General features: G+C 36.7%; 1 protein-coding gene and 1 long non-coding RNA gene across 2 annotated transcripts; one reads left to right on the top strand and one right to left on the bottom strand.

Moving 5' to 3' along the window:
- The first annotated feature begins 33,536 nt into the window (after positions 1-33,536).
- On the top strand, positions 33,537-37,157 carry LOC145802048 (uncharacterized). The gene is made up of 3 exons (XR_014344271.1): positions 33,537-33,753; positions 34,255-34,717; positions 37,020-37,157. It is a non-coding gene; the product is annotated as an uncharacterized LOC145802048 (long non-coding RNA).
- A 10,145-nt stretch (positions 37,158-47,302) lies between these two features.
- On the bottom strand, positions 47,303-48,109 carry LOC114323304 (protein DMP9-like). The gene has a single exon (XM_028270877.2). The coding sequence runs from the start codon at positions 48,011-48,013 to the stop codon at positions 47,348-47,350; it is 666 nt and encodes a 221-aa protein (XP_028126678.2). The 5' UTR covers positions 48,014-48,109; the 3' UTR covers positions 47,303-47,347.
- Positions 48,110-72,089: the final 23,980 nt, after the last annotated feature.

The raw sequence follows: 72,089 nt of genomic DNA, 5'->3' as shown, positions 1-72,089 counted from the left end.
TAGGTGTAACAGAATGTTAGATGCACTTATGATTTGGGAACAGGGTGGGGATGTTGTTGATGGGTAGTGGAGGTGTATTTTTTATGTTAGTTGAAAAATGTAATGTATTTGTTTTGTGATTAGTGGGAGTAATTGCGAGGATGTTGTTGGTGATTGGTTTAGTGTTTGGATTTTGAACGTAGTGGCTATGTTGGTTGTTGTCATTCGAAGGTGTGTTGTCGGAAATTTGTTGTTTTCATGGCTGTGTAGTGTATGTTACAATTGAATGTTGTTGGGTACGTTGGAGGTAATGGTAAGCAAATTTTGGTAAATATTTTGTCGTGGCTACCAAATGTGAAATGATGGGTACATTAGTAGAGCATATTATTTGGTTTATGTGTTTAATTTTGTTGTTATGAGTTGTCTGGTAAATTACACGTGATTTCACAAATGTATGGTCATAAAGGTATTTGTTTCACGTTTATTTCGGTTACTCGTAATGTAGTTGTTTGTGGGGGGTATGTTTTTTGGGTTGTGTTGCAATGACATTTAATATTTGGGGGGATTGGCAGAGTCCATCGATGTTATGTTATGAGTTTGTTGTGTCGTACATATGTGTAACGTTGGCAGGGTAACAGTATGGTTGGTGTCCGTGGTTCATTGAATGAGATGGTTTGTTATGCAGTTTAATTGGTTTACATTGTGTGATTTGAATGTAGTGGCGATATTGTTTGGTGGTATACACACGTATCTTGTGGGAATTTTGTTGTGTATGTGGCTGTTTAGTGTGTATTCAAGTTGTTGTGGAAATGTATGTGTTGTAATTGAATATTGTCGGGTATGTGGGGATAATATCAATGACAAGTGTGTGAACATCTAACGTGGCCACTAAATACATAAGTGTTTCAAGTACATCGAATCGAATGTGCATGGTTTACTTAAACACAGACGTGACCATGGTGGGAAATGATGGGTATATCAAATGATCATATATGTATGGTTTACATTTTTACTTTACGGTCTTATATAGTTCCTGGTGAATTCTATGTGTTTTTGTTATTTATTTTGTGATTCCTGTTTAAGTACGCAGTCGTGCTTTTTATGGCAGGTAATACTGGACGAGATGGGTCAATCGGAATGCGTGGGAAGCGAACACCACGTCCGCCATTGGCTATGCAGATGTCAACGAGAAAGACGCCAAGAATACGGGCACAACTGCCTTTTAAAGTTAAAAAAAAGGGCACCGAGAATGGAAGACAAACAAAATTCGATACGTCAAAGCTAATGTATCGTTCCGACGTGGCTGGTGTGATTAAGACTGTGCTGGAATTGAAATTTACTGTGAGACAGATTTGTCAACTGCAAAGACGCCATTTTGGCTGATGGTAAAGGCGATCCGAGTCCACAATCTGAATCCAAATGCATTCAAAAAATGTAATGCAACAGTGTGCCGTTTAATTCAATCGTATAACCTAACAGATGAGAACTTTTACATTGGTAGAAGTGGACTGCCTTTACGAAACAGTGACATCCAGTTAATTTTTGGGATTCAATGTGGAAAAGAGCCGCTGGATCTTTCACATAGGGTGAAGGCGCCGTCTGATTTTACACAGCGGCAGTGTGCAAACGTTGGCCAGATATCCTCAATATTGATTAAGGATTTACTACTAGAAGCAATACGTGGCATGGCCGAACAAGACGAGGAAGATGTTGCAAAGCTGCTGTGTTTATATATATGTGCCAAACTATTTTTTGTTAATACAGGTGAGTCAATTGGTTGGGCATTCGTGCACGTAATTAACAAGCTTGAGACATTATGGGTGTACTACTGGGTAGCAGTAATCCGCAATGCATTGGTTGGTTCATTGAATGAGATGCATAAGAAGCCAAAAAAAAGTTACCGAGTGTGTTGTTGCTTTGCTGGTACGGCCCTTAGACACACGAATCTGAAACTGTGTTATATGTAACGGACCGGTTTAATGACTTTTTTGCTTAATTGTTTGTATGGTTTTTGTGTACTTGTAGTTCCTCATCTGCGAACACAAAACAATATTGGAGCTGGAAAGCCGTAACGTGTCCCCACGATCAACAATTCCCCCAACCACTCCACCAAATCTCTAAAAATATAAAAATGTTACCCCACACCTTACCCACTATCCAAACAAACATCAAAATCAAATCACAACCAAAGGGCATACATGTAAAATCTAATATCACCAAATCAAATCAATAACACCTACCAAAAATAAAAATGACTGTTTGGTTTATAAAAAAAACATGTAAGACTAAATGAACTAACATTTCCCAAAGTGAGATTTATGAGTAATTTTTCCTAACTTATTTAACTTATATCATCTTTCTATTTTTTTTGCATACTTATAAAAAAAAAAAAAAAAAAAAAAAAAATTCTCAAAATAGGCGTATATAAATGTAATAAAAAAGCAGTACCGTTCCATTACAGTGTACCCATTATAGAATTTTTTTTTTTTTTAGATAGGTAGAAAATGTTCCTTGTTTTTTGGTTGTTTCATTTCAATCAAAATACAATCTATCATTATCTTCATAATTTTAAAAATGTCATTGACACTTCAATATAAATATTTTTTTCTTGTATAATTTTTTTTTTTTGTAAACAATTTTTCTTTTATATAATTCTTTTAAAAATTATATTGAGTAATGTTTGGTTTGTTAGAATAAAAGTGAAATGTAATATATTAATTATTAGGGACAATTATAAAAATAAAATAAAAATCCAAGGGTTTGAACCCTATAATAAAATAAACTTTAGATTTTTAATTTTATCAATTTAAATCCTAATTTTTTTTATTTGTTTGTAATTTAAATCATCTATCTATTTTTATTAAGTAAAATTGATGAAAATAATAGTATTTTAATCATTAAATTTAATAAAAATAGTATTTTAGATTTTTTTTATACGCCTATACTGGGTTTAATAACTAAAATATTATTTTTTTTTGGGTCCATTTTGCTTAACAAAAATAGACAGATGGTTTATATTGAAAACAAATAAAAAAAATTAAATTGAGAAAATTTATAATTCCGATTTTATATTTTATAAAACAATATTATCTATTTTGTAATAAACTAAATGCTATCTTTAGTAAAACTAAAAGTATTATAATTGTAAAATTTAAATTTACTACAAAATTATTATATTTGTAAAACATGAATTTATTACAATAGTGTCCCGTGTCTAGGGCTGTAAAATTGGCCCGAGGCCTGTGGGCGGCCCGTAGGCCGCCCGAACTCCGATGTGGGCCTGGCCCATTTCAGCCCTGTTAAGCCCGAGCCCAGTCCAGTACCTTGGGCCTGAGCCTGGGCCTTCAATTTGGGGCTAGCCCGGCCCGACTCAACCATCAAACCCTCTCTCTACCAATGATCAAATTTCAGAAAATAAAAATAAAAAACAACTTACAATAGTTAAATAATTAAAAATAATAAAAAATAAAATAAATAAAAAGATTAATCTTATAAAAATAAAATAATTAAATAATTAAATAAATAAAAAGATTGATCTTATAAAAATAAAAAAATAAAAAGATTGATCTTATAAAAAAAATAATTAAATAAATAAATAACTAAAAAGATTGATCTTATAAAAATAAAAAAAAATAAAATAATTAAATAAATAAAAAGATTGATCTTATAAAAATAAAAAAATAAAAAACTTAAATAAAAATTAATATAATTAAATAAATAACATTAATAATTTAAAAATAAAAAAAAATTAATAATAATTTATTAAATTAAAATCAAATTAATAATTGTTTGATAGAAAATGATGATGTATCACGCCAGTGCGCCACCACGCCCTGCCACACTGTGGCTGGCAGTGGCAATGCACAGTCTGTGTGTGGCTGGCCTTCATTTTTATTTTTTTTTAAATTTCTTACTTCATTGTTTCATGGGAAAGTGTATCTAACGTGAAAGAAAAAAAAAATTACACACACACACATATATATATATTTACTAAGTTGGAAGGTAATATTGGGCCCGTGAGGGCTCACCACGAGTTTCATTTTAATAATTCGAACCGTTCAATGTGTAGAACTCTTCCATTACTATATGCATATAGCAAATCACGTTAATCGGATATCGCTAACTACATGATCAAATCAGTTTGCTATAAAAATGCATGGTGTTATAGTTAATGGTTGACAAAAAAAACTAATCCAATCAGATAGTTATAGATATCCGATCAATGTGATTTTTTACAAACATATAATACTCGACGAGTTGTACACATTGAACGGTTCCGATTAGCAAAACGGGACCCGTGATGGCTCCCACTGGCCAAAGAGCACCGTCCAAATGGTTGCTCGAAAAGGAGGCAACCATTTCCTAAAACTTTGCTGCCAGTGCCTTGCCACCGTACAGCCCCCTACCTATCATTATAGTACCAGCCTAGTCTCAATTTTGAGCCGTTGCATTGCAAATTTGCATCTCCTTCAACTCAAACGGATATATATAAAACGCTCATAATTCAAACGGTTAGAATTCAAACTACTATAAATATATTTCAGTTTTCAAAATAAATTTCACAACAAATCATTCTCTCTCTCTCTTAAACTCTCTCAATCTCTCTCAACTCTCAATTAATTTTGAAATGGCATCCCTAAGTGGTTATTGCAATTGTGCAACAAGAAACTTTTAGCAGAAGAAGAAAATTTCTATATCGCATTCGCTAGTCGGTAATATTAATTAGTTTAATTAAATTTATTAACTACTCATTTTTTTCATTAATTATTTATGCACATATATTAATTATTATTTTTTACTGATTGAATTTACACATTATTTTAATTAATTGTTCATTCTTATATATTGTTTTACTTGTATTACAATGGATCCTAATATGCCTAATGTTTATGTCGATGTTGATACATATACTACACCACATGAATCTGTTGATTCTCCTTCTAATATCCCTCTTCCAATAGTTGGATCATCATCTAGGAGCAGAAGTAGTAGTGTTTGGGAACATTTTGAAAAAATATCTATAAATAATCCTGGTGGCACAATTACATTTAAAGCAAAATGTAAATATTGTGCACGTTTACTTAGTACTACATCTGCAGGGGGTACTAGTCATTTAAAAAGGCATTCTGACAAACATTTACAAAGTAAACAACCTGATATTCGAAGTCAAATGCAATTAGAGATTTCATCAACTGGTAATTTGCAAACATTTTCATATGATTCTATACGTGCACACAATTCTGTAGTTGATTATATTATTAAAAAAGAACAACCTTTTAGTACTAGTGAATGTCCTGATTTTACCGAAAAGATTCATGAAAGCTTTGCACCGCAATATCAAAGTTTTTCAAGAAATACTACTAGAAAAAGGATTTTAAAGAAATTTGAGGATATTAAAAGTGAATTATTTGATATCTTTAAAATTTTGAATGGAAGGGTTTGTTTAACATCTGATCTGTGGTCAAATAATGGTTTTGAATATCAATGTATCACTACACATTTCATTGATAATGATTGGAAATTAAATAAAAGAATTATTTCATTTAAATTAGTTGAACTTCCATACATTGGTCATTCGCTTGGTGTAGAAATAAAAAATGTATTATATGAGTGGGCTTTACAAAATAAAATATTTACAATTAGTTTAGATAATGCATCATATTATAATCAAATTGTAGCCCATTTAAAATCAACTTTACAATTAATTGTTGATGGTGATTTATTTCATGTTCGTTGTTGTGCCCATATTTTAAATTTGATTGTTAAAGAAGCTATGCATGTATACGAGACTTATGTACTTGTAATAAAAAATGCAGTTGTTACTATTATGTCTTCTGGTAATCAAATTTCAGAATATAGAAAAATTTGTCAACGAGAAAATATGTCATTTAAAAAATTAATTTTAGATGTAAATAGTAGGTGGAATTCAACATATAATATGTTAAAAATAGCTTGTAAACAAAGAAGAGTAATAGATTTATTTTTTGCAACAACATCAATAGGAGGAGTACTGACACCCACTGAACTTAATTGGCACCGAGTAGCCTTGTATAAAGATTTTCTAAAAGTTTTTAATACTTCAACAAAATTATTTTCTTATATATATATTCCTACTTCACCATTTGTTTTACATATGCTAGCAGAAATAATTAAAGTTTTCATAAAATGAATGGGTAATGAACTTTATGTAACCATTATTACTTCAATGAAAGAAGAATTTGATAAATATTTTCATCATTTGCCTCATCTATTGGGTTTAGCTATAATAATTGATTCTAGGTGTAAAGAAATTGGTTTACAAGAATTTTTAGAGCGTATTTTCGCTGATCAAATACAGTTTGCCCCTATTATGGAAACATGCAACAGATTATTTCAAGAATACAGGGCAACTGCAGCTGCATCTACATCTGTAAATACACCTACACACACTACACTAGCAGTCCAATCTCGAGGCGAGAGATTAAGTATTTTCACAGCAATAAAAAGTAGAATAATATCTCAACATACAAGTGAAAGTAATTCTGAACTACAACGTTATTTGGAAAGCCCGTCAGTGGATAATTCCGATAATTTTGACATTTTGGAATGGTGGAAACAAAATGAATCTATGTGGCCTGTGCTTTCACAGATGGCCCGTGATATACTAACTGTTCCTATTTCTACAGTTGCTTCGGAAACAGCTTTTAGTGTAGGTGGACGGGTGCTGAGTGACTACAGAAGTAGGCTTTTATCCGAAATGGTTGAGGCACTGATGATATCCAGAGATCATATGCACGCGCTTACAAGAAGACAAAATTTTAGTGAAAATGAGCGAATTCAATATGATTTGGATGACATATCATCGGGCAACGCGACTGAAATGTTTGTCTTCTCCAATGATTGATCAACAATTTATTTTTTACTATTTTATTTCATTTCGTTTTTTTCTTGGTTTTTGTTTTTTTGTTTTTTGTATTAGATTATTGGGGTGGAGTATGATGCAAATGATTGGTAGGCTAGTAGGTGCCAACCTAGTTGGGATGTACTTGACCTATAGTGATGCAATTGCTATACCATCATCAGTAATCTACACCTAATTTATTTAATAATATCAATTTTTGTAATATTTTATTTCATTTTAAAATAAAAATTATTCATTCAATAAATGTTATATAAATAATTTAATATTGTAATATTGAAAGTTTTGATTTCATATATATATAATTATTCATTTCGAAAGAAAAAAAAAAGATTACATAATTGCATACTTTTTTAGTTATAAGTTCACAATTAAAAAAACATAAGTCATGTATAATTAAATTTAAATATCACCATAAAATATTACACAACCAAACAAAATATCTCATTAATTGTAATTAAAATACTCTAGTATAATTTTTTTTTAAAAAAAAAAATTATTTCTAATATTAAAAAAAAAAACCTGACTAGGCCCGGCCCGTGGGCCAAGGCCCAAGCCCAGGCCCTAGGCCCTATTATGAGTAGGCTTGGGCCTGGGCCTCACTTTTTGGCCCATGGCCTAGCCCGGCCCTCTAAAAAAACGCGAGCCCACAAAGCCCGAATGGGCCGGGCCGGGCCATTATTACACCCTTACCCGTGTTTTGGGCAATTTTTTATTTTTTTAGTATCTATTTGAAACGCATGAGGCCTTTATAGAACTTGTGATTGGTTAAATATAATTATAAGACTAGAAAAACAATTATATATATATAGGGAACTTTTTTGATAAATCCTCTTTTTAAGAGTTTTATTCCATCAAACTCATATTGTTTTTTACTATTCTATTAGGTCCTATTTGAGATAAGAATACCAAAACATTCTCAATGTCTCCTACCCCCTATTAATGTTGATTGTCATTATGTTTTGGTAGTTCCCATGTATCAAGTTGTTGACTATCATTATATTCATATTAATTTGAAATAAATTTTTATCATTATGTTGTCAATTACATGATGTGAATATTCACATCATGTAATTGAAATGAATATTCACATCATTACATTCACATTAATTTAAAATGAATTTATGTCATTGTGTTGTTAATTACATGATGTGAATATTCATACTAAAACATACAAATGTGAACGTTCACATCACTATGTTAGACGAGAGAGAATGTTCACATAACTACATGTGTTGGAAAAATGGCTTTGTAAACCTTATTTTTTGCCAACTTTTAGCATTAATTAAGGTCGGACCCAAACGTTTTTTGTAACGTTTTTTCTTGGATTCGTGTCTAATGCCGTGTAGTGAAGTAAATCATGTATTTGGTTGCTCAAAACCGTTTCCGGATGAATGAGAATTCAACGCACATTTCGGGTTCGTAGAAATGAATTTTGGTGGGTTTACAACACATTTGTGAAATGTGTTTATCCTACATTGGAAAGGCTTGAGGAATTGTTTGGGTATATATACCTTAACTTGGGATACTTGGAATGGGCCCCAGGGGGTACCCAAGTTTGTGAAAGGGTGAGGTTATAGGTGTAGTGGGCTAGACCCATTGGACCCAAAACTAAAACCACACGCGCGCGCCGCTGCCGGTCGGTAGGGCAGGCTGGCCTAGGTGCATGGTGTGAGGTTGGGTTGGGCTTTCCAGCCCAATACTTAATTGTTTTGGGCCAAAAACATTTAAACGTTATTTATTTATTTTATTCTTAGTTTCAAAAATCAAAATAAATTGGTCCAAAATTTTTTCCCTTTACCAAACACGTCACTTACAGGTCCATATCACCCGAACAGTTCAACAGGTTCAACACAGGTTCAAATCTGTTGAATTCAAAACTGAATTTGTTCAAACAGATTCGAATCTGTCCAAGCACTTGTTCTATCTGTCCGAATAGGTTTCTACCTGTTCGAAACAGCCACCAGTTTGTCTATTTAAAAGGCTACTTTCAACAATTCATTTCACTTAATTTTTCCCTAATATTTTTGTCCTTCTTTCCCTGTGCTCTTGCATCAGTTTCTGCATTTATTTTTTAGGAAGAAAAAGAAAGAGTTACAGCATATTTTGGTTCACCATACTTGGTTTTATAGTGCTGTAAAATCAAGGTGTAGTCGTTGCATCCTGGGAAGTAGACGCCGGTTAAAACTCGAAGCACCAGAGCGAGGGCGAAATCTACTTTAAAGAGATTATGTCCAACACAAGCCTCGACGTTTAAATTCTGTAAGCATTTAATTCGGAAAATAATATATAATTATTTTCTGAGTTATTTTATTTATTGTTTATTTTATTTTCACATTTAATTTACACACACATACCACCGTGGGTATAATAATCTTAAAGTAGATTTTCTTTTTTATTTATTTCTGTGTTAGACAAAGGAATATTTTGTTTCGGCAAATTAAATAGTAGTCATATACTGTTTAATTTCTTAAATAGTAGTAATATACTGTTTAAATAATTTCATTGATAACATAGTAGTCATATACTGTTTATCATTGAAATTATTGTTACAAAATATTATTCTGTATATTTTGTGTAATTTATTTTGTGCATAAAATTGTGATTGGTACATTATTATTTTTGTCAGAATTATGACAACTGAAATAAACAGTACTGAGACTGTTATTACTCAAAACCCCAACACCTGTTGTGGCAGTGATAACTCCGACAGTACCAGTAAATCATAGGGAGAAGCCATAAAAATTCAATGGTAATGATTTTAAAAGATGGCAACAAAAAATTATGTTTTATCTTACCGTATTGAATTTGGCTCGCTTCACTCATGAAAAATCACCGATACTGAATGAGGGAGAAACTGATCGGCAAGTGATTACCGCAGTTGATGCATGGAAACATGGTGATTTCCTGTATCGGAATTATATCCTCAATGGGTTGGACAAAATACTGTACAAAGTGTATAGTGTCAAAAACACCGCAAAAGAACTGTGGGAATCTCTGGATCATAAGTATAAAACATAGGACGCCGGTATAAAGAAATTTTTTGTCGGTCATTTTTTGGATTTTAAAATGAAAGATTCCAAAATGGTTATTAGCCAAGTTCAAGATCTCCAATTAATTCTCCATGACATGCATGCTGAAGGAATGGTTCTCAGTGAATCTTTCCAAGTTGCGGCAATCATTGAAAAATTGCCACCATCTTGAAAAGAATTCAAGAATTATCTAAAGCATAAGCGCAAGGAGATGAAATTAGAGGATTGATAATGCGACTTAGAATTGAGGAGGACAACAGTGGTTCCGACATGAAGTCAGGAAACCATGTCATGAAAGCTAAGGCAAATGTTGTGGAACATGGACAAGGGTCAAAGTTCAACAACAAGAAGCGGAAGCATGATGACAATGGTCCCAAACAAGGATCCACAAGTAAAGAGATCAACAACGGGTTTAACAAGAGATTCAAAGGCAAGTGCTTTGTGGCGGCAAAGATGGACATCGCACTAAGGATTGTCACGTTTGCAAGGACGGAGGGAGTTTAAAGCCAGCACACGCCAACATAGCCGAGGATTTTTATCTTTCCGATGAAGTGGCAGACATCAATCTTGCTGCAGTAGTCTCTGAAGCAAATTTGGTGGGCAATTCTAAGGAGTGGTGGGTGGATACTGGAGCAACCCGCGACAACTGTGCAGATAAAAAGATGTTCATAACCTACAAAGTGATGGAAAGTGGGGAACAATTTTTTATGGGAAACTCTTCTACTTCAACTGTGGAATGACAAGGAAAGATCGTGCTGAAAATGACATCGGCGAACGAACTCACTCTTAACAATGTACTCTATGTGCTAGAAATTCGCAAGAATTTGATTTCTGGGCCATTGTTAATTATGAATGGGTTTAAATTAGTCTTTGAATCTGACAAGGTTGTACTCACCAAGAGTGCATGTTTGTGGGGTGAGATTATATGAGTGATGGGCTTTTTATGCTTAATGTAAATACTATTGTACCTAATTTGGTTTTTAATAATAAGAACACATTTTCTGTTTATATTGCCGAGTCTTCTTTTTTATGGCATGGTAGATTAGGACATGTTAATTTTAATTCTTTGTGTAGACTTGTTGCTTTAGAATGTTTACCAAACTTAAAATTTGATCCTAATTATAAATGTGAGATTTGTATTGAGGCAAAACTCACTAAGGCATCATTTAATAAAGTCTAACGAAGTACCAAACCTCTAAGTTTAATTCACACAAATATCTGTGATTTAAAATTTGTTTAAACAAGAGGAGGTAAGAAGTACTTTATTACTTTTATTAATGATTGCACTCGATATTGCTATGTTTACTTATTGAGAAGTAAAGATGACGCTGTAGAAGCTTTTAAGCAATATAAACTTGAGGTTGAAAATCATCTTGGCAAAACTATTAAGATAGTGAGGAGTGACAGAGGTGGTGAATATGATTCACCATTTAAAGAATTTTGTTCTGAACATGGTATCATTCACCAAACCACTGCACCCTATTCTCCTCAGTCAAATAGAGTTGCTGAGAGAAAGAATCGAGCTCTTAAAGAGATGATGAATGCCATGTTGATTAGTTCAGGCTTACCTCAGAACTTGTGGGGGGAAGGCGATTTTTTCTGCTAACTTTATCCTTAACAGGGTACCCCACAAGAAACTTAATCAAATACCTTATGAATTATGGAAAGGTCGACGACCTACCTACAATTACCTCAAAGTGTGGGGGTGTTTGGCTAAGGTGGCAGTCCCTAATCCCAAAACGACTAAGATAGGACCAAAAATTGTTGACTGTGTGTTCATTGGTTATGCAAATAATAGTAGTGCATATAGGTTTTAGTTTATAGATCTGAAAATCCTAATATGCATGTAAACACTATTATTGAGTCAAGAAATGCATCATTTTTTGAACACATTTTTCTTTGTAAGGAAACTGAAGAGAGAAGTTCAAATAAAAGAACTTTTGATACTGCTATGGATAGTAGTGAAGACCAAAATGATAATGAAACAGATGAACCTAGACGTAGCAAGAGGGCTAGGATATCTAAATCATTTGGTCCAGATTTTCTGACATACCTGTTGGAAAATGAGCCTCAAAACTTCAAAGAAGCAATGTCAAGTCCTAAAGCTCCATTGTGGAGAGAGGTTGTGAATAGTGAAATTGAATCAATATTGCAAAATCATACTTGGGAACTGGTGAATCTTTCACCAGGATGTAAACCTCTTAGATATAAGTGGATATTCAAGAGAAAAATGAAAGCAGACGGTTCTATAGATAAATACAAGGCTAGGCTTATTGTTAAGGGATACAGGCAGAAGGAAGGCCTTGATTATTTTGACACTTATTTACCAGTGACAAGAATAACATCTATTCGTCTGTTAATTGCGATTGCAGCTTTGTATAATCTGGAAATACATCACATGGATGTTAAAACAGCCTTTTTGAATGGCGAGTTAGATGAAGAAATCTATATGGAACAACCGGAAGGGTTTAAAGTTCCCGGCCAAGAGAAAAAGGTTTGTAAACTTGTCAAATCCCTTTATGGATTAAAACAAGCTTCGAAACAATGGCATGAAAATTTTGATCATGCTATGCTTTCGAATGGTTTTAAGATAAACGAATGTGACATATGTGTCTATGTTAAAAACACTGACAAAGGCTATGTCATAGTTTGTGTCTGTGTGGACGACATGCTCATTATTGGAAGTAATAATGACATGATTAAATCTATGAAGAAAATGTTGAACAGGGAGTTTGACATAAATGATCTGGGAGTAGCAGATGTAATTCTAAGAATAAAAATTACTACAACATCTGAAGGATATGCTTTATATCAGTCTCATTATGTTGAGAAGATTCTGGAGAAATTTGGAAAGCATGACGACCGTCCTGCTAAAACACCTGTACACATTAGTCTTCACTTGTCAAAAAATATAGGTACAAGCATATCACAATTAGAGTACTCTCGGATAATCGGAAGCTTGATGTACTTAATGAATTGCACAAGGCCAGATATAGCCTATGCTGTTAGCAAATTGAGTAGGCACACAAGTAATCCAGGGTCCGATCATTGGAAAGCAATAATTAGGGTACTTAGGTATCTAAGACATACTCAAAATTATGGCTTACATTATACTAAGTATCTAGCAGTACTCGAGGGGTACAGTGATGCAAATTGGATATCGGATACTAAAGACTTAAAATCTACTAGTGGATATATCTTTACCCTGGGAGGTGCTGCAGTCTCTTGGAAATCTTTTAAGCAGACATGCATAGCAAGGTCGACAATGGAATCTGAGTTTATCGCATTAGATAAAACAGGAGAAGAAGCAGAATGGCTTCCTAATTTCTTAGAAGACATTCCAATGTGGCCTAAAACTGTGCCAGCCATATGCATACACTGTGATAGTGAAGCAGCAATAGGACGGGCACAGAATCATATATATAACGGTAAGTCTCAACATATTCGTCGTAGACATAATACCATTAGGCATTTGCTCTCACATGGAATAATTTCCATAGAATATGTAAAGTCAAAGGAGAATATTGCAGATTCATTGACTAAAGGCCTAGCCAGAGAGCAAGTGTACTATTTATTGAGGGGAATGGGCTTAAAGCCTATTACTTAAAAGCCGCCATAATGGCAACCCAACCTATACTACAAAAAAATTCACTTTTAGCAGCGGCCAAAAATGCCGCTGAAAGAAGGAAAAAACGTCGCTAAAAACTAAAAGACTTTTACCCGCGGTTAAAATTATGGCGGCTAAACCGCTGCAATAGCCCCGTCGCTATATCCTTATAGTGACACTTTTGTCAAACGTTGGTATAGTTATTTTTATTGCGACGGCTGATGTAGCGACAGTTACAAGTGTCACTATATCATAAATTTACCCATTACTTGATAACTTTACAGTGACAGATTGACTGTTGCTATATCCTTCGCTTTTGCGACATTTTGTGAACCACTGCTATATTTTCACTCTATTCCATCAGTTTTACACTGTCGCTATAGTTATAGATTTCTTTTTAAATTTTATTTGCAGCGACGGTTATTAACCGCAGTTATAGGCTATGTTTATTATTCAATTACCAATAATATATAACTTGAAATTTTCAATAGTTTGCTAACCATCAATGGTTGTCTCCCACTTATACCTGCTAATTACATAACTATAAAAGCGTTGTTTTATTCTATTGGCTCAATACTTAATAATTATAAGAGGTAAAAGAGTTTGCATTTTCATAATCCCAAAATATCCAAAGCACCTTAATTAAAAGGTTCATTACATAAGCTTGTCATACCAAAATAGATCAAATATTTCTAGCAAACTAATAGCCACATTATAATCCAAAAGGTACATATAAACTTGTCACAGGACAATAGTACTCAAAAATATTACTCATGACGCCATTTTATAAAGACCTCCATGAAAAATGTTCAAATCGAGAAATGACGTTCATTGTTTGATGCTTTCATATTGTCTTATTTCCTGCAATAAAAATAATTTAATGAGCATAAGTATTATTTTCAATTTCAAAATCTATAAAGAAAATTTAGACTACAAATAATTCTCGACAAATCTTTTTTTTTTTTTTTTTTGGGTAAGTATGTGGTTTACGTATCAAAAAATAAAGATTACAATGAAGTTCAAGATCATATTTGCATATTAAGAGAGATCAGCCATTAAGACAGAAAACAACAGTGAATGGAGAAAAAAATACAGTATTGCGGAAGTGTGTTAAAGGTGGCTAAAGATTTAAGAAACAAATTGTTCTCAATTTGGTTTGAATCAGCCAATAAAGCCAAACATTATTGTCAACCACCAAATCAAGCAACCAATAGCAACATCCAAGGGTCTATTTTTAATTCTATATTACAGTTTGATACATTGCTGATATTCAAATTTGTTCGATTGCCTAATTCTCTATTTCACTGGTTTGTTTGGTATTTTTACGGATGCCAATAAAGGAAGCAAAGTAGAGAAGTCAACCTATCAAATCCCAATTTTGTCCAAACCAACTAACAAGTTATTGGTAAAGAAGTCATTAACATTGGTTCTAAATTTGTCTCAATGTATGTGTATTGTAATGATGACTTACCCCGATTAGAAGGTTGCATTTCATGACTCCCAAAAGAGGATCTTTGATGTGTCTGAGGAGAAACTTGGTCCGGAATGCCACTAGATCCATTTGTCGCCTAATTTATACAATAAAATTTACATGAGTATGCATAAATTTAGAAAAGGATAACATATGATAAATACATCATATAAAAGAATACGTTATATGTAGTTATACTTGCAAACCACTAGAACTATGTCTCCATCTCATCAAAAATGATACTTGCTCTTTTAAAGAGTTTATTACAACATCTTGAGCTTGCAACTGAATACCTTGAGTTTGCAATTGATCACCTTCACTTTTTAGCTGTTCCCTCAACTCAGTTATAGTGTCTTTGTCTCTCATTCTCGCTTCATCTGAAACCATTCTTAAGTGGTCAAAACTATTACACATGAAGCCATGCTTGGGAAGAGGGGGCCCAAATCCTAAAGCTTGAACATGACCATGATGCTCTTTACCCATCACTTGAGAATAAATATCATTTAGTGACCAAGATATACGTCCACTAATATTTCCTTCGGAGCAACTTGGTTGTGACCTCATCAAAGCTTCTAGTTTTTCCTATAGCATAAATGGGGGAAAAATTAAGAAGACGAAGAGTAAGAGTGATTGTTTGCCACAAAAGAATTTTGATAATTGCATCATCCCTGTCGCCCATCTTAGCCTTTGTTTATGTTGTTGTAATTAGGATTAGGCCTTTCAAAACTTTATGCTTCTTAAAAATTACATGCCCACATGTATGATATCCGAAATTGATATGTGATTCAAGATCACATCCATATTAATATAATTATAATTAAAATCAAAGTTAATAAGGTTGCCTCTACATTCTCACAGCTCTATCTATAAAGTGTCTCAAAAATAAAGCCAAAAGGATTCCCATAGTAGATATTTCAGTTATTTAAATCTAAAGAGAATAATATACATCAGAATACATATGCAAAGCCAAACCCCAATAGAAGAAAATGGAAGGAACCAATAAGAAAACTGATACTTGAAAAACTCATTTCTTTTTCCCAAAAAAGGATATACATGAACTATGCAGCAAGCAACCTAGTGACTTCTAATAATCCTGCATTTCTGTGAAATTATGAATAATTAAGAATTATATTAACAATATTTAGTTCAATTGATAGAGTATAAAATGTAGCATTGTCAGATATCTTTCCTACCCAATCGGGAGAGCTCAGGCTCTACAAAGTAACATATCTTGCAATAGTATTGAATTCAATTCCTTTTTTTTAGAACTACAAGGGCAGAAAAAAAAGGTTTATATTTGACTCACTCACACAAATTAAAATCATTCATGAAATAGTAAGTAGAACAACATATCCTCCATTAGTTACAAAAGAGCAGGGAACATAAGACAATATGGAGAATTATAAAGCAACGAAAAATAAAATTACCATAATGATTTTCTTTTCCTTTTTTTATTCATGAATAGTAGATGTGTGTTTGTTCTATGTGTAAGAATCCACACATTGCTATACTGCACACATGGAACATACATTGTCACTAATTTAAGGTTGAATTATACCTCTTTATATTAGTTTTCACGGATTAATTCCATCATACCATGCATCTCACCCAACCTTGTTTGTAGTTTCCCAAATCTAGTTTAATTGTCACATTCTTAGTTCCATATCTCACTACAAGAATCCATCTAAAGTGTTTGCATATGACCACCACAGTGTCACAATAAACTAACAACCCAATTGTTACCACGTATACCCTCACTATTAAAAATACCAATGTCGTGCACATCACATTCAAATCTTTTAAAAAACATGAGAACTGTATGTTTTGAATTAATGTTTGTCATTCTGCAAAATAAACTTCCTTGTTAACGTAAACTTTTGTATGCCTGCTACCAATATGAGTAACAAGACAAGAAAGGCCACTAGAAGTGCTTAAGCACAACATCCAATATACAAATATATCCGGTTGAAGAGATTTCATTTATAGGACAACAACCTAGCAGGATCATGACTTAAAAAGATCAAGAACTCTATTCTAACTTAAAAGCTTATCCTTCCTAACCCTATTACTATTCAGCTATATTTAAAATTTACAATATGTGATGGAAGAATCTTAGTGTATGGGGATCTTCATAAAATTATGAAATGATTGATCTCAACTAGCCCAAATTGAATCTACAAGTTTAAGTGGATCAGTCCTGGCTCCAGACTCTAAGCACACTCCGCAAGTTTATGTTGTAATTCTAGCAAGAGTGCTCCCGTTTTGGTATAAATTTACTTAAGCCTTTTTTAACCCCCATACACTAAAAACTTTAAGGAATCAAAAGTAAAAGGAAGGCAAAGGTCATCCAATTACATAAAGTCTTCTTACATTAGTAAGATCTGATTGTTACTCTTCAATCATTTAGTTGTTGAGAAAAGAAGCACAGTCCTATTTGTTTGTCTAATGTGACTTTGTTCGATTTGTAATTTTGTTTTTTTCTAAGTGGTGCAGCATATGTCAAGCACCACCTCGCACCACTTTGACAGCCAAGGGAACATCTCACATTCATTATGTATTCGAACAGACCAATTGAAGGCCTCAAGGGCGAAAGATTAGGTGTTCAAGCTCTCAAGTGAACCTAATCAGCCTTTTCACTTTATTTAAAGGGCTGTGGTTTAACACCCAGTCCTCAAAAAGGCTCATGGACCTCACACTCATCTAGTGCGGGAGAATAACTAGATGACCAAATTTTCCAATTGAAAAAATCTCTATATCAGACAAATCCTATAGCACTGTAACTAGATGAAAATACAACCAACATATTTTGTCACTTTCTTTGTTATTTAGGATTCCTTGGTTTGTCTAGCTCCTAAAAGGTTAAGGTTCTTCAACAGAAACAAAGCAATTCCTAACAATCACACTCAACTTTTCCCTCATCAGAAAATGAGAAGAATTTTGATAAAAATTAAAATTTCTCTGAAGTTTCTTGTAGTAGTCAAGCTATTCTCTTGGTCCCTACCTCAAACTCTGCGGACATTCCACCTAGGGATTGAGTTTCCCCTTCCCTCTTTTCTTCTTCACTTTCTTCCATCCTTCCGCCAGTAAACCTAATTTCACTCTCTTAATCATCATTTGCTAAATCATGATTATTTAGTTCCTTCTTCAGGCCCAACTACATGTTTAAACTAAAGCAAAAAATTCTAACCCAAGATAATTATTCATCATCATGTAATTGCAAACAAAAATCAAGAAAAAAAAAATTAAGTACGCACCTGAAAATGAAATCAAGTGACAGCAACCTGCGGTGAATGTTATAATCACTACCAATGTAAGTCACAACCAAGTTACCAGCAACTGGGTGGGCCAGCTCCTTGAAGTAGGACAAACCAATAAACAAAAGGTAGGCACTATTACTCCATCGTGGCATTTTATCAAATATCTAGCATACATAATGATTCCTCAAGCATGAGATTTTACTGTGTAGCATCAACAACAATCCATTCACTTCACTAATTATATTGGTCAAAATATGAATGTCATAGATGATCAAATACATATGTGTGTGTGTGTGTGTGTGTGCGTGTGAGTGTGCGTGTGTGTGAGAATCTCATAATCAGAATACAAAACATGCTAATCAATCTATTTTTTAAATTATTTTTCCAAATCAAATCATTCAAGATGTTCATGAAATCCTTCAAAGTAATCAAGGCAAGTATCTCATCTTAACAATGAATTCCATGGACCCAAACTTGTTCGAAGACAGTGAGGGAGAAAGAAAAACAGAGGTAAGTAGAAGAAAGAGAGACGGGTAGAGAGAGAAACTGAGAGACCAGAAGAAAGAGGGGGATACAGAAAGAGAAATAGAGAGAGCAGACTAACCTTGAAATCATAGTGGTGCTGCAGGTTGACGTCGTCAACACGCAGTGGTGGAGGATAAACGAAGGCTCTGAAACTTTGTAAAAGAAGTGTTGATAGACTAGGGCACAAATTGTAACAAGGAGTTGAATGGTTTTTTTTTTTTTTGGACTGAAATTCTGATATGTTGTTTACGAAAAAAAAATTGACTTCGCGCCTAATGGTAATTTTATTTGGCGGGCTTTTTATTTTGATTAGCTTTTTGTAACGGTTGAGGTTAAACCGTCACAATAAAAAAACATATAGCAGCATTTTAGGAAAAAAATGTTACTAGAAATCTTATTTTTAGTTACGGTCAATAACCGCTACAATAGCCCATCTATAGCAGCACTTTTTAGACTGCTACAATAAAAAACGCTACTAAAACTTGATTTTCTTGTAGTGCTAGTTGACTGGAGATCCCAAGATTTAGGTTCAAAGGAACAATCGAATTATGGATGACTTCACATATCACTAAGGAGGTTTACTCCTACCCATTTCTATGATAAGAAGAGTGATACCTGCAATGTTAGTAGGATAAGCTTTGCTTTTAATGATTCTTATAACTTGGACTTCCAAGTGGGGTATAGTAGGATACTCTTAATAAAAAATCACCTATATGAGTGTGAACTGGGACGGTTCTGTGAGAATTGAGAAAGCTAAATTCTCTAGAGCACTCATGAATTACCAAGTGTTGTTTGGGGCCAAAATGAACACAACCGTAAGAACCAAATTGTGTCTGCAGATACACTATGTGTAGTCTATTGTCTTGGCTTACACAAACAGCTGAACAGTTTAAGGCATCACGTCCAATGGTTAGCTAGTAAGTCCAATAGGCTTTCCACTAAAGGAGGTTCAAAGCCAAAAGCTACCTATCTCGATGTGGTGTATCTTCTTAATGTATTCGTTCTTTGTCTGCATCTTGTTGCATGTCCGTTATCGTGAATTCCATTCATGTGGGGGATTGTTGGAAAAATGGCTTTGTAAACCTTATTTTTTGCTAATTTTGAGCATTAATTAAGGTGGGACCCAGATGTTTTTGTAACATTTTTTCTTGGGTTCGTGTTTAATTCCGCGTAGTGAATTAAATCATGTATTTGGTTGCTCAAAACCATTTCTAGATGAATGAGAATTCAACGCACATTTCGGGTTCGTGGAAATGAATTTTGGTGGGTTTTCAACACATTTGTGAAATGTGCTTGTCCCACATTGGAAAGGCTTAAGGAATTGTTTGGGTATATATACCTTAACTTGGGATACTTGGGATGGCCCCCAAGGGGTACTCAAGTTTGTGGAAGGGTGAGATTATGGGCATAGTGGGCTAGACCTATTGTGTAACACCCACCCTTCTACTTAACTGTTAATTTTGTGATTAACCTGAATTGTGCATTTATCTGTGCCTTATATGCTTATTTATGTGCATCATGTTTGTTAACAGATATGCTCTTGTATAAAAGACTTGTCTGATTTGTTATATCATAGGGTTAGAAATTTGTTACGGGACTCCCTCAAATAGATAAGGTGGTAATTTAATCAGTTAACTAGGTTGATTAAGTTATCAGGCTCTAAGCTACTTACTCTAAGATGGACAAGTTAAATAGATAATTAAATATCTAGATATAGATATATATGACTTCAATTAGAAATAGAAGAGAGAGATATAATCTGAGAGAGAAAGAGAGGAGGAGGATGTTCTAGAGTTGAGTTTGGGTGGATGATCAAGAAGAAGAAGGAGAGAACTTGAGCCAACTTCATCAACTAACACATTAAGATAAACCTTCCTCTTAATCACTAGTATGAGATTAATTTGCATCTTAAATTCATAAAATTTGAGGAATAGGTGAGGGATTAAGTGGTGTAAGTTGGGCTAGAAACCCTACTAAGAGGAATTTTCCCATGACTTTGCTCCTTCCTATAGTTTTATATGAATTTAAGACATGTTCTATGGTTTAATTGAGGCATAGAATTATCTTGTGCATTTTTTTTAATCTTTAGATGTTTATGAGATTGAGGGATTTGATGAGTGAATTTTAAGCTTTATTCTTGGGAATTAGTTAGTAATTGTTGTTACTCTATGTTTCTTAATTTTGGCCCTTGATTTGGGTGAATTTGGATTTGAGATTTGGAGGTTGAAGTGCAGAAAAACAGGGCAAAAATTTGGTTCTGGAACACCCAGAACCGCACGTGTGGCAAGGGAGCCCGCACGTGCGGGAGTGCACTGGGACACATGCGGCAAGTGGGTCCGCACTTGCGGATTATAAGGGAAGGTTGGGGAGCATTCTGCCTAAAAAGCACGTAGTGGCGCACGTATAGAAAGAGTCCCGCACGTGCGGCTAGGGACCTCCGTACGTCCGACTGGTAGGTGCCTTCTGTTTCACTTTCCTGTGCTATTTATTCCACTTCCAGGCCATCCTTGAGGTGTTTCACACCCGTAAATGATATCCATTTGCATTGTATGAGCATCTAACAAAAGTAAACTGCATTTAAACCAATCAATTCCGAAGTTATGAAATTAACTAATAGGGAGTTAGGTGAATTAAGTGAACAACGCTTGTATTTGTCTATGTAGGTCAAACGCCTCATTCCAATCACCTGCAACACGGAACTGACTGTAAGTAACACTGTTATAAATATATATATGATTTAAATTATCTTTTCTCTGCTTCAACTTATGCGTTATTCCGATATGTTTCTCATGTAGATGAATGATAATTCTATCCCAGTTTCCATTAGTTACTATGATAACTTTGGCACCTCTTCATATGAGTACAGTTCTATCAGTTCCATTTCATGGAAGTCCTATTTAATGTGATAATAGCTATCATATTTGATGTTTGGTCTTCCTGACTGCCTATCCAGTCTCCGTGACCATCTGTTCGGTCTTCTAGACCGCCTGTATTTACTGCTTTTGAATACACTACATGAAATGTTATGCTTCTCAAATGTTGTGTGAACCTACTTAGTTTGTGTTTTATTTTATGTTCTAATTATCATTCAAAATCTCTTTATTCAGTTGTTATTCACTAGGCCCTAGCTTATATTTTTGCATACCATGTAGGTAATCCAGCTCAAGAAATGGCGTAGTGTGCGTTGGTCTTACTCCGGTTTTGTCAAGCTAACCCCCGTGCCTTACTGCGAGGTTCCTATCTATCTAAGTTTTGATGCGGCCAGTGTTCACCCTTTTGAAATTCGTTCTTGTGTTTTTGGTCGGTTGTCACTGGCATTATAATTGGTGGCAATGGGAGTAACTTTTCCCTTTTGATTGCCTTTTTAGACAAACTCGTAAGAGCATGTTGTACTTTTGCATGTATATATGTATGTATATATATAGCAATGTCTTTGTCTCATGTAAATTTACAGCTCATTGGACGTTTTGTTTTCTTGCATAATAGCTTCCGCTAGCCCCGCTTATTTGCTTTGCTCGGTTAGGCCTTCGGTAATCACGGATTACTAGCCGGTTACGGCACCAAATCTGTAGGGGTGTGTTTGGATCGTGACACATTGGACTCAAAACTAAAACCACACGTACGCGGGTGTATGGTGTGAGGTTGGATTGGGCTTTCTGGCCCAATACTTAATTGTTTTGGGCCAAAAACATTTAAACGTTATTTATTTATTTTATTCTTGGTTTCAAAAATCAAAATAAATTGGTTTAGAATTTTTTCTCTTTACCAAACAAGCCCCTTACAGGTCCATATCACCCGAACAATTCAACAGGTTCAACACAGGTTCAAATCTGTTGAATTCAAAACCGAATTTGTTCAAACAGATTCAAATCTATCCAGGCACCTGTTCTATCTATCCAAACAGGTTTCTACCTGTTCGCAATAGCCACTAGTTTGTCTATTTAAAGGCTGCTTCCAACAATTCATTTCACTCAATTTTTCCCTCATATTTTCGTCATTCTTTCCCTGTGCTCTTGTATCAGTTTCTGCATTTATTTTTTAGGAAGAAAAAGAAAGAGTTACAACATCTTTTGGTTCGCCAGACTTGGTTTTATAGTATTGTAAAATCAAGGCATAGTTGTTGCATCCTGGGAAGTAGACGTCGGTTAAAACTCGAAGCACTGGAGCGAAGACGAAATCTATTTTAAGGAGATTGTGTCCAACACAAGTCTCGACGTCTAAATTTTGTAAGCATTTAATTCAGAAAATAATTTATAATTATTTTCTGAGTTATTTTATTTATTGTTTATTTTATTTTCACATTTAATTTACACACAGATACCACCTTGGATATAACAATATGTTGTGAATAAGAATGTGTTGTCAATTAAAAATATAATAAATATTATTTTAATGTGTTGTCAATTAAAAATAAGAAGGTTCACATGTTGTGAACGTTTACATCATTACATTAGATGAGAGAGAATTTTTAGAAAATATGTTGTGAACGTTCACATCAGATGAGAGAGAATGTTCACATTATTTTTAATTTGTTGTCAATTAAAAATATATTCACATTATATAATAATATAAAATAACAACATCAATATTATTTAATTTGTATATGAAATTTTCTATGCCTTGATCATTTCCTTTCTCTCTCCTCCCCCAACATTAAATATTAATATTAAATATAAGAGCATAAGAGTCTAAGAAAATAATGTAAGTCTAAGAAAATAATGTAAATAAAAAAAAAGACTTTACGGAATAAAAGTATAAATACATGGGATTAAGTGGGTTAGAAAATTTCTTCATAGACTTCTTGGGTTAGAACACTTCTAAATGTGATTTATCAATAAAAAGCCCATATATATATATATATATATATATGTAACTAAGCATATAACCCATGCTAATGTACGGATTTAAATAATAATTGATAAATTTATTTTTAAATTAATTAAAATAAAGTTTTAAAAAATAAGATTAAGTAAGTTTTAACTTTTTTTTAACAAAAAGAGTGTTTGAAATTAGTTTTTTAAATAACTTTTTGACTTTTTTTAAAATATAAAAAAATTAATGTAATTAAAAATGAATGAATTTTGAATTGAAGGGGTGTTTTCTAAAACTTGAAAGTTTTTCAGAATGCTTTTTTTAATAAATTTTAGTAGAAGGGTTTTCCACAAAATTTAGAATCAAAATTTAGCATAAGCATAAGATTTTCAAAAAATTTAGATCTTAATCTCTTGTAATCATATTAAAATAACAAAAATAAAAAATAAAAAAGTGTGTTGTGACTCTGACTGCAATCTAACTGTAAGACGATCACAATATCAAATTTAAGAATTTGAATTTAAATTTATCTTGCTGATTCTTGATCTCGTGCTTGAGGTCTCGTTTGGCAAGAGTTAAACTTGATTAAATAAGTACAAAAAAACAAAATAAGTTAAATAAGTTAATAAGATAAAATGTTACATTTAAATTATAATCATTTTACTTTTTCTCTCACAGTTATCACATTCAAACCAAAAAAAAAATCAAAAATTTTTCCTAAATGAAACTAATTTAATCAGGCTAAATTAGCCAAAAAAAAAAAAAAGAAGCTAAATTAGTTTTTTCTCAAACGAAGACTGAATCTTCGATGTTTTCAATTTTATGGTCTTTTTGGCTATGAGTGAACATTGGTGATAAAATGACACAAAACAAATATATATATATATATATAAGAAAATATTTTCAATGATCGCTTAGTGTTCATTAAGAATCAAATAATGTAAAAAAAAATATTTGAATATCAATACACATTTCACATATTCTCATACACATTTATATTTTTATATATTTTTCAATATATTTTTTACATATATACCAACGTTAACATTTTGAATAATAATAAAAAAAAAAGTGACTACAACAATACGATCCAAATTATGAATATATACCAACAACATAAAAAAAAAAAAAAGGTTAAATTAAATAGGGTAAATTTCACTAACCTTCTTTTATATTTGAACAAAATACAGCAAATTTCACAATGTTGATATAATTATTTTATTCACCCAAAAAAAAAAAAAAAAGGTTAAATGGGCCAGAACTAATGTAGATGACACGAAGACATAAGGATAAACAAATAAAATTATACATTTTAGTGTATAAGATATGACAAAATTATTTTTTTATTCACATAATTAACAAATTATTGATAAAAAATGAACTAATTACATAAATTAAAACTTAAGGAGACCTAATGTAATCATATCAAAATTATAAAATTTATTATATTTTCTTCAAATTTCAAAAGAGATAAAATGTAATTTATCCAATAAAACAAAATAAAAAGTTGTGGAAAGTAGGAAACCCTATGGTGTTTGGAATTTTACATCAAAAAAATTGAACATTTCAAATTATGGCTTTACTTGGGAAGTGGCTTATAAGTTGGTTTATTAGTTTATTATGAAAAAATATATAAAAAAGTAAAGAGATTATGTAAATTAAATAAATTATTAAGTCAATAAATTGACATTTCCCCCCCCCCCCCAAAAGAGGCCTGTACCATCACCACTGTTAGACCAACCGTGATTGAGGGCCCGAAATAGTGGGGCTCGAATGCCCCTAATTTCCATTTCAGGTAAAAAAAAAAAAAAAAAAAAAGGAAAAAAGAAAGAAAAAAAGAAAACAGTTTCCAAAATTGGAAATTAGGGGCATTAGGGGCAAATTTTTTAGGGCCACCAATCATTTTCCCTGTTAGACACAAGTAAATGGCATGTGTTATTTAATTCTTAGATGATTTATAATTAATTACATCACAAGTAACGAAAAATTCCATTGGGGTATAGAATAGAATAAGCAAATATGTATTTAAATATTGTTCTCATTTATATTGCTGTTAATTATTCTCATAATTATTGTCATCATGTCAATATTTATTACTAGTATTATTTCATCGTAATATCCTCCTCCAAGATATGGTCGTCAAATTGTCACTATTATGTGATTTGAAGAATTTTTACCCATATGGAAGGTATTATTATTATTATTATTCAAACATGATCGAATTAATCTACAACAATAAAAGAATAAATAGATGAGCGAGATTCTTCTTCATCTTCTTCTTTTTTTCTTTTCCCCTTTTTTAACACCGGAAATTCCTACTCTAGTTTAAGTGTCGTTTTGACAACTTGCCAAAAAAGTTACGTTTTGCTGCTCTTTTAAAAAAAAAATCCTGCTTTGGCAACTTGCCAAAAAAGCTACATTTTGTAGCTCTTTTATAAAAAAATAAGCCAAAATGATTTTTTACCATTAAAATCATTTGGAAAAGTGAAAAAAAAAGTTATTGGTAAAATTACAACTATGCCCTTCATGGATCAAAATAAGCCACATATAGGTTAAATTGTAAATTTACTAAATTGGTTGGGGGTGTTTTGGTCATTTAATTGTGATGTGACAGCATAAACAAATATTAACTAAAAACAATCAAAAATAACTTTTTACCAACTTTCCAAATCACTTTCTAAAAAAATCAAAAAAACTTGGTAAAAAGTCAAAAACTAACTTTTTACCATCTTCTCAAAATAGCTCTAAATTTACATTATTTTAAGATGTGTAATTGGTTTTGAGAACATCATTAAAAGTAATTTTTTAAACTTTTTTACATCATATTTTTTCTTACCTTTTTTTTTCACATTTTTTTAAAAAAATTAAAAAATTAACTTTTAACCTATTTTTTAAAATAAATTAAAATATATATGTATATATTTTTTAATATTATTTTATTTTTAAATTATATGATTTGTTGATACATCTCGTTAGGGTAAAAAGTATAATGGTATAAATGAGACAATATTAAATATAACGTTACTATCAAAACAAAATTTGAAAATCTATATATGTATATATATTAAATAAGTAAAAGAAAATTTCTAATCTTCAGGGTTCTAACTCTAATGTCTCAAACTAAAATTTTTAATTTTAAATAATTAAAAAATTCTTCTATTGGCTAATTCTCATTTAAGCAACAGTAAATAAATAAATAATATCCCTTATTTTATGACTTTCAAATGAAAAGCATACTAATTCATTTCAAAATTTAAATTTTAGAACCACTAATTATGGAAACTAATCTATTAATTTAAATTTAAAATTGGCACAATATAAATTCAAAATTATAATGATCTATCCCATGATTTATAACTCTTAAATACAAATTTAAAATTTTCATAATTAACTCATAATTTTTTGTATTAAGAAGGGATAAGAGTGACATTGAGATAAACTATATGTTTATATATTTTACAAAATAAATGTTTTTAAAAGAGATGTTATAACAGTTTCAAAATCTCATACAAAATTATTTTTAAAATCAAAACATCTATTAGCTATCTTATTTAAGTATTAAATTCGTAATTATCACACTACAAATTCAAATTTGTCAGGATTTATTCCTTGATTTAAAAATTTTATTTAAATTACCATGATTTATCCCAAGATTGAAGGATTTCAAAAAGGAAAGCTCTCTAACTCAATACAAGATTACCACAATATATATATATATATATCTACAATTGTCGAAACTTATCTCATACTTTTATGTAATTTTGGAACACATCATGAAGATATCAATTGAAACAAGAAAGCAATAATATGTCGTTTAAATTTTTCACCAATGCAATTTAAGTTCACTCATGCAGACTTTGCTGACACGGAAGAACACAATCACTGGGATTCACTCATAAATTTTTCATGATCATTTTCATGAAAGTTTTTTCATAATCCCTAGTTTTTCTCTAAATTTCCTATTAGTTTTTCTCTAAATTTCCTATTAGCGGAATGTTTCCAAACACACAAGTCTTGACTAGTTTCAAACAAAGTGAAGTGCTTCTAATGTTATCGATGGTGTCAAGGGGAAGGCAGAAAGAAATATTAGAGAAATCCCACTGATTGTCTACCCAACACTCGCTAACTAACAAGGTGGCTATGTTTTTGGTTTATGAATTTGAGAAAGAATTTAGAAATGAAAATGAAAAAAGTGTGTAAAATGTATGTGAAATATAATCAGTGTGTTTGGTTTGAATTTTTTGGATTGAGTTTTTGAAAATAGAATTTTTTTATTTTCGTATTTTTTTGTTTTTAGTGAGTATTTTTAAAAATTTTAAATTTTTTTTTACTTTTTTAGATGCACCTTACTTAGATATATTTAAAAAGTAAAAAATTTGTGAAAAAGTATTTTAAAAAATTAATAAATACATAAAAATACAAAAAATATACTGAATTCTCGTTTTTTTTTTTTTTTTGTGTTTTTGGTATTTAGTGAATTTTTAAAAGATTTTTTTTACAATTTTTTACATTTTAGCTATATTTATGTTAGGTATGTCTAAAAAGTAAAAAAATTGTTTAAAATATTAAAAAAATTCAGCAAAAACAAAAAAACACAAAACCAAGAAAATAGAATTTTCTAAAAAGTGTTTTTAGAAAAGAAGAACCAAGCAAAGTGAATATTATATTTTATTCATATTTTATTTATCTTTTCTACTTTTCTTTCTAAATTTTTATTTAAATCCATGATACGTGTGGAAGGATCTTCTATACAGTAATGCAAAAGGCCACATCTAGCCCACTCATCCATCCAAAACAAAGTGATACGCCCACTCTTCAACAACATTTTAGACCGTAGTATCTGTTGACATTTTTGCTCTCCAAAGTTGAAGGTAGTAATAACCCAATTTATTATTATTGTTAAAAAAATAATAATAACACATTTAAAAGCAAACACAAGGAAAAGAATGTGAAGAGGTGAGCAGACAAGTAACAAAAAAATGGGTTTCGGTTACAAACGCAAGATGTCTACGTAATTAATTGATTGATCGTCGAAATAGGCAAAAAGGTTATCATACATTGCACATTCTCTCCAAATCTTTCCAATTTTTGCCTATGGATATAGATATACATCTCTCAACTGCAATGCTTAACTCTATGTAAGTTGAAAAGGCATCTCCAAATACACACAGAAATAACAACAATTCAATCTTGATCAATTAATATCTCGTTAAGTTTACAATGTCTACCACTTGTTATATGTTTCAAAGAAATTGGACCACTTCTACTTTGTTCAACAATTAAGGGGCATTTGTTTATATTTTTGTTTCTTATTTTCATTTTTTTAAAAATTAAAAATAAAAACTTATTTGGTGTATTATTTTCGTTTTTAAAAAAACAAAATTGATTTTAAATTTTTAAAATTTTTGAAAACACAAAAAATTTATTCACTTATTTTTAAAACAAGTTTTCACTTTTTCTTTTCACTTACCACCTCTAGCCACCTCCCATCGCCAGTGGTTGGAGAGCTCTAGCCAACCTGTGACGACTCTTCGGTAGGTGGACAGTTATTGCTGTATTCATCGGCCACCGTTAGGCATCCTTTCGTGCACCTTGTGACATTTGACAACATCCAAACACTTACTCCAACAAACACCTTCTGTCACCTGTCATTATGGGTCACCACATCTAGCCTTCAACTACGACAACTCATCAAGTATGTTTCTCTATAACAGACCTAATAAACATGATTTGGATTTGTTCTTTTTTTTTTTGTTTGGTGGATAATTTGGATTTTGTTCACATACTTTTTTTTTCTTTTTTTTTTGGAATTCACATACTCTTTTTTTAAGTGATTATACATACTTTTTTTATTAGTGCAAAATACACTACAAGAAAAAGCATTTTTGCCGACCACTTTTAGCTACCAAAACGAATTTAGTCGCCAAAAGTCACGGAATTGGCTACCAAAAATAATATTAGTCGGCAAAAGTCAACTTTTTAGCTACTAATTTTTTTTAGTAGGGGAATGTTGATTATTGGCTACTAAAAAAAATTTAGTAGCTAAAGATATTACAATTGGCGACTAAAACAATTTTTAGTAGCTAAACATATGACAATTGGCGACTAAATAAAAATTTAGTAGCCGTAGAGGTACCTTTAGCTACTAAATTATTTGGTAGCCGAATGAAAATAAAAAAATTAATTTTTAATCTTTCCCGACCAAACATTTGGTCGCCAAATGCCATGTTTCGGCGACAAAATTTTTTTTAGTCGCTGTATACCTACTTTCGGCTACTAAATTGTTTGGTAGCCAAATGAAAATAAAAAAATTAATTTTTAATCTTTCCCGACCAAACATTTGGTCGCCAAATGCCATGTTTCGGCGACAAAATTTTTTTTAGTCGCTGTATACCTACATTCGGCTACTAAATTGTTTGGTAGCCAAATGAAAATAAAAAAATTAATTTTTAATCTTTCCCGACCAAACATTTGGTCGCCAAATGCCATGTTTCGGCGACAAAATTTTTTTTAGTCGCTGTATACCTACTTTCGGCTACTAAATTGTTTGGTAGCCGAATGAAAATAAAAAAATTAATTTTTAATCTTTCCCGACCAAACTTTTGGTCGCCAAATGCCATGTTTCGGCGACAAACTTTTTTTTAGTCGCTGTATACCTACTTTTGGCTACTAATTGTTTGGTAGCCGAATGAAAATAAGAAAATTAATTATTTTTATTTTTATTTTTATTAAGAGGTTGTACACCCACCATCCAAAAATATTAATATCTTATTTTTTTTTATTATCTCAAAATATTAATTTTTTTAAAAAATTAATTATTAAAATAATATGAATTTCTGATTTTGTCCTTTTTTTAAATACATTAATAATACAAAAAGTACAATTATGACAATTGATATGTCTAAAAAAATATACTATCAAACGGTAATTTTGAAAAATTAATATTTTTAAAATGTAATAATTGTATTATAAAAAGAAATTAAATTCTGAAAATAGATTATTATTTTTAGATGGAAGAAGTAGTCGGCTTTCATTTGATGGTTGAACACATCTTGTAATAATTGGGCCCTCACGCGAAAGGTATGCTAAAATGGGCAACTTGTTATTGGCTGTTTGTCGATAGTTTTACATTGCAAAAATTTAAAGGCATAGTTACAGGTCAGTCTGATGAATTTAATTTTTAATAATAAATTTATTATTTTTAAAAAGTACAATTAAACTATTTATACTTTTTACATCATCATATTTCAATAACACTAATAAATTAAGAATAAATCAAAATTCACAAATAAAAGACAAAATATCCCAATTATTTATCATTTTAATAAATTTTTCAATATTATTACCAGTAAACTTGTTATTGGCTGTTTGTCGTTCATCTCTCTTCTCTTTATGTCTCTCTCGCTCATCTCTCTTCTCTCTGTCTCTCTGTCTCTCTCGTCCATCTCTCTTCTCTCTGTCTCTCTGTCTCTCTCGTCCATCTCTCTTCTCTCTATGTCTCTTTTCTGTCTCTCACTCTCACTCTTTATCTCTTTCTTTCTCTCTCTCTCTCTCTCTCTTTCTCTCTCCTCTATCTGTCTCTCACTCATTTCTGTCTCTCACCATCCATCTCTAGTACCACCTTCACCACTACTACAAACGCCATTCCACCCCCACCACTACTTCCACTATCGCCACTTCACCTCTACGACTACTATTACTACTATCATCACCACCACTCCACTACCACCACTACTACCATTACCTCTCTTTCACCCCTGCCACTCCATTTACACTACCACTACCACAACTTCACCACTAATCTCTTTCGCGAGGGCTAAGTGTGTAAAAAAAATTCACACTTTTTGCGAGGGCTAAGTGTATAAAAAAAATTCACTCATCATGGCTTATGAGTAAATAATACATATTTGTAAGACTTATTGATATTATTTCAGATTTTAAAATTTTTCTTAATTTTTTAATAATTAATTTTTTCAACTTTTTAAAATATTTAAAGCAAATTTGTTTATTTTTTAGATTCACTTAATTGTTTTTTAGATTCACTTAATTTAGATATATATATTTTTTCAATTTGAGGGATTTATAAAAGTAATTGACGATTTAATGCTAATTGAACTAAAGGCCTAAGCTGGGGCTGTGCGTATATATTTTTTAGTTGTACGTTAATGATTTTGACTGCTAAGATATGCTTGAGAAAATGATTTTGACTGCTAGTTACAACTGAATAATAAATTAATTAAATCCACTTGACACATGATTTCTTCATCTGTCTTTATCTATGAGAAAATATACATATTTCATGTTCTAAAATTATAAAATATTGATTAGTGCCTAGTTAGTCATGCAGGAGTCCCAAAAAAAAAAAAAACAAGGGTTGAGTTGGCTCATAATTTTTTGGAGAAAAAATTTTCCTTCTTTTTTTTTTAATTTTCTTTCTTTCTTTTCTTTCTTATTATATATATATATATATATATATATATCTATATAATAAGGGAGGAAGGTTTTTGAAAATATGTTAAAATGTATAAGAGATACATTTCATTTGAATGGTTGGGATGATTCCTAATCAATATCTAAGGGTGCAGATTAAATTTTTTCCCGCCCAAACACTCTCTACCCTCTCTCTCGCCCACGTCTGCCAAACACGTCTCTTAGAACTCTATCTCTCCACGTTCTCTCTCACGTTGGTGGATCTCGGTCAATGTGTTGTAGTACAGAGAAAGAAAGAGATGGGTGTTGTTGTGTTCACACACACTCTCTCTCTGTCTCTGGCTCTCTCATATCTCTCCGCTTTTTATCTCTCTTGTTCATCTTTCTTCTCTCTCTCTCTATGTCTCTTTCTCTATCTCTTGTTCATTTCTTTTTGTTGTCTTTCTCTCTCTATCTCTCTTTCTCTGTGTCTATCTCTCGCTCATCTTGTTTCTCTCTCTCTTTTTTTTCTCTCTCTCTGTCACTTATCACTCTTCTCGCTGGCTCTCTCTATCTCTCTTGCTTATCTTTATTCTCCCTCTCACTCTCTCTATATCTCTTGTTCATCTCTTTTTGCTGTCTTTCTCTCTCTCTCTCTCTTTGTCTATCTCTCGCTCATCTTGTTTATCTTTCTCTTTTTTTCTTTCTCTCTGTCTCTCTCTCTCTCTCTCACTCATTTCTCTTCTCTCTCAATCGTTCATTTCTCTCAATCACACTCATCTCTTTCTCTGAGCCCATTATTATTGAAAGAGGAAAAAGTCAAAAAATGAAATGGGTCTCTCTTTCTCTCTGTCTCTTACTCTCTATGTCTCTTACTCATTTCTCTTCTCTCTCTTTCACTCATCTCTCTTACTCATTTCTCTTCTCTATCTCTCTCATCTCTTTTCAAATATATATTTTTTCAAATATTTTTTTTCAATTATAATGTGTATAATTCCATCGTCATAAATAATACAAAAAATAAATATAAATATTTTAGGCCTAAACAAACATGCTTTTTAGTTTATGTTTTTAATTTTTTTTAAACATTTTGTTCAAACCAAACGCGTTTGTAATTTATATTTTTCTAAAAATAAACAAAAACCAATTTATAAAATTTATGGAAATTATTTTTCATTAAAATATTACTCCTACTTCTACCAAAGTAAAAAAATAAGAATAATTTTTTATTCATTAAAATAAAAATGAAACAAATAAATTTTCAACCTTTATAACTGGAAAAAATAAAGAAGCAAAAAAAATAAATTCATTAACTATAAAAAAAAAATTATTTTAACAAAAAATAATTTTTTTTTTTAAAAAAAGAATCATTTTGCTGTTTAAATATTACCAAAAAAACAAAAAAAATTTCCCGCTCGATTTTCCACCCCCTTTTTTCCATTCCCGCTCGGCTTCCCCCCTCCCCATCTCTTGAACCAAAATACCCAATCTGAAAAATTCACAGATTTTTCTCTCGCTTTCTGTCACTCTCGGTCTCTCTCTCTCTATTTTTTCATTTCTCACACTTGCTAGGGTTTTATATGTCCCCAATTGTCCTTCCTATATATCTGCCCCAAATAAATAAATATATATCGATCGCATTCAGTCACGCATTTCGTGACCAACCCAAATCGAGTTTCCCCAGTTTTCGAGTTCCCTTCGGAGCAATTACTGCGATTTCTGGTGGAATCTCGTATTACTACTACTTTTCTTCACCGAATTTGGTAATTTCTAATCTCAATTTCATTTGGGTTTGATTTTAACTTTATGGAAATGAAGTGTGTCGTTTTCTGAAAATGAATTCTTTGCAATTAGATGTTTGTATTGAGGGCTTTGAATGTTGGGTTTTGCTCAAAGTATGTGGATTGAAATATGTTGATGATTGTGGACTTGGGTTTTTTGGTAGTGTTAATATTGAAAAAATATTCATCATAAGTCATCAAACCTGAGTATGTATATAGAATTTAAGAATTATGTATTAGGGGTATTAAAAGTGTTCGAATTTACCTGATTGAAGTGCGTAGTTTGAATTATGTTGGTACATTTGGATGTGAACATGTGTATAATCATCAGTTAAAGGCTTATGGCAATATGGAATTTGAGTGTAATTGCATTTGGAAATTAGACTTTTGGATATTCTGAATAATGCTATAGTTATTATGGAAATTGACATTGGAATTTGGTAATTTTCTAATCTCAATATCACATGGGTTTGATTTCCCCAGCCCTCAATCCAAATAAGTGGCTTGAGTTTAAGCTGCAAGACAGAGCAAAGGTCAGCCACAATACTCACTTATTCAGGTCATCCTCTTGTCACCATTATTCTTCAGATGTATTTTGGTTTTAAATTACTTGCATACTTGTTGATCAATGAAACCATGTTATATTTAAAGTAGTCTTGTCATATTTTCAGCTGCACTATCAGCTGCCTATTTAATCTGTAAATTTCAGTGATGCTTTTAGTCAGCTGATCATGGCTATATGATTATTAAAACAGAAGGGTGAACACACTGTAAGTTGAATCCAGATGTAATTCATGGGAAGAGTGCAATCTTGTGTCATTACTTTGTGGTGTGGTTACCTAACCGATTTGTTTATTTTATTTTTGTTACATAGGATACTGAGAAATTGCTTAATTACTGGCCCAATCCCAGATTACATTGGTGAATTGTCTGATCTCAAAATTTTGTAAGTTCATTCTAATTGGCTTTCTTACAGAGATTCATGGTCTCTTGATTTTAAGTTAATATTGATTTGATATCTCTAAACATAGAAATGCTTTATTTGTGTTCTTATTCTTCAATTAAGTAGTTTTGATATTTATTTAATTTGACATGTTATATTATATCTGAAGATTCCTTGTTTGTTATGTTAGTTTTATTTTCTGTTTTTTAAGAAAACTAAAAACTCTATAACCACCTTGATACTTCAAAGAATCAGCTAGCCATTTACTAATCATGGAGATGAATAAGACCTTTAAATTTCATATATGTTCAATGTCTACTGTTATTCATCTATACCTCTTACCCCTTTTGTGCATACCAAAATTATTCTTCGGATTTTATGAAACAAACTTTCTTTAAGATTTGTTGTGTAGGATCTGTTTGAGTCCTAGAAATTATTGGGGAGCAAAGTGGATGTAAATTAGATCGCATTAAAGTCATCTGCGAGGTGTGGGCATGATGCTGTACATGAATTTGATAGGACATAGGCACATATTAAGTCACATCTTAAAAAAGAGAAATTGGGACATGACAGGGACAGGTATATGTGAAACAATATTCAGTAATATGCTTGCAACAGTTGTTGAAGGGTATGTTCTAAGATTTTTTTTTTGTTTTGTTTATTTATAATATATGTTTTTAAATAAAATAATAAAATTGAATACTTCCATACAGAGGAAAGGAAATATTCATGTAGTAGTTTAAATGAATGCTTTATTGTTTATTACAAAAATAGATATGCTTTCTGCCTTGATAAAAGACATTACAAGGCCTGGTGCATGATTACATGTCAATGAATTTGATGTAAGAAGTTCATGTAACCAAGTTAAAAAAGAACGATATTTAAATTGATTTTTTTTACGTCTTGGGAATAAATAAATGAACTTCAATTATTATGGCAGCAAAAAAGAAAAAAAAAAGAGAACAAACTCTTCACGTGCAAAGTATAAAAGTGAATCCCCCTTTTCCCCCTTTATATCTTGAATAAGGTACCACACCCAAAAGGTTCAAAGAATAAAAATAAACAGGGAATGATTACTTTTTTTTTTTTTTTTGATCGGTGAAAGTTAGTTGTTAGTTGTTAGATTCGTACCTACAGGAGTTGGTCTCCCCACCCATTGTAAAGCACCCCCTAGAGAGAGTTGAACCCATGACCTCCCCCTAGAGACCAAGCCCTTAGGAAAGTCGTAGTGGCCAACTAGGTTACACCTAGTTAATTAATAGGGAATGATTCCTTAAGCCACACAAATAGACTTTCAAGAGCCATGGGGCATCCCTTTGGGCTAGAAATCTGAAGCTCCTTCCCCTCAAAAAGATCTCTCTCTCTCTCAACACACCACATATCACACAAAATAACATAACCTTCCATTCCCTCCTCTCACTTATACACTAGTATTTGATGACGTTATTTTTAATTCTTTTTTTTTTCTTCTAAAGAAGACCTTTTCCAATTTATAATTTTATAACCCCTTGTATTTGCATAATGATAGCTATATATATATGCATTGTTAATGCTATGAAAAAAAAAAAAACTCATTCTATTTGTAATAATGATAGCTATATTCATTGTTAATGCTATGAAAAATCCTTATTCCTAATTTCTAACTACTTATTGAACCATCTCTCTTTTTTCTTTTTAATTTGTTAAATAAGCTCTTTTAATATAGTTTCTAACATCAAGTTGTTCGAGAAACACCATACATTTTTTTACATGCACAGAGTCTGCTTTGTCCCCTGCTATGCTATCTTGAATGCTTGGAAGTTTTGGCCTGTCAAGGTGTTCATGCTTTATAGTATGCATGTATGCAAATGTTCATATTGTTAATCTGGTGCTTTCAATTAGAACCACTACATCACTCATCACTTCCATCGGTGTGGATGCCCTTAGAATAATTCAAATATTGTACACATTTGAAGATATAAGCCTTTAAAATTTTTAGTTACATGCAGTTTGAAGATATTAGATATGGACTAAAATGTTGCTGCTCTTTAGTTAGTTAGTATGAAATTTGGGTAATATAAATTGTTCCTGTTTTACTAGGTTGTCTTTTGTCATTTAATTGAGGCTACCATGTACTGAAACTAACAATTATCATTCTCTAATATCTGCCTGGTAGAAATCCAAATGTATTTCTTTTCTTCTGAGAAATGTGAAAGATGAAGTTTTTCTTAATGAGTTTCTGTAGTTCTTAGTTATGGATAATCCTGTTGCCAACAGCAGGGAAGAAATGTTAATTTGGATTTGTCTTGTCTTGAGTTATTTGCAGAATCCAAACAAGAATTTAATGGCAATTACTCAGTTCAGGTGTATACTGTGCAAGCTTGCATTCCAAAGTACCCAGCAGCACTTTGGAATGCTGAATTTGTGCAGGCAGAAGAACTCTTGAGGCAGCCTTCCACAATTGATAATTGCTTGTGAGATAACAGGTATAGTTCTTCCATTTTGAGTTCATCAATTTAGTGTAGGGTGTTGGGTTGGTGCTTTTTGATGATTATGTTGATGGCATGGCAATGGCTTTACATTTTTAGTGATGAGGACTGTTATTTCATGTAGAATATTTAAATGTTGCTCATTAATTTTTTTTGACGAAATTGATTATTGTTGGAGAGTTTTTATCAATATTATTTGTAGAAGAAAAAAAATATTAGAAGCATGTATCCAGTTCCTACAGTGAAATTATGTCAGAGAGGCAAATTTGGGCTTCTAAGGAGACTATGAAGTCTTGAGCTGTGCATGTATATATTTCATACTTTATTAGGCCTCTACACTTGGTGATTGATTGCATATTTGGGTTACCGATAACACTGTCACTGAATTAAAATTTGTGGCAAGTGTGGATCTTAGTGGAGCTGCCCTACATGTCCATTAGTAAATCAAAAATCAATTCTTTCCACTCTGTACTTTTTCTATTTGTATATGTATATTATTCCTTGTTACTTAGTAAACATTGATGCAGCAGATGTTGATAATGAATTGGCAGTTGCTTGGGACCACTTCATTAATGAGTTTTGTGCTGCTTAGATTTTTTGTCCACTTTTAGCTTTGTTGGTTTTACCTATTGTTGTGCGAGGGGTAGACTCATTGGAGTATGTCATTATGGAGAGAAACAAGTTGGTCCTTATGCATTGGAGTATGTCATCGTTTTTCTTACAAGAATTAATTTTTTACTTTGTCAGGAAAGAAGAAGAAAAAGAAGAATGGTCATGTTTTAATGTTTTATTCATAATGTTTTAATGGTCATTTTTTTCTTTTGGGAGCCATAAAATGGAGGGTTGGGATTCATGTTAAAAGGAATTTGAAGATCAAAATGTGTGATTTACCTAATGATGATTAAGGGAAACTAAGGAAATATATGCCACTCTAGGTTTGGCCCAATCTGGACACATTGAAGTATTGCTAAAGTTTTGTTCATTTTTTTACCTTTCAGGTCACTTTGGGTATATAGAATACCAATTCCAGTATATCATCCTTCCCATGTGAGCGAACTGAAGCGGTTGTTGAGCCTGGTTTGCTTTAAGTGCTTGAAGTTCAGAAGTGGGAAGGTAATGGATATGTTTATAGAAGGCTCCACGTAAAATCTATTTGTCATAAGTAATTAAATCCTTTTGCTTTCTTGATTGAGAGGGTAGCAGATTATTGTGTTGTGTTATGGTAAGAATTTGAAGCTCTCGGTGATTATAGATCATTCTGCCATAATATATCCTATATTTGATTATTTAATAAAGGAAGTTGGTAGACATTTGAGTGTGGTCACATATGTGGTGGCCCTTTTCTAAAAGTGTTGTGTGAATATCATTATTTTTCTATTGTTTCTCTGAGACATTTAATTTTATAAATTGTTTCTCTCTCCTTATTTTAACTAAAATGTAGAGTTAATTTGTGGAACTGATATCTCAACATAGAAGTGTTATATGTAAGAATATCTATGTCATTAACAGGGAAAGCTTTTAACCCTTCTTAACATTTTATAGGCACCCAACTAATGAATTTTATTTTTTTTTTCAGATGATTTTGGACATACAAATGTGGATATATAATTTTTTGACAATTACGGGAGGGCATTGTTTTTATACCTCTATTTGTATATATAGTGGTTCGAACAAATTAATTTGGTTATTCATGTATTATGTATGGATTTAAATTATTGACGTTGGATTAGACTTGGAGTGTATGAAATTTGTATGGATTATGTATGGATTATTGACCCTAATATATTTTAGTATTGATGGATTATATTGTTTATACAGGGTACAGGTTGTAATTTAAATTATTGACGTTGGTTATTCATGTATTATGTATGTGATTTAAATCATGGTTATTCATGTATTATGTTGAATGCTTTAATGGTTGATAATATATTTTAGTGTTGATGGATTATATTGTTTATACAGGGTACATGTAATATAAATGAATACAGGTTGTTTACAAATTTTTTTTTTTTTTTAAAAAAAAAAACAGAAAATTATTTGGCCACCAAATGTTTTGGTAGCCAAATAGGTAATCAAAAGTTTTGGCTACTAATAATTTAGTAGCAAAAACATAACCCAAAACGTTTTTGCCACCAAATAATTAGTAGCTAAAAAATTTGAGAATTAGAGAAATAAACTATTGGCTACTAAATTTTTTAGTCACGGAAAAAATGGTATCATTTGGCGACTAAAACTTTTGGTGGCAAAAAGTAAAGAAATGAATCTTAATAGGTTTTTGGCTACGAACAGTTTTAGTCGGCAAAAGTCACCACGCCTAAGGTAGAACTTTTAGTGACTAAATGGTTAGTAGCCAAAAGTTTAATAAAATGAAAAATAATATTTTTGGCGACTAAATTCTTTAGTCCCTAAATGTAGTAATGGTGTCACTAAAACTTATTCCCGACAAAAAATTTTAGTCGCTGAAAATTTAATTTATTTTATTTCAACACTTTTGGCGACTAAATATTTAGTCGCCAAAACATACCCTTTCCCGACTACTCAGAGTTTGGTAGCCGAATGTTCACTTTTGGCGACTAATATTTTAGTCGCCAAAAGATAACCTTTGCCGACTAACCAGAGTTTAGTAGCCAAAACGTTCACTTTCAGCGACCAAAAATAGTTTAGTCGCCAATACTATCGCCGACAGCGTATAGGCGACTAGTTTGGCGACAAAATATTTTAGTCGCTAATTGTTTCGGCGACCAAAAATGGGGCTTTTGGCGACCAATATTTTGGTCGCCAAAAGTGGCATTTCCTGTAGTGATAGTGTGATTTATAATTTTGAATGAATTCCATATATTATTTAAGAAAAATGCTATGGGACCCATATCCCACACCCATTTCAGTATATGGTTAAAAAAAGAAAAAAATTAGTGAAACATCCCTCTTCAACTTTGTGTTGTAGGAGAGGTTCAAGATATTTTTTTTATTAGCTAAGCTCCCTTAACATTTTCACAGAAAAAATTCAACTCAGAGAAATCTTGTCCGACTTAGAAAATTTTTGGCCTCGACTCAAAAAATTCAATTTTCACAAAGAAATTTATCTGGTATGATCACAAAGAAATTTCAAAATTTCTCTAAGTTAGACAAATTTTTCTGAGTCGAATTTTTTCTGTGAAAATATTAAGGAACCTTAACTACTATGAAAATATTGTATGTCTTTTATCTTATAAAATATTAATATCAGGGACTTTAAAAAAAAAAATTCTCCTAAAAAAAATTGTAGAATTTTTTGTACCCCTAACATTCTTCATTATTTAAAGGGTTTGGATACTCTCCAGTCTACTTTGTTGGATCTCATGGGGCCCACTATAGGCTTTGCTTTGAGGATCTCAACCTTTCATTTTATTTTACTATGCTTGTAAATCATTCATAAAAAAAAAATCAGATTAATCCAATAATCATAACTCTTGATTTTATTAAATTTGTTTGCAAAAAATTAAATGATCTATTTTTATAAAAAAAAAAAATTATCGTTCATTTTTTTGTAAACAAATATCATCAAAACATAATAATATATTTATCTAATTAATATAAGTATTTTATAATAAAAATTTACACATAATTAAATAAAATGAACAATTCATATCATTAAAGTAGGACTTATGGTGGATCTGTAAGAGGCCCAACAACTCCTCCGATCCAAAAGTCCACTTTGTGGACTGCAGTGGGAACCCAAACCATTTTTTAAATATTGGGCTAAGATTTTCGACAAATCATATTTGTGTTTTGTTCATATATTCAAAAACTGTGTGAATGAATCAATTTTTAAAATATATTTGTCCACTTGATTATGAATTAATCTGACAAATTCTTTATTATAATTCTCCTAGGTTTTTTTTTTTTTTTTTTTTTTTTTTTTTTTTTTTTTTTGGCATACACCATACATTACAATTTCCATATACATAATGATACTTTAATATAAGTGAAGCCCACATGTATGTGAGAAAAATAATTATAAGATTATGATATATCGGTTATAATAAATTAAATAATTTATTCAGTGCATTGTACGGCCATTAAGGTTTGTTTGGGTACTATTTTCATAATTCAAATTGTATTTTTTTTAGAGTCCATTATGTACAATACATTTGCCAAAAAAAAAAATTTAAGTTTATTGGACATTAGTAGCGCTTGCATCAAAACATATTTGTATTCCATTTTATTCTTAAAATCATACTTATCATTTATTTTTTTCAATACTGTACGGGGAAGAAATAATTCTCCTCGTATAATCCTGTTGACTAAGTCCGCGCTCCTCCGTACGATGTCGCTTTGTCACCTGAAAACACAAACGTGAGCTAGTCGGCGGGTGTGTGCCGGAAACCTCTCCGATGCCTAAGTCAGAAAATTTGACAAATAGACAAAGCTCAATGTATTCAGTAAGCAAAATTGTATGTTGTGTTATGTTATCTCCTCCAAGGTGATGCTTGTGAGCTTTTATAGGTTTTGAGTGGCACAATCCTAGCAGGACTGTTATTTCTCCATGCAGAGTCCTCCTAGGATCCATACTCCTAAAGGATAATGCTTATCCTTTTACACCCCCCATTGCTTAAACCAAGTGGGATGGTTTTAACTACGGCCGAACTGCCATACGACTGAGATAAACCTGGCTATACTGAGTCACAGAGTAGGCTGTACTAACAGTAGTTCGGTTCTTCCTCTTGCTGCACCATATCTCGGTTCTCTCATACACGAACCATGGTGTGTTTGGACCGATCTACTGAATAACAACATCCCAACTGACCTACCCAAAATACATCATGACCGGACTATTTCTGAGACCGGCCTAACTCCAAGTTGCACGGACCGAAGTAACTCAACATCTCTTCTGGGCCGGAGTAACTTTATCACTCTTGAACCGGAGTAACTTTATCTCTCCTAGGCCGGAGTAACTTTTCGGCCTTTTTTACACAATCCTTCGTACTTTGGGCCACAAAGTCCATCTCACAGCTCAGCCCAATTTTCACCAAAAATTACATTCTCAAATACAAATGTGATAAAAGGACTATCAATATCCGATCAACTTATTTTTGGTAGGTATGCTATACTTGATATACTCTAAAAAATAAACAGTTCAAATTATTAAAATAAGATCTCATTCCCATACATAATAGCACTGGAAAAACAATCATCAGATTTAGGCCTCGCTTGTTTGATGGATTAGGTTGAATGGGATTATAAGTGCGGTGAGATTGAGTGAAAATATTATTGGCGTGATGGTATTAGGTTGGAGATGTGAGATAAAGTGTATTTATTTGTGTACTAGTGTGGTGGTATTAGTTAGTTAGGACTAAATCTATAAAATTACCTAAAAACCCTCATCACATATAATATAATTCTGTTGGTTTTGTAAAGTGGAGGGCAAAATGATAATTTAACCATCAATTTGTATGAAGGGATTAGCTATCCCAACCTTTGCATGGGAATTGACTGTTAATCCCACCATGGGAGGGGATTAATACTCTCAGGCCATGTTTGATTCACAACACTAATAGTGAGGTATTAATAATCCTATTAAATTAGTGTGGTATTAGTTATCCCACCCCTACCCCATTACTAATAATCCTACAAATTTGTTGGATTAATTATCCATTGGATTAATAATCCTAAACTAAAATGTCAAAACAAACATAGGATGATTGGGCCCACGGATTAATAATCCCAATCCTATGCTTTAATCCTTCCAATCAAACATGCCCATGGAATTGCTAATCCCATGATATTTTGTTGCACCCAAATATGGATTTGGTGGGTCCCATGGATTGATAATCAAATTTTCCCTTCCAAACTTCCAATCAAACATGACCTTAATATTCATGGACTTCGACCAGACTATAACTATGGGTCATCTAACTACGATGCAGATAACCTTTTTAAAAATTAGTTTATATTTTATTAAATTGACGACTTTGTCATTAAAATTGAACAATGGTATCTTTAATTATTCTTATTTGGAACAACATTCAAAATTTAAAGTCAAATGTATTAGAATTGAAAAGTCAGTGATCAAAATGACACAAATTTCAAACTATAGAAATTATTATAATTCACCCTTACATATATATTTTTGATAAGGTTGTGAATTTAATTCACTTTTACATGGCAGACTTCTTCGTACTATTTTTGGGCCTAATATTGGAGCTGCTTGTTTTTTTGGGTGCGATCGTAGCTCAGTAGATTAACATGAAATGTTTATTTATTTATTTATGAAGTTATATGACCAAAAACAAGCATAATATATGTAAAATTTCAATGCATATAAGATAACAAAAGTGAAAGAAAATAGATGTACTTTTTATTTTGGCTACCACAAATAAGAAAAAAAATTGTTTATTACCACAAAATAAACGTCTTGTCTTCTCTTTGCCCCTCTTAAATTTGGGGAAAGAGATGGAATATTACAACACCCTTTTCACTTTGTGTTCTTAAACTAGCCTCAGCATGACCACAAGGATTTGGGATGGCTATTGTGCAGTCAAATGGATTCATTTTGATAATTTAAATTGTTCATATTTTAGAATATATCAAGTATAACATACCCTTAAAAAATCAAGTTAATTGGATATCGGTAATCCTTTCATCCACTCACATTTGTATCTACAAAAGTAAATGACAATTGTGATTTATAGTATTATTATTATTATTATTTATTTTATTGTTTTGAAACAGTGTGATTTGTAGTATTAAAATGAATACAAATGTGAGTGAATGAAAGGGTTAACGATATTTAATTAATTTGATTTTTTATAAGTATGTTCTAATCGATACACTCTAAAATATAAACGGTTTGAATTATTGAAATGAATATCAAAATAGGCTCATCTTACTGCACAACAGTCACAGCAGTCACCCCAAATTTGGATCATGTTGGCTGTGACCCTTTATTTTCCCCATTACTTTTGGAATCAAGATTTTCTATTTTTAAATCCTTTATATATATATATATATATTTCAAAGTACTCCCAATTATAGGATCATGTTCTTGTGTCTTGAAATTCTCTTGTATCAAAAGTGCATTAGGACAACTTTTAGGGAAATTTAAAAACAAAGAATATTCTTAACCCTTTTGTGAACTTTGCTTTTTCTTAATTCTCCTTATTTCCACTTTCTTGTCTTTTCATCTCTTCTTGATATTCTTCATGTGCCATCCAGGAAGGGGGCAGGTTCTTTGAATCTGGATTCTCCAGAATGATTTTTTCCAAAATGATCTTAGAGTTATTTTTATATGACTGAAATTTAATTCTATATGATTTGATGGTTTACTTCTATTCATTTTATATTAAAAGCAAAAAAAAAAAAAAAAACTCTCTGCCATACAATAAACTCTAGAGGATTCGGATTCAATTTCTCTCCAATTCAATTTCTATTTGATTCATATTTTCTCTTTCAAAGTTATTGATCTAGCGAAAACATAAGATAGTAATAATCTTTGAACTTGTTGATTGAAAACTTAATATTGGAAATAAGATTTATCTTTAGACTAGTTGATTCATAAAGCATATCGAGAATAGAAGTTTAATAATAGTTGATTCTCAAAAAATACCTCAAGGTTGGAATAAAATACTACAAAACTCGAAATATATTAATTCTCCAATAACTGAAGAGCTCTAAGGTGATCCATTGCTTATAAGTAAAGACAGACCTAACTTGGTAGAAAACAATCAGAATTGGTTTTTTCGTAACAAGCAATACGAAATAAGGAAATAAAATGAAAATTACCAAAAATACAAATATTATAATAAATTAAAAAAAAAACTATTTATATATGCTTCTACGATAATAGCAGTTTGGACGAAATATTCCGAGGTCTACGCTAGGAGTAGTTAAAGTTTCAAATCTTTCACAAAATGACAAATTCACGAATTTACCGGCCTAAACGATGGAATGTATCCAAAATTCACCTGGGGTTCTTGAAATTTTATGGGGTCATGCTTAAAGTCACATTTTCCATCAAGTCAATAAATTTCACGCAATATTGAGTCCAGTTGGCTTTTTGCCTCTATCCTTTTGATGTAATAATTGTATGGCTATGCAGGCTACATTTACGATGTTGTTAATTGTCTCTGCCCTGTTGCTGTGTTTGAGTTCATTCATTGGACGTGTCGAAGTCTTTAAGATTAGTACTAAACCAAAATGAGAATTTGTTTGTTAAAAAAAAAACAAAAAACAAAAAAAACAAAAGAAAAAAGAACTGAATCTATTATTAGATTGTTTGGATAGATCCAATAGGTTTCTAGAGTCATGCAATGGAAGAGGAATCGTTTCGGCACGATATATTTCACCAATAAACAGAGCACTTCAAGAATTGTTCAACTCAAACTTGATTTTATTCATATTCCTCTCTCTTTCTCTCGCAAATCAAGGCTCTCCAAATCGAGCGGGGTATATAGTAGAAGGGAAGAGCCGCCTTATTAGAATAATTCTAATGGTACTCCTTATTTTTCACTAATTAAAATATGAAAAATGTATATTGTTTATTTATTATCGATACGAACTAGTTGAATAGACTTCTTAGGCCCCGTTTGTTTTCAGAGATAAAATGGAGGGGATTGATAGCAAGGGGATTAATAGTGAGAGGATTGTTAGTGAAGGGATTGATAGTGAGGGGATTAAGTAAAATTGTGTTTGTTTTGATGATAGTTGTTAGTGTAGGAATTGTTAAATTATTTTTATATAAAATAATAAAACAAATAAAAAAATATAAAAAATTAAACATTAATATTTTAAAAAAAATTCCCAATATATAAAAAATAAAAAAAATAAAAAAATTTCTAATCCCCTCACTATTTTTCTAATACCATCTCTACCTCTTCCATCACAATCCCCTTTCCAAAGCCTTTACTAATACCAAGCGATTAGGAGTCCCCGCCCCATCTCTCAAAACAAACATCTCATGTAGTAGTCCCACCTCACTATCAATCTCAATCCTCTCCCTATAGCCCCAAACAAACGGGGCCTTAAGCCATTGTTTGGGAAGTGGGTTTGGGGCTAAAATAGTCACAAAAACAAAATAGGTTTTTAGTCTCAATATGACAAAACAACACATTCAACTTATAATCATTACATTTTTTTTCTAAAAAAAAAGTCAAAAACTCTTCTCAAACTAGGCTTTTTAACCCCAGGTTAAAATAGTAAAAAAAAAAATCAAAAAGTTAAAAAGCCAACCCACTTTCCAAATCAAGCCTAGGTTTAACAATAACCTGAGGGATCTATTCGTATCTGAAACACTATAGTGAGCGGATGCAATTCACAAATTATGTTCTTGAAACGTTTTTAACATATATCCAAACAAATTAATGAAAACGAAATTACACAGCTATTCAATCAATCTCACATTTGTTGCATCATTCCATCCTTCCCAAGTGAGCCTAAATGATAACAAAATTTAAAGCTTACTACATCTTGCCACAATTTAAAATTTTGTTATCCAAAATCTTTTATTTACTAATAATCTTTTTAAATTAAAAAAAAAAAAAATCACAAGAGCATGTACATGTAAAACTATATTTCTTCAAGAGCAGGGCACATGGCGCTCTATTTCCAAAAAGATATTTTTTCTATATATATTAGAAAAAGGAAAAAAAAAAATGGTAAAAGATACGAATTGTCATTAGGACAAATGATTTGTCAGACTCTAGACAAAATATTACCCTTCAATTGGCAAAAATTATCCTATAGGTCAAGAATATCACATGATCATGTGTCTATCTAATAAGATCATGTAATGTTCCACAATTTTCTTATTTTTAGTACTATGTAATTCTTGACTTTCTGTTATTGGTTGGACACACCGTCAACGTAAAATTTATAGAAGACAGAATAATTACTAATTTATTGGAAATTTGTAAAAGAAAAAAAAATAATTTGAGAAAAATATTTAGATTCTATTTCATTTATTTTTTCTTCCCTTTCAAACCTCAAAATTCAAACACAATCTAAAACAACAAACATTTCAGAGATCAATTACCAAAGTTACATTACACCACGAATAGAACAATAGCACACAAGTTTTTAATATTTGACACCAATAATCAACCGAAAAAAATCTAAAAACACATAAACCAGTCATAAAATTAAACACAATCCTTCTTAGTGGTTTCTATACAAATTCAAGAACCGATAATCAGGCGGCCATGCATCCGACGCCATATCGAGTGTTGGGGAAGACAAGAAACAGTCCACTGCAAATTACACCAACCATTAGAGGAAAACTCTCCATCACCTCTTCCATTTCCTTCCCATGTCCCGGGAACAAACACTTGGTCACTCGATGATCCGAGAAAGCAATTGCCACAAAAACCATCACAGACATCAAAGCATGAACGAAATCTGTAAACCCAATTTTGTACCTCTCATCTTTCGGAACTTCCACGCCAAGCCCAGACTTGAAAACCGCCAACCCTTTCGGAGTCACAAACCCATAATAAACATTCCCATCTGGTCCCCGAAAACTGTCAGTGAAGTGGAAGAAGAAGCAGGAGAGAGTGCAGAGGCCAAGTAAGAGGTTGGTCATGAGAGTGGTGACCTGAGAGCATTGGCCCGTGCCATAGACGGTTGGGAGGACCATCTCGAAGGTGAGAAGGGTTCCGGTTGGGAGGAAGTTGGCGAGCATTGAGGTTTTGGAGAGTGTTTTTTGAACTCCGCTCGCCACCGCCCGTCTTTTCCGGCCAGTGGGCGGTGGAGGAGCGGCGGCGGCCGTGATGGATTGGGGAGAAGATGGGTAAAGGGATGGGTTGAGTTGTGGGGATGCGTTGTAGATTTTAATTCCGATTCCTTCATTTTGGTCCATTTTGAAGATGAAGATTTCGGATGTCAAAAAGGGGAAGAGGGTAGTGAATTATCAGAGGTTTGGAAGATTTGATGTTGATGTTGATTCACAGTGGAATATAAAGGTTTGTGATGTGATAATTAGAGTAACTAAAAATTTTGAATTTTAAAACGGTCAGTAACTGCCTTCTGGGTTATGGTGACACCTCCTATTGCCAATGCAAATTTGGCTGTTGCCAAGATGAACTTTTTTGTTATTTCTGGAAAGTTCAGACCTTGTGATAATGTGCCACGTTTATATCCCCAAATGGTATTTCTCGAATTATCAATTCTCTTATATAGTTTATATGAAAAAAAGGGTGAAACACCCATGAATACTAAATAGTGATGTTATTAACTATTTCATTATTTCCTTTTCTTTATATATATATATATATACACCCAAATGTCTTATTCTAATGTGAATTACATAAAACACTAAGTATAAACGTACATGTATTATGTATTGAGAGATAAATGTGAGTTTTTTCATAATATTGAAATTACTAAACGTAATACTTGTTCTCGCTGTTCTCACTTTGGAGGAGCTCCAACTCGCATTTGTTGAGGCTTCTACGGAAGAGCCGACATGGTCAATCCTACTTTTGTATTGTGGTTCCGTATTAAACGTGATGACTTTCCCCACTCTTACATCTACTACCGCACTCACTCCGGCCTTTCGGTTGACTAGCCTCTTTGTGTGGATGATATTATCAAGGATGATGCCTTTGAGCAGCGTCTGAGGGCTGTTTGAATTCTTAATGTCATTATGATATCGAGGGAGCTTTTCATGCACAAAGTGCAGACCAACACAGACGTCATCGTTTCCTGCTGGAGCCGAGGCAATCACACTCTATATTTCTTAGGGAGAAACTGTCCCTACTCTCGAGGATGTTTTGGTGTTGCTGTGTCTTAGTTCCTGCAGAGACTATATTTTCGACCCCGCCTTTCTAACTGTTGAGGAACATGCTGTTGTTATTGTCCTCCAGAGAGCTTTCCGTGAGGCAAGGAAACATGGCTCTTGGTATAACGCCAAGACTGGCTAGTTGTTAGCAGAAAGATGGAAAAATGACAAAACCACATAAATTTCCTGGTTGAATCACTTTTTCAAAGACATCTAGCCACCGGTTGGCAACATCATGGAAGAGGACCGTAACTTCATAGTTGGCCCAGGTTACCGTAGTAACTTATTGTAGACGTCTCCGAACGTCCCGGGAGAGAATCCCGTTTTGTTCATTGGGTTCACTACAGTTCAGGACTCAATGTCACGGTCCTGTATCTAATCTCGCAGAGTGCAATGCAAGACTGATGAATCATCAAAGAGTCCAAATTCGGCAAATCGTTTTTGAAAACAGATTTTTTTGAAAGAAGTGCCGAACATGGACTGCTTTGCCAGATACAGAGTCGCCACCTAAATATTTTATTTTGAAAAGGCCATGTGTCTGTCATCACCAAAGTTGCCTCGGCTCGGGAACTTGGGTACGATTGGGGAAGGTCACTTCGTGAGCACCCCCGCTCGACCGATCAAAGATCGACCTCTACTAACCATGATACCTAGTTTTGAAAACATTATGCGTTCTTATTCCGGTTATTAGCCTAGATTTACTATGTGATGCGCACAGCATACAAGTATAGACTGGATCGCCTGAATTGGAACAAAACATCTCGTGTTTGTTTATTTGAAAATGGTTTGATGGTGCTACTCGTAAATAGGCTAAGACGTAGATTTGCCACCCTCGGGTGGGCTTAGAAAAAATGATTTTGCCACTCTCAAGTGGGCTTAAAACTCGCATTTAATGAATTGTTTCAATCCAAATAACCCAACCTTCACCCACAGGCATTCAGGCAGTTATATCACATAAGCAATTAGCCTCATGGTAAGCATGCTATCATGGCAGTCACTCACACACATGCAAGGATGCTAAAACATAAAACTTACCGAGTACTCTAAGCCAAAACAGAAGCTATGTTAGAAATCCATGCATGATCCTAACTATACAGAAATGCCTAATGCAACACATGCGAAAATGCAACTACAATAGGCTCGGCTATTCTAAGATGGCATATGATGATGCTACAGCTAACATGTATTCAACTTTGGAATTGAAATACAAATGCAGTTAGTATGATGCACCGAGCCTGGTGCATGCAAGACAGATGAATGAATGCAAACATGCTATCATACTGTATGCTAATTGAAACATGCCTTAATCTAACCATCATAAGCTGGTAAATAAAAGGGAGAAAGACGTGAGTTTGGAAGACATACATCACACGCACGCACACTTATTACAATTGTGCCCTCGCTCGGAGGGTCCGAATAAATAATACAGTCCGAATAAATAATTACAGTCCGAATGAATAATTAAATATTACAAAACCCTAATTAATTAACAAATTAACTAGGAAAGCAAATAAACTAGTATGCAAATTCATGGACCGCCTCAGCTCTGTTCCGAATGATGAAAGATGCATGCTCGAGTTGCCTTGCGCGGAAATCTATTGCGATGTCCCGATTCGCCTCTGTTTGCAATTAATCCTGGAATGCTGTGCGAAGCTTTAGAAGGCTGCTGATTTCGGATTTGATGCACCAGAGAGCAAGAAAGGGGCATGGCAAAGTATTTTCACATATATATGCACACTTCGATCCTCATGCCACCAATCACGCATCTCGATGCATGATGACCGAGGAGTTGAATTGCACGACTCAATGTAAAATGAATGCACATGGAAACACAACAAGGCCTAAACTCCATCATAGGTAATCCCGAGTGTCGGCGACCAAAAATTGAGACACGTTCCGTCACTCGGAGTATGAAACGTCCCTCGTTTCCCGGGCTTGGGCTAAACCCTACTCCATGCACAATACAACAAGCAATGCATGGCACGTGCAAATGCGACTAGCATGCAATCCTAAGTGTAATGCAACCAAGTGATGCAAGCATGCAAGGGATAAAATGCAAACATGCACCTAGCATATACAATGCTAACACTACGTGGCATGCGCAATGCTCGTGAACTAAGGCATACTCATGCGACTATCAACCTAGCATACACAATGCGAGGAATGACATATCATGGCATGCACAATGCTCCTAACAACCTAGCATACGCAATGCAAAGGCTAAACATGCAACAACATGAACTACATGGCATGCAGACCGCAAAGGCTGGTGGTTTGATTGGATGCGTAGCTTGCCCGCAGACCGTATTGATTGGCGGTGCCCTTGGCTCAACCTACCGGCAATGGGTTATAGCATGTCCCGGCAGACTGGGATTCAGTTGATTGGCTTAACTCACTATGTGCTCTACTTCCGGTTCCGGTTCCAGCGCCAATTCGGCCATGATCAGATTTGCCCGCCAGAGGGGATAGAATACCCAGCTACATTCCCAGCCCGAGATGCGCAGCTTGCTCAGCAGGCCGCAGCGTGGAGGACTAGAGAGCTCCTGCCCCCCGCTCCCACTTTCAGTTGCACTTTGTCTGACGAGTGCATAGATTGGCTCAATGAAGAGGCGCAGATTGGGCCCAGCTTGGCATCAGAGGCTTCGACCAGCTCTAGGAGGGGGTACAGGAACACCTGACTTATCTATGCCCCGGATTTATTGCTTTATCAGTACTTTCAAGTTTTCCTTATGAATGTAATAAAAAACAACTTCAATTTGTATGCAAGAGCCGGAGAACTCTGTATTGAAATCAATGAAATTGAAGGTTGTGGGTACTGAAAATTTTCCGCTTTGGTCCAAAAATGGTCTTAGTTGTAAAAAGATTAATTTGAACAAAGTCAACTTTTATTAAAATTTTTCAAAACCATTTTCAATATGGATCAGAACTGGGCATGCCTGAAATCTGTCGCTGAGGTGCACACCCCCAGATCCCAGCAACTGGAAAGTTGCCCCTGGTCTGAATAGCACCGCAACACTTCATGGCAACGGAAAGTTGCCCCTAGTCTGGAAAGCACTGCATCGGAGATCATAACTGAACTCTTGAATGCTGAATAGACAAAGATGGCCAAGGTGATCAAATGGGAAAAGTTGATCGGGGAAAAGTTTATGGTTGAACTTCAGGATGAGGTTGCCTACGTATCCTAAAGACAGGAATCAAGCCTTACGTAGTTCAGGCTTAGGTTCACTCGAGTAATTTCATTCTCCTTTTATGCTCTAACTTTTGCCAAGGCCGCCCTTTGCGGGTTTTCAACCTTGCGAACTCAGTTTTTATAATTTCAAATTTTTTTCATGCTCTAATTTTTGCCTAGGTCGCCCTTTCAGGTTTTTGGCCTAGCGAGCCTCTCAGGGGTAATATTTCTTCAACTTGTCTATGTTGATCGGTTGTGAGAACTCTAGGTCATCCAGGTCCATCAGAACCACAGCTCCACCTGACCAAATTGACTTGATGATGTAGGGGCTAGTCCAATTAGGTCTGAACTTACCCCTAGGGTCGTGAATGGGAGCTCGGTTGTCCTTGAGTACCAAATCTCCTTCCTTTAGATTCCTGGACTTAACTTTCTTGTTGAAAGCCCGGGCAATTCTGCGCTGATAACCTTGAACATGGTACAGTGCTTTCAGTCTTCTCTCATCAAAGATCATGAGTTCCTCAAATCTATTCTGTTGCCAATCTGCTTCGGCTATCTGACACTCGGCCAGTACTTGCAAAGACGGAACCTCAATTTCAATAGGCAGAACGGCCTCCATCCTGTAAACCAACGAATATGGAGTCGCCCCTGTAGAAGTTCTAATTGAAGTTCGGTAGCCCCACAGAGCAAACGGCAGCTTATCTGGCCAGTCCCGGTAGGTTTCCATAATCTTTTGCAGTATGTGTTTGATGTTCTTGTTGGCGGCCTCAACTGCTCCATTGGTTTGCGGCTGATATGTGGATGACTTATGAAAAGCCACGTTGTACTTCTCCAACAAGTCAATCACTTCCTTCTTGAAGTCGGAACCATTATTTGAAATAATCTCGTTTGGGACCCCATAGCGACAGATGATGTTGTTTCTGATGAACTTCGCAACGTGTGAAGCCTTCAACATCGCATAGGATTGGGCTTCAACCCACTTCATGAAATAATCTATCGCGACCAGGATGAACTCATGCCCATTCGGCCCCTTCGGAGTAACAGCCCCGATCACATTGATTCCCTAAACTGAAAATGGCCATGGCGAAGTCATGTTGTACAGCTTCGACGGCGGAATATTCATGCGGTTTGCATGGATCTGACACTTGTGGCATCGCCGAACAAAGCTAATACAATCCTCCTCCATGGTGGACCAATAGTAACCTTGTCTGAGGATCTTCCGCGGTAGCATTACCCCGTTCATATGTGCTCCATATTCTCCTCCATGGATGGCCTCCATTAGGCGCTTCGATTCTTCAGCTTCTACACATAGCTTATGCATTCCCAGATGACCTCTCTTATACAGCTTACCCCCGCAGATGATGAACTGAACGGCCATTCTTCTAATTGCCCTTTTATCCTTGGCATTTACCCCGGGCGGATATGCTTCCTTCTCCAAGAAATTCCAAATGTCGTAATACCAGGGGTTCTCGTCCTAAACCTCGTCTATGGCAGCAATTGATTCGTATGCCGGCGTAAACTTCAGGTCAATGATGACTGGATGCATTCGGACTCCAAACGGGATGTCTATCATGGAAGATAGAGTTGCTAATGAGTCTGCGAACCTGTTGTTCTCTCTTAATAGATGAGCGAAGTTTAGCTTCTCAAACCGAGGAATTAACAAGTCCAAGGTTTAGTGATACATTATCATCTTTTCCTCTTTGACTTTCAAGTCTCCTTTTGCTTGAGACACAACAAGGTTCGAGTCCCCGATGACGTCCAACCGTTTTGCCCCTAGCTCCAGGGCTGCTTCTAGACCAACAATGCATGCCTCATATTCTGCTTCGTTGTTTGAGACTTTGAATCGGAGTTTGAAGGCTAGAGGGATACGGGAATTGTCAGGTGCTATCAGCAACACACCTATCTCATATCCGTACTGGTTTGACACTCCGTCAAAGTACATCGTCCAAGTTTCGTCTTCGATATGCAAAATGGCCTCATCTGGGAATAAGTACTCAACTGCTTCACTCACTTTCACTGGATGATCGGCTAAGAATTCTGCTACTGCTCTTCCCTTGACTGACTTGCGCGTTACATATTTCAGATCGAATTCGGAAAGCAACATCAACCAACGAGCTAGCCTACCCATAAGTGCCGGTTTCTCGAAAAGATATTTGATGGGATCGAGTCGTGAAACCAACATTACGGAGTGAGCTAACAGGTAGTGCCGTAGCTTCCTGGTGGCCCATACCAAGGCTAAGCAAGCCTTCTTCAACGGTGTGTAGCGAGTCTCATACTCTAGCATCTTCTTGCTCAGATAGTAGATGGCTCTCTCCACCTTGTCCTCTGATTCTTGCGCGAGAATACAACGCATTGTAGTCTCAGTTACTGAAAGATACAATATCAACGGTTTCCCCGGCTCTGGCGGTGACAACACGGGCGGGTTCTGTAAATATTCTTTGATCTGTTCAAAAGCAGCTTGGCATCGGCCGTCCCACTGGAATTTCTTTCCTTTCTTCAGGAGACCAAAAAGTGGTTCACAAGTCAAGGTTAATTTTGAGATAAACCATCTTATGAATTGCACTTTACCCAGAAAGCCTCGCACCTCCTTTTCAGTCCTTGGTGGTGGAATTTCTATGATGGCCTTGATTTTGGAAGGGTCGACTTCAATGCCCTTTTGTGTAATCAGAAACCTCAGCATTTTTCCCGCTGTAACACCAAACGTACACTTCTGAGGATTCAACCGCAACCGAAATTCTCTGATCCTTTAAAAAACCTTTTGCAAGGCGATGTAGTGGCCCTCTCTTTCTTTGGACTTGACAATCATGTCGTCCACGTACACCTCATCCTCTTTGTGGATCATGTCATGCAATATTGTGGTCGCGGCCCGTTGATATGTAGCTCCAGCATTCTTTAACCCAAACGGCATCACTCTATAGCAGTATGTCCCCCACGGGGTGGTGAAGGCAGTCTTTTCTCGATCTTCTGGTGCCATCACTATCTGATTGTAACCTGAGAAGCCATCCATAAATGAAAGTAAAGCATGCTCCGTTGTGAAGTCCACCAACTCATCGATATATGGCAAGGGAAAGTCGTCCTTCGGACTGGCTCTGTTTAAATCCCTGAAATCCACGCACACCCGGATCCTGCCATCCTTCTTCGGCATCGGAACAATATTGGCCAACCAAGTCGGGTATTCGGATACCAGCAGAAAGCCTGCATCGATTTGTTTTGTGACCTCTTCCTTAATCTTGAGAGCCCAGTCTGGGCGGATCCTTCTGAGTTTTTGTTTGATAGGTCGGGGTCAAGAGGGATCCGGTGCTGTAGAATCTCAGGATCGATTCCAGGCATGTCTTCATAGGACCACGCGAAAACATCTTTGAAATCTTTTAATAAAGCGACTAAGCGCTTGCCCGAAGACAACGTGGACCCGATCTGGACCAGCCGCGAGTCCTCCTCAGTACCAACATTCACAGTAGTGATTTCATCAACTAAAGGTTTAACAAATCTTTCCTGCTCTTGATCAATTAAGCGTTGCAAAATCGAAGGAATTTCTTCCTCGTCTTTTTTATCAAAATTTTGAAAGTCCTGATTCAAGCAATAAATCAAGGGCACAGAAAAATACTCAGAAACCATAGCCACATCATTCTCATTAAGCACATCCAAATTGTCTGATTCTTCGGTTACAACAAACTCAAAAGAGAAAGAAAAGGACGACTAGGACAGGACTGTGGCATCCGAGTTGTCACCCCCAGGAATACCGAACTCAGACTCAGTTGAGCTGGAACCTGATTCCGACTCACAAGACTCAGTGGAATCAGATTCCGGCTCACTACCTAACCCGGTGCTGCTTGACAAAAATCCCTCTTCATACTGCCAAATGAGAGAGGGTGCAATTGATGAATCCAAAATGTTTGCTGGTAGGCCCGCAGCCGTTCCATTCCTGATCATGCATACCGAGAAGTTATCCCCCAAGAACTTCTGTTCGATCGGAGGATCTGAAAGTAGACATGCCAGCGCTACCCCCATTTCACTTTCGGTGTCCTCAAACTCCATTTTCTTATTCCGCTCAGCCTCAGCCAATGGGTCTGTTTGCTCTTCGGCAACATCATCCCCAGATAACTACAGATCAAAGAAGATCTCAAAGCCTAGTACGCGCTTCCTCTCCGCGTTCAGCCACGGCTCTGGGAAGCCACAAAAAGGAAAGTCCTCCCCCTTCCGGACGAAGCCTCTGTTTAGGGTACCCTGAATGGGTCGGTGCATTAGCTCATAAGGTTTCCCGGCCAATTTTGCTCTGGCTTTCCCGGCCATTTCCTCGCCTTCCCTTTTCCAATCCTCTTTAGTGGGCAGGTAACCCAAGCCAAAGGTATGTGGGTTGTGTGGCACTTCGGCCAATGCTGCGACGCCCTTCCGGCCACTCTTTCCCAATCCCATCCCAGGGATGTGCTGAAGTTTGTTCATGAGATACACTGACTGTGCACTGACGTACAACCCCTCATTATCAGCCAAGATGTTCTGAATGACCCAGGCCTCGGCCAGGGTAAATCCTAATAAGAAGACGTCCTCCGTGCCATGCTCAATTTCCAAAATCGGCGTGGACACCTCTAGTGGCGGATGGATCGATGAATTCCCAAAAGCTATAGCCACCCCCTTCCCGTGGGGGTATTTCAACATCTGGTGCAAGGTGGAAGAAACTGCCTTTACCTGGTGCAACCACGGTCGCCCCAAAAGTAGGTTAAAGGTTGCGGGAACGTCTAAGACATGGAAATCAATCTCGTGCTGTCCTGGACCAACCTGGGTCTGAATTTTGACAGTCCCCATCACTTCCCTGCTTGTGTTATCATATGCCCGAATCACCTGGGCAGTTGGCACGAAGTCCACGGGCTTCAACCCGATTGCATATGCCATCCTTGACGGGCACACATTAATGGCAGATCCCGTGTCGACAAGAACCACTGGTACCCATTTGCCTCTACATTCCACAGAGATGTAGAGAGGTTTGTTGTGATTTACGCCCTCAGGCGATAGTTCTTTGTCGGAAAAGGTCAACATCGGGGAACCTCCACCCGGAAAAACCAATCCAACTAACTGCTTCGGCGTGGTGTCTATCGAGAGTTTGGCCTTATCCATGGCTAAAAGGACGGCCTGTCTATGTACTCGAGAAGCCATGAGCAGTCCCCAGATGGAGATGTCTGCTTGTATCTTTTTCAACTGTCTCAAGATGGCCTCATCTTCGAGTTGCTTTTCTTTCTGCTTCTCCGCTTCCCTATCCTTCCCATACGCCTCTGGTTGATCTAAGTGTGGAGGCTTGAAATACCATCCACTCCTAGTCATATGATCGACTTCGCCGATGTACCAGGTATCATCTGGTTGGTTACTTCCCCAATCCTTGTCCGTGTGGGCAAGACATAGGTCATCGTCCTCCCACCACATTCCATCGGCAGCCGACAGACACCTGTCCGGCTCTGGTATGACCGTTCTCGTACTCACAGTACCCTCTATCCATATGCTCGCAGCATTCTCTGTCTCTGTGCACACAGCAGTTTCAGTCCCCACGTGGGCCTTAGCTTTCCTGATTCTCTCAGAATCCTTAAACCTTTCTTGTTCCAACTGTGTCAGTACAACTGGCTGTTCATCAATTCATGTATTCAAAATGCTCGAATCCTGAGTGAAATTCTTGACACTGGCGCTCTCCGGCGATTCATTTTGACTTCCGGCCCTTCCGGCCACAACTGATATTCTCGCCCCTGCCGGGCCCTGTTCTGGTTGGAATTCTTCCACAACATCTGGTTGATCATCCAGCCACTCGGTAGCCTCTACCGATTCCTCATAATCAAACCAGTTGACTGTCGTGTCCCCTGGATCTTGGTCATTGAAAAATTGGAGGTTGGCAAAGTCCTCTCCTACAGCCGCCAAATCATCTGCCCCTTGCGCAAATCTATCTCTCTGGATCACACACAGCTCTGCCCTCTCTGGAAATTCTACACTTGGCCTAGCCTGGCCTGCTGACAGAATGTAATCACTTGAATTGTAGGCTTCCTCAGCGAGACTCCCAGACTGCTCAAACCTTGACTCAACAATCCTATCCTCCTCTGCAATCTCCCATGTTCTGTCTTCGACAGTCACCACCATTGGTTCGGGTTGGGTTCTGGAGATGTCCAACATGCACAAGTCAGTGCAGTCGGGAAGGAACACCTCCGACTTAGGTAGGTGGGAAGGAGTGATATAGATGCTAGGATCGTAAGACACGACCCCAGTCTGGATGAAGTTGATACGTTTGGGAGGTGGAGCTTGGTTGTACAGAGGGAGAGGGTTGGTTATGACGTTGGGTTTTTTTGGAGGCAGGATCACCCCATTATCGATGAGATCTTGAATCTCATGACGTAATCAGTAGCATTGGTTGGTGTCATGACCGTGCTGTTGGTGAAATGCGCAATATTTGGCTGGGTTGTGGGTAGGGGGAAGTTTTTCTGGTAATGGCCGTGGCTCTAGGGGTTTCAGGTGTCCTTTTCTGATTAAAACCCCTAAAGCCTTGGACAAGGACATGTATAGTGGGCGAAGGCTCTTTGGCTTTTGGATTGGTATTTGGCTGTTTGTGTATTGCTTCCGGACGCGCCGGAGAAAGATGTGGCTGCTATGGGTCTTGGAGGGGGGATGGTGGTGACCATGCTGACTTCCGAAGCCCTTGTATTCGCAGCACTGCTTGTGCCTGCGTTGTTGTTGCGGTTGAAAGTCCTTCGGGGCTCCTCCTTATCTTGGTCAATCAGACCCTGTTTTATTGCATCTTCAATCTGTACTCCCATCTCATTTAGATCAGAAAAGCTAGGGAAATGGGGTACGATCATTTTTTGCATCAGTTTCGGCTGGAGATTGCGCACAATCATCCGGATTTGATCTTTGTCGGTAGGCCTCAGGGTCATCATTGAAGCCTTCGCCCTCCACCGAGTTATGAAATCCGAGAAGCTCTCCTTAGGCTCCTGCCTTGTTGTTTCGAGATCTCGGGTTGTAATCTCGATTTGGGTATTGTAAGAGTATTGCGCAACAAAGGCCTCGGCTATTTCATCCCAACTCCGCTTGACATCATCCTCTAATTTCGCATACTAGATAGCGGTTACACCCGAAAGGGTCCGGCCGAATAATGAAAGCTTCTGCGGTCTGGTGAGGCCCATCGGGCGTAGTATATCTGAGAATAACCGGAGATGCACCATGGGATCCCGAGATCCGTCGAAGCGATTGATTTGCGGAATTTTAAACCTATCTGGCAACGTTACAGCCACGTCGGTATATCCGTCCTTGATATCTAGGATAGCCTTTACCCCTTGGGATTTCTTGAACAACTTCTCGAGCTTGCTCAATTTCAGTGCAGTAGGGTCTACTTCTAACTTAAAGGGCGAGTCCGGATGATTGATAGGCGTATGTGCTTTGGACAATTGAGGTAGAAGCGGGGCCGGAGCTGGCCCCGTTGGAATGTCTGTGTCCTCGTGGATGGTTTGGACATTAGGCAAGATGTTCTGGGCATTCGGCAGGATATTCTGGACAATTGGTGTCTGCTTAGATAGCGGGACTCCTGGTGGGGGAGGAGCTTGATGTAAGGCTGATGCTCCGTTCTGCTGTTGCAGTCTAGTGATGAACTCGGCCTGCTGGGCAATGATTGTGGCTTGCTGTTTAGAGAACTTCGCTTGGCGGACAGCGTCCTCCTGCATTTGATTCATACTCTTTTGGAGCTGGCGCATCATTTCTTCCATTCCGGCCATGTTCTGTTGATCCCGGCCATGTTCTGCTGATCCTGCTGACTGACTGGTATGTTTATCTCTATGGCAGAAACTGAGACCTCGGTCCGACTGTTCACTGCTAGGGTAGACCACTGCTCTGGTAATCTCTGCTCAAACACACTGCGTTTTCTCGGCCTCCGTCTGATAACCGGGGGTAGAGAATGAAACACTTGCTGTCCGTCAACCAGATCCTCAGATCGATTGAGTCGGCGACCTCTTGTCCAGGGTGCTTGGGGAATATCTGCTTGGTCTGAAGCAATTGTGCTAAACTACCCCTTAGCAAAAAGATAAATAAAGCAATAAGGAAATAAATAACCAGACAAACGGATAGCATAACGGCTTCAAATAAACATACAACACACACTTGGGCATCACAACACACGGTTGATATGCTGAAAATATTGTTCTCAAACACTGATTATTATCCCCGAATCACTGTCCCCGAAAACTAAATCTGATACCCGCAGATAACTGATTCTCAAACACTGAACTGATGCCTGCAGGCCTGATGCCCAAACTAACAAACTGATACATGCATTCCTGTAGGGTGCAATGGATGCATCCAAAATGTTTGCTAGTAGGCCCGCAGCCGTTCCATTCCTGATCATGCATACCGAGAAGTTATCCCCCAAGCACTTCTGTTCGATCGGAGGATCTGAAAGTAGACATGCCAGCGCTACCCCCATTTCACTTTCGGTGTCCTCAAACTCCACTTTTTTATTCCGCTCAGTCTCAGCCAATGGGTCTGTCTGCTCTTCGGCAACATCATCCCCGGATAACTGCAGATCAAAGAAGATCTCAAAGCCTAGTACGCGCTTTCTCTCTGCGTTCAGCCACGGCTCTGGGAAGCCACAAAAAGGAAAGTCCTCCCCCTTCCGAACGAAGCCTTTGTTTAGGGTACCCTGAATGGGTCGGTGCATTAGCTCATAAGGCTTCCCGACCTTTTTTGCTCTGGCTCTCCCGGCCATTTCCTCGCCTTCCCTTATCCAATCCTCTTTGGCAGCCAGGTAACCCAAGCCAAAGGTATGTGGGTTGTGTGGCACTTCGGCCAATGCTGTGACGCCCTTCCGGCCACTCTTTCCCAATCCCATCCCAGGGATGTGCTGAAGTTTGTTCATGAGATACACTGACTGTGCACTGACGTACAACCCCTTATTATCAGCCAAGATGTTCTGAACGACCCAGGCCTCGGCCAAGGTAAATCCTAATAAGAAGACGTCCTCCATGCCATGCTCAATTTCCAAAATCGGTGTGGACACCTCTGGTGGCGGATGGATCGATGAATTCCCAAAAACTATAGCCACCCCCTTCCCGTGGGGGTATTTCAATATCTGGTGCAAGGTGGAAGAAACTGCCTTTACCTGGTGCAACTACGGTCGCCTCAAAAGTAGGTTAAAGGTTGCGGGAACGTCTAAGATATGCAAATCAATCTCGTGCTGTCCTGGACCAACCTGGGTCTGAATTTTGACAGCCCCCATCACCTCCCTGCTTGTGTTATCATACGCCCGAATCACCTGGGCAGTTGGCACGAAGTCCACGGGCTTCAACCCGATTGCATATGCCATCCTTGGCGGGCACACATTAATGGCAGATCTCGTGTCGACAAGAACCACTGGTACCCATTTACCTCTACATTCCACAGAGATGTAGAGAGGTTTGTTGTGATTTACGCCCTCAGGCGATAGTTCTTTGTCGGAAAAGGTCAACATCGGGGAACCTCCTCCCGGAAAAACCAATCCAACTAACTGCTCCGGCGTGGTGTCTATCGAGAGTTTGGCCTTATCCATGGCTGAAAGGACGGCCTATCTATGTACTCGAGAAGCCATAAGCAGTCCCCAGATGGAGATGTCTGTTTGTATCTTTTTCAACTGTCTCAAGATGGCCTCATCTTTGAGTTGCTTTTCTTTCTGCTTCTCCGCTTCCCTATCCTTTCCAGACGCCTCTGGTTGATCTAAGTGTGGAGGCTTGAAATACCATCCAATCCTAGTCATATGATCGACTTCGCCGATGTACCAAGTATCATCTGGTTGGTTACTTCCCCAATCCTTGTCCGTGTGGGCAAGACATAGGTCATCGTCCTCCCACCACATTCCATCGGCAGCCGACAGACACCTGTCCGGCTCCGGTATAACCGTTCTCGTACTCACAGTACCCTCCATCCATATGCTCGCAGCATTCTCTGTCTCTGTGCACACAGCAGTTTCAGTCCCCACGTGGGCCTTAGCTTTCCTGATTCTCTCAGAATCCTCAAACCTTTCTTGTTCCAACTGTGTCAGTACAGCTGGCTGTTCATCAATTCCTGTATTCAAAATGCTCTAATCCTGAGTGAAATTCATGACACTGGCGCTCTCCGGCGATTCATTTTGACTTCCGGCCCTTCCGGCCACAACTGATATTCTCGCCCCTGCCGGGCCCTGTTCTAGTTGGAATTCTTCCACAACATCTGGTTGATCATCCAGCCACTCGGTAGCCTCTACCGATTCCTCATAATCAAACCAGTTGACTGTTGTGTCCCCTGGATCTTGGTCATTGAAAAATTGGAGGTTGGCAAAGTCCTGTCCTACAGCCGCCAAATCATCTGCCCCTTGCTCAAATCTATCTCCCTCGATCACACACAGCTCTACCCTCTCTGGAAATTCTACACTTGGCCTAGCCTGGCCTGCTGACAGAATGCAATCACTTGGATTGTAGGCTTCCTCAGCGAGACTCCCAGACTGCTCAAACCTTGACTCAACAATCCTATCCTCCTCTGCAATCTCCCATGTTCTGTCTTCGACAGTCACCACCATTGGTTCGGGTTGGGTTCTGGAGATGTCCAACATGCACAAGTCAGTGCAGTCGGGAAGGAACACCTTCGACTTAGGTAGGTGGGAAGGAGTGATATAGATGCTAGGATCGTAAGACACGACCCCAGTCTGGATGAAGTTGATACGTTTGGGAGGTGGAGCTTGGTTGTACAGAAGGAGAGGGTTGGTTATGACGTTGGGTTTTTCTGGAGGTAGGATCACCCCATTATCGATGAGATCTTGAATCTCATGACGTAATCAGTAGCATTGGTTGGTGTCATGACCGTGCTGTTGGTGAAAGGCGCAATATTTAGCTGGGTTGTGGGTAGGGGGAAGTTTTTCTGGTAATGGCCGTGGCTCTAGGGGTTTCAGGTGTCCTTTTCTGATTAAAACCCCTAAAGCCTTGGACATGGACATGTATAGTGGGCGAAGGCTCTTTGGCTTTTTGGTTGGTATTTGGCTTTTTGTGCATTGCTTCCGGACGCGCCGGAGAAAGGCGTGGCTGCTATGGGTCTTGGAGGGGGGATGGTGGTGACCATGCTGACTTCCGAAGCCCTTGTATTCGCAGCACTGCTTGTGCCTGCGTTGTTGTTGCGGTGTCAAGTCCTTCGGGGCTGCTCCTTATCTTGGTCAATCAGACCCTGTTTCATTGCATCTTCGATCTGTACTCCCATCTCATGCGGATCAGAAAAGGTAGGGAAAGGGGGTACGATCATTTTTTGCATCAGTTTCGGCTGGAGATTGCGCACAATCATCCGGATTTGATCTTTGTCGGTAGGCCTCAGGGTCATCATTGAAGCCTTCGCCCTCCACCGAGTTACGAAATCCGAGAAGCTCTCGTTAGGCTCCTGCCTTGTTGTTTCGAGATCTCGGGTTGTAATCTCGATTTGGGTATTGTAAGAGTATTGCGCAACAAAGGCCTCGGCTATTTCATCCCAACTCCGCTTGACATCATCCTCTAATTTCGCATACCAGATAGCGGTTACACCCGAAAGGGTCCAGCCGAATAATGAAAGCTTCTGCGGTCTGGTGAGGCCCATCGGCCGTAGTATATCTGAGAATAACCAGAGATGCACCATGGGATCCCCAGATCCGTCGAAGCGATTGATTTGCGGCATTTTAAACCTATCTGGCAGCGTTACAGCCACGTCGGTATATCCGTCCTTGATATCTAGGATAACCTTTACCCCTTGGGATTTCTTGAACAATTTCTCGAGCTTGCTCAATTTCAGCGCAGTAGGGTCTACTTCTAACTCGAAGGGCGAGTCCGGATGATTGATAGGCATATGTGCTTTAGACAATTGAGGTAGAAGCGGGGCCGGAGCTGGCCCCGTTGGAATGTCTGTGTCCTCCTAGATGGTCCGGACATTAGGCAAGATGTTCTGGGCATTCGGCAGGATATTCTGGACAATTGGTGTCTGCTCATGTAGCGGGACTCCTGGTGGGGGAGGAGCTTGATGTGAGGCTGATGCTCCGTTCTGCTATTGCAGTCTAGTGATGAGCTCGGCCTATTGGGCCATGATTGTGGCTTGCTGTTTAGAGAACTTCGCTTGGCGGACAACGTCCTCCTGCATTTGCTTCATACTCTCTTGGAGCTGGCGCATCATTTCTTCCATTCCGGCCATGTTCTGCTGATCCCGGCCATGTTCTGCTGATCCTGCTGACTGACTGGTATGTTTATCTCTATGGCAGAAACTGAGACCTCGGTCCGACTGTTCACTACTAGGGTAGACCACTGCTCTGGTAATCTCTGCTCAAACACACTGCGTTTTCTTGGCCTTCGTCTGATAACCGGGGGTAGAGAATGAAACACTTGCTGTCCGTCAACCAGATCCTCAGATCGATTGAGTCGGTGACCTTTTGTCCAGGGTGCTTGGGGAATATCTGCTTGGTCTGAAGCAATTGTGCTAAACTACCCCCTAGCAAAAAGATAAATAAAGCAATAAGGAAATAAATAACCAGACAAACGGATAGCATAACGGCTTCAAATAAACACACAACACACAGTTGGGCATCACAACACACGGTTGACAAGCTGAAAATATTGTTCTCAAACACTGATTATTATCCCCGAATCACTGTCCTCGAAAACTAAATCTGATACCCGCAGATAACTGATTCTCAAACACTGAACTGATGCCTGCAGGCCTGATGCCCAAACTCGCAAACTGATATATGCATTCCTGTAGAGACGCACTCTAAAAGCACATAACAGATAAGTGAGAGCCAAAACACCCCTATGTTGGTGTAGGGTTTCCCAGTCCTATTTTGTCAGGAGCTAGGGTTTCACTACGTACGCAGCGGTTTCGAACAACCTACAATCAGGTAAGCAACCTGTCATAGCTTTGGAATGGTCACTATGGATTCTGAATATGCACTAGGTCGAATGGTCAAAAGGGGTGCCCCAATAAAACCGGGGTTTGTGTTCCCATACTGGCAGAGCTCGTAACCGGTAAGCCTTATGGCTCGCAGCCTCTGGCAAACCGCTCAGGAATAGCAGATGGCAAACACGGTGTCCTAGGCGCACCAATGCAAATGCAATGCAAAGAAACACATAAGTGCAGTCAAAACCAGATATCATGAGTTCGAGTCAAGTTCTCCAAATCCCTAGCGGAGTCGCCAGAAACTGTAAATGTCCCCGAACGTCCCGGAAGGGAATCCCGTTTTGTTCATTGGGTTCACTATAGTTCAGGACTCAATGTCACGGTCCTGTATCTAATCTCGCAGAGTGCAATGCAAGACCAATGAATCATCAAAGAGTCCAAATCCAGCAGATCGTTTTTGAAAACAGATTTTTTTGAAGGAAGTGCCAAACATGGACTACTTTGCCAGATACAGAGCCGCCACCTAAATATTTTATTTTAGGAAACCTTGACTCGTTGTCTAAGGCCATGTGTCCGTCATCACCAAAGTTGCCTCGGCTCGGGAACTTGGGTACGATTGGGGAAGGTCACTTCATGAGCACCCCCGCTCACCCGATCAAAGATCAGCCTCTACTAACCATAATATCTAGTTTTGAAAACATTATGCGTTCTTATTCCGATTATTAGCCTGGATTTACTATGTGATGCGCACAACATACAAGCATAGACTGGATCGCCTGAATTGGAACAAAACATCTCGTGTTTGTTTATTTGAAAATAGTTTGATGGTGCTACTCGTAAGTAGGCTAAGACGTGGATTTGCCACCCTCGGGTGGGCTTAGAGAAAATGATTTTGCCACTCTCAAGTGGGCTTAAAACTCACATTTAATGAATTGTTCCAATCCAAATAACCCAACCTTCACCCACAGGCATTCAGGCAGTTATATCACATAAGCAATTAGCCTCATAGTAAGCATGCTATCATGGCAGTCACTCACACACATGCAAGGATGCTAAAACATAAAACTTACCGAGTACTCCAAGCCAAAACAGAAGCTATGTTAGAAATCCATGCATGATCCTAACTATCCAGAAATGCCTAATGCAACACATGCGAAAATGCAACAACAATAGGCTCGGCTATTCTATGATGGCATATGATGATGCTACAGCTAACATGTATTCAACTTTGGAATTGAAATACAAATGTAGTTAGTATGATGCGCCGAGCCCGGTGCATGCAAGACAGATGAATGAATGCAAACATGCTATCATACTTTATGCTAATTGAAATATGCCCTAATCTAACCATCATAAGCTGGTAAATATAAGGGAGAAAGACGTGGGTTTGGAAGACATACATCACACGCACGCACACTCATTACAATTGTGCCCTCGCTCGGAGGGTCCGATTAAATAATACAGTCTGAATAAATAATTATAGTCCGAATGAATAATTAAATATTACAAAACCCTAATTAATTAACAAATTAACTAGGAAAGCAAATAAACTAGTATGCAAATTCATGGACCGCCTCAGCTCTGTTCCGAACGATGAAAGATGCATGCTCGAGTTGCCTTGCGCAGAAATCCATTCCGATACCCCGATTCGCCTCTGTTTGCAATTAATCCCGGAATGTTGTGCGAAGCTCTAGAAGGTTGCTGATTTCTGATTTGCTGTAACAGAGAGCAAGAAAGGGGCATGGCAAAGTATTTTTACATGTGTATGCACACCTCGATCCTCGTGCCACCAATCACGCATCTCGATGCATGATGGCCGAGGAGTCGAATTGCACGACTCAATGTAAAATGAATGCACATGGAAACACAACAAGGCCTAAACTCCATCAGGGGTAATCTGGAGTGTCGGCGACCGGGAATTGAGACACGTTCCATCACTCGGAGTACGAAACGTCCCTTGTTTCCCATGCTTGGGCTAAACCCTACTCCAAGCACAATACAACAAGCAATGCATGACACGTGAAAATGCGACTAGCAGGCAATCCTAAGTGTAATGCAACCAAGTGATGCAAGCATGCAAGGGATAAAATGCAAACATGCACCTAGCATATGCAATGCTAACACTACATGGCATGCGCAATGCTCGTGGACTAAGGCTTACACAATGCGACTATTAACCTAGCATACACAATGCGAGGAATGACATATCATGGCATGCACAATGCTCCAAACAACCTAGCATACGCAATGCAAAGGCTAAACATGCAACAACATGAACTACATGGCATGCTCGATGCAAGATGGACTTATACCAATGTGAGTGGACCTCAGCCACACTCACATCAGTGGCCATGTGATGAAAATGAGAGAATCGAAATGCATGCACACATGCACGGATGCCAAGGACCGAACCTAAGGCATGAAATGCCACTCTACCAAAGCATGGAAAGGGATGAAAGATGGCATACAAACATGCAATTTACAGCTCTAAAATATGATGCTCAATGGTCCCGAATCATGCAAACATGGCACACAATGCAAGCTAGGGGGCCTAGGTACTGAAACTAGTGAAGTGCGTTACACTAGAGGTACCCAAAGCAATGCACCAAAGGCAAAACCAACCCCAAACAGACCCTAGGCAGGTCTGAAATAGTGGAAAATTGGCCTAAAATGATGGCTCAACAAGCATGAAAATGAAGCTCATTCAAAGGTCGGTAAATAAGGCATTCAAGCCCGACTCTCAAGCACACTTAAAGAGATGAAAACATGGCAATATGGCATTCATATAGGTTCTGAAATATGATGTAAAATGGCCTCAAAACATGAACACACCTCAGCACATGCATGCAACGGACCTCAAATCTCAAAGTTAAGCATGGGTATTGAACTACAAGCATGCAAAACAAACATCATTCAATCATGAGACCCAAAAACAGAGCTAGGGAAGTCCAAAATAAGCACAATATCAGTTTATGACATGGCCAAAAAGTGCTAAAATCAAGGGCCCACAAAGCATGCAAAGAAAGCTAGTGAACCATGAGTTGTTCTACAACTATATGAAGCATATGAAAGCTCATTAAACTAGCCAAAAACAGATGTATGCCATGCCAAAATATACCCAAATAACCACTGAAACTTAGTCAATGCATGCAAAAATGATGAGCTCCTCTGGAAGGCCATGCAAGGGGTTACTCTACACCTATATGATGGACACATAAAAGGTCAAAATCACCTCTGGAAATGAGTTATGACAACCTTAAAGCTCACCAAATAGGCCCTGGAATTGGTCTGGGAAGCATGCAATGAAAGGTCCCTTTGAAAGGCCTTGAATAGGATTGCTCTACACATGCATCATAGACATAAAATATGGCAAAATGGGCTCCAGACAAAGCTAATGCAGACCATAAAACTCATAAAATAAGTCTTGGAATGTGACTTCACAACATGCAAAATGGAGCTCCTTTGGAAGGCCAACAAAGCTAGTAAAGAGAATGAGGGGTGAGAGGGTCACCCCCCTATGATTTTGGAGCTCAAAGACACATAAAATCCACTGACAATCCACTGGATTTCAGTGGCTAAGAAGCCAAAACAAGGCCAATGAAATGCTCAAATGCATGGCTCAAAGCATGAGGAAATGAAGCATGCAAGGAAGAAGATGACTCCAAACAGAAAAGTGACCTCAATCAAACTTAAAGAGGAGGTCAAAAAAGGACTTACTTCAGTTTAGGTCGAAGTCCAAAAATGCTCACAAATAGGGCTAAGATTTGAAGCAAAATAACCCTTAAAAGAGAGATGGAGCAAACAAGGAGGTAGATGGCCTCAAACAGAAAAGTGTCCCTAAACAAAGTTCAAGAGGGGCTCAAAATAAGACACTTTTCAGTTCATGCCAAAGCTCGAAAATGCTTGCAAATGGAGCTAAAGTATAGAGCAAAATAGTGCAAAAAATGGGTAAATGAAGACTTACCCTTGTAGCATACCAATGCAGCAACTTCTGGACCAAGAATGTGAGCTCTCAACCTCTGCAAATGACCTCCAAGGTTCTGGAATGGATGGTGGAGGTGGTAGGCTATGAGCTGTAGTGTAAAATGGCCAAAAATATTAGGGTTTAGAGGCTTGAAGTATAGAGATAGAGGGAGTTGTATGTATGCTCCAGCCAAAACTTTCTAACCCTTGCAAATGGAGAGGAGGGTTCGTTTTTATAGAGGAAGAGAGCCAAGGCTTCTTGGAGAAGCCTCAAGAAAGGGTCAAAGCTTCTCAAAGAAGCTTAAGCAAAAGGGGCAAGCTTCTTGGAGAAGCTAGAGCAAAAGGTTCAAGCTTCCACAAGAAGCTAAAACAAAGGTTCAAAAGGTTCAAGCTTCCTCAAGAAGCTAAAACCGAGGGTTCAGCCAGCAAAAAAGAAAAAAGGAAAGAAAGGGCCAATCGGCCAACAAAGATGGCTGACCGACTGACCGACCGACCACAACCGACCGACCATCAAATGGTGCCGATTGATTGTCAACGGTGCGACCGACCATCAACAGTGCCGACCGACCGTCCATCAATGGTGCCGACCGACCATCCATCAATGGTGCCGACCGACCGTCCATGGCCGGTGGCAAGCAACCAGGGCCGGTGGCAAGCAACCAAGGCCGGTGGCCTTAAGCCATGGCCGGTGGGTTTAGGGAATGGTAAACAAGCCACTCTCTACCCTCCAAAGAAAAAACCAACAAGTGTTTGGTCCAACCAAGCACAAAACAAACAGTTAAGAGATCCTGAGGAAGGGCGCTCGGCCGAGGCCTCCGGGAACTCAAAACGAATGAACATGGATGATCATCGAGTGTTAAAACGATGACGTCCAAGTCTTGAGGACGGTCAAAAATGGGGTGTCTACACTTATATCTAGCTGCTTTTTTGAGTTATTTTCTTTCTTTCTTCATCCTCTCCAACAACCTAGCAGACAGTTTGAACCCTTGGTATTCCCCTTGGTGGTTAAACTTTACAGCGGCTCCTATATTCCTTTGGCTCACTTCTTCTTGGAGAATTTTGTACTTTTGTTCTTACTTGATCCACTCAGACATGGAGAGGTCCATGGGTCGTTATGATGTATGGAGTTTCGTTCACACTCAATTCTTGACAACCTTCTTCTATGAGCGATTTCATGCTACGGACCCTACTTCTAAAGAGTTTGTGGTCTTTTTCACTGATGAGATTCTAGATGCAGAGGGATGAGTGGTTACAAGGCAAATAAACAACGCTCTCCATAGGATTTCTCAGTGGTTTGGGGCTAGTTCTAACAAGTAGTTCATGAACTATATTGATTGCATGGCGAGTGTGTCTTTTGTCCCTATACGCATGCTTTTATAGGCATTTTAGTGGTTCCTTTTTACTTTTCCAAGGCTCGCCATCTAGATTTCTCTCTTGACAACATCCAGGCTAACTCTTTCCTTGTAATTGTCACAGTCTGTCTTGGGTATCTGCCGGTGTGGTATGAGAAGGGCATGTCAAGTGTGGTTTATTGACCTGACAGAGTCCTCAAGCAATTTGGCATCGGCAAAGGTAATCGTGGTGCTCCTCTGCCTTCGACAAACTTTCATCAGAGCTTTCTGCAGTTCATCCATGGATACACCGATACACTTGTAGAGGGTCTAACTTTCTTGGAGTTTCCTTTGCTGGGAAATAAGGGTGCTTTCACTCCTAGCCACAGACTTTTCTAGCGCTGTAATCTTGATTCCTTTTACCACTTCTGTAATAGCAACCCCATAGTCCCTGCCATAAAGCCTATCCCTCAAAGAGGCATGTCTTTATGCCAACCTTCTGGCTGTGGAAAACAACCCGTCTTTGTTGTCGCCTCAAACTTTCATCTTTACCAATCTCAAAGGAGCCTCATCCATCAAGGACAATAGTTGACCAGCCTCTTTAAGCTTATCTTCTTTCTATCAGTACCACAATCCATATGACTCGTTCGTTGTTAAGGGCAACCCAAAAAGCAACGGCTGCAGCCATTGAAACCCGTGCCTCACCAACTAGGAAAAGGCTCTGCAAAGTATCAAGACTTAGAGTAATTTCCTTACTTCATACTTTTCTCAGTTTTCTTCATGATTATTCAAATAGTTGCATTTCTCCTTTCCTTAGGGCCTATTTGTTTTGGAAAGTGGCAATGTTTTTGTCATCCCGCCGTCACGTTCAAAGGGCCCATCAACAACCATTAGGCTTTCTTCAAACTCTGATGACGATGAGAGTCATACTGCTTCAATTATCCTTAGACCAAAAGTCCGTAGGTTGATACTTCTACACACCATGGAACAGACAGTTGTTGAGGCTCAAGTTATGAAAGAGGACCATGATGACTTGCTTGTTGTGAGTGGTGGTAATGAATAACAAATCCGAATTGCTATGCAAGTTGCGGAGGGCGAGTCAGTTACTGAGAGTGCTAAAAATCCCAAGGTTCCAAACCTTATTAATCTTGTGATTGTTTCAAACCAACCTATACACTCCAACCATTCCTCCATTGGCGGTAAGGACTTCGTTCCCAAAACTCCCAGGGATGAGTGTGCAGTGAATGAACCAGCTGACCTTGAACCGGCCTGAGTGGAGGTTGCTTCTGGGGGTTTGTACCATTCTACTGAATCTCTGTTGCCTCACTAGACTGCAACTGCTAACATCCTAGCTGCTGAGAGGACAGAAGGCGTGACACAAGTATGGCACCTCCACGCTTAGCCCACCTTGCAAAAGTGGTTGTTAACTTGTCAATTGCCACCCTTACTACAATTGTAGGGACCTCTGATCCTGTGGACTAATCAAGTTCAGAGCAGTTGGATGATCTTTACTCCACCCACTTCCCTGTAGTACTGACTCTAGAGGTCACAAGACTTCTTTGCCGGAATAGACAACACCGCCGTTCCAAACTTGAACGTTGGGGATTATCATGTTGACAATCTTCTCTTAGCCATGCAAGGAGGTGGTGAGAGTTTTGGCTTGCCTCATGAGATCAATTCCCCAGGTCATTTTTTAGTATTTGTCCACTCAAACGTTGTTACAAACGTTGGGCACTATTCTTCTGGGAAAGTTGTTAGCTTCAGACATGTGGGCATTCTGCAAGTTTACCTCTCATGACTCAGGCTAGTGGTTTCATGGGAGAGGCCCCTAGGC

The sequence above is a fragment of the Camellia sinensis genome, chromosome 11 (genome assembly GCF_055761805.1).
Source record: "Camellia sinensis isolate YWXY chromosome 11, ASM5576180v1, whole genome shotgun sequence".
Classification (NCBI taxonomy): Eukaryota; Viridiplantae; Streptophyta; class Magnoliopsida; order Ericales; family Theaceae; genus Camellia; species Camellia sinensis.
Note: the sequence above shows the minus strand (reverse complement) of the source record. Positions and strands in the feature narration are given on the sequence as shown.

Excerpts from the sequence above, each read along its gene's own strand:
- LOC114323304 (XM_028270877.2), bottom strand. The coding sequence starts at position 48,013 with ATGGACCAAAATGAAGGAATCGGAATTAAAATCTACAACGCATCCCCA.